Source organism: Protopterus annectens, chromosome 4.part0 (genome assembly GCF_019279795.1).
Source record: "Protopterus annectens isolate FY-2018-M chromosome 4.part0, PAN1.0, whole genome shotgun sequence".
Lineage (NCBI taxonomy): Eukaryota > Metazoa > Chordata > Ceratodontiformes > Protopteridae > Protopterus > Protopterus annectens.
Genome location: NC_056733.1, coordinates 165682623 through 165754711, shown reverse-complemented (window position 1 = coordinate 165754711; position 72089 = coordinate 165682623).

Sequence of the window (72089 nt, the reverse complement as noted above, 5' to 3'; positions counted from 1 at the left end):
TGAAATCTGAAACTCAAATGTCTGCCATTATTTTCTAACTTCGGTCTTTAATGATTTGCCACTAATTTGCTAGAAAACCGCAATTTTATGAAAAACGGACCAAAAATGTGATGCAAAAATATAAAATTGCCAGACAATACAGCTGGGAACCTATCAAAGAAGGGACACCATTTTAATATGAGCACTGTTAACTTGAGCAGCTGACAAAATTAGAGAATCTATATGCATTTCTGAAATAAAAGTAATGTATAACTCTGATCATTACAATTATTTATAATTGTAAACCCTCCACGTTTTCTTCCAAAATTGCTATTTTGTGGAGGGATTATTAGGGGGAGAGCAACATTTTGAGCCAAAATTTGGGATGGTTGAGAGGTTTGGATATTTCTAATTCTATAAAGCGATTTATTTGCACATACCTCTCAACCTCTTAATGCAGGAAATCTGGAGAAGGCCAAATATATTGGGGGAACATACAAACAGTACTAACAATTGATCTTGTATAAATTTAAGACAGTTGATAGAATAACAGGTCTTGCTTTAGCATGCATTTTTCTGAAGATTATGACGTCTGAAACTTGTCGGTCATTATTTAGTGACTTCATTCCTAAATGATTTGCCAGAAAAGTTTTATTTTGCATTTTACAGCACGGACACCAATAAATATCTGCTAAACAAAGCAATGCAGTCTCACAATGAAACTAGACTTAGCATTAAAACTTCTCTGCCCTTGAAACTCACATTCATTGAAACAGCATTGAAACCCACATTTAAAGAAAATACATTTTGCCAGTGGTAGATAAAGATTAACTTTGGGCTGTTTTCAAATCATAGGCCCCTTGCACATGAAACATACACATGCTCTTTGATACACCTTCCTGATTGTATTAAATTATATTCCTTGTACAATACAGTATAGTTGTTAGAGAGCATTTTAAATTTATTGTTTTGAACATTTTTCCAGTAAACAATGAAACAAAATGCATGCACCAATAATGACAAAACAGCCCAATTCAGAACATTTCCATCATAAAAGTCTACTCAAACTTCTACAGTTCACCAGTATCAGTATGCAAAATCTCTGAACTAGTGAAATCCATCTACATAATTCCACATTAAAGAAATCTGTAACTAATGAAGAGGCTGCTGCCAGCAAACAACGTTATATTTCATGGTTTCATCTACAAATAAAGTGCCTGTTGCCCTTGAGGAATAAATTGCCTATGTTGCATTTAAAAAAATGATGCGCTAGTAGTATTGCAATAGGGAATGGATGGCAAAATGATAACAGGTTTATAGTTACTACTAGATATATTCATCAAAAAGGACTACAGCATTCACTCCCCTTTACAACACAGTACAGTATCAGCAATGCATCTATCTACTGTGGGAGAAGAACCCACATCCTTCTATATCAAAAGCAAGTGCACTACCTGTTGTGCTACTAACAGTACAAGCAAGCTAAGTATAAGCAGCACTAAACTTTAGTTCCCCTGCAGCTCTCAGCTCCTTGTAAAATGTACTCGACACTCAGCTGTATCTCTGAACTTTGTAGCACAAGAAATCTGGAAAAAAACATTTATTGGGGTGGGGGAGCCCAAAAACCAGGGACACATTTTAAATATTGCTTGTATAATTTTGGAAAGTTGCTAGAATAAAATGCTGAGTTGCCACCATGTATGTCTTGAACCCAAAACCATATACACTACAGTCAGTGAAACATACCACTATGCTAAATCAGCACTTTGAAAAATCGGAAGACTGAAACTTAATGGCTATTAGATAGCTCTGAACCTCTTAGCACAAAAAACCTGGACAAACAAAGCCAATAATGAGGGAATACAAATTTATTTCTCACTTCACACCTTAGCACAAAAAACCTGGACAAACAACAAAAACAATAATGGGGGAATACAACTTCAGTTCTCACTTCTCACCACAACTAGGGAATACAACTTCAGTTCTCACCATAGCTCACAACTGTTAGAAATAAAAATCTGAACACAGTTCAGAAATGGTGGTAGTTAGGGACTTCAGGCTCTTCTTACACTGAAGCAAAGGTACAGGGTTTGACCCTGAACACTTATCGCTAGCAGGTGTATTATGTGGGGGGCATTTACACACACACACAATATGTAGTTTTTTTAATTAAAAAAGCTACCCCCTCTTCTAAAGAAGTACTGAAATCAGTACAGTGCGTATGCCTCCCGATGTCCCTGAGTACTATTACACATGGAACAAGATGAAAGTGCTCTTTCACTGTCTTGTGACATAGAAGGCCAAAATACTAGCTCTCTCGTCCATCTTTTGGTAGAGTTGGTTACTGGGTGACCACAATGCAAAATAGCAATGTACTCAGGTTGCAAGGTCTTTGGAACAATTACTTTTGGACCTTTCATAATGATACCTTTGTCAGACAGAATATTATCCCTGTATGGAAAATGAAGTTTAAACTTCTTGAGGTAAACTAGATTGCTTTGACAGCCATCCTTGATCAATAAAGTGGTTGAGCTTCTGTAAAACTGGATCTGTGGCTGTGTGATCTCTCAGCTCATCAAGACAAGTGTAATTAAAATTTCTCGCTTCCATGACTTCAAAGTTCAAGGTTCTCATTCTCATGCTGTTCTGTGATGTTTCTAGGTGATCTGGATAATGTATCAGCAAGATAATGAAGTTTGCCTTTCTTGTAGACAAGATTGAAATTATACTTTTGCAATCTCAGCATCATACATTGCAGTCTGTCTGGAGCTGAATGCATAGGCTTTCTCAAGATAGTGACTAGAGGTTGGTGGTCTGTTTCGACCTGGATGGGTCTACCATAAACATAATCATGGAACTTGGAACATGCAAATACAATTGCCAAAAGCTCTTTCTTGATCTGGGCATACTGCATTTCAGTTTGGGTAAGAGTTCTTGATACATTGGCAACAGGTTGATCCTCTTGTAGAATGACTGCACTAAAATCAAAATTTGAAGCATCACAGAAAAGTGTAACTGGTTTGTGAACATCATAATATCTGAGAGTTGGTGGACTAGCAATTCTCTGTTTCAGGACATCAAATACTTTTTGGTGTTGCTCTAACCAAGACCAGGATAAATCTTTATATGTCAACTCGCTAAGTGGTGCTGATATTTGACTCAAGTCTGGAATGAACTTGCCTAGATGGTTGACCATGCCAATAAAATGTTGCAGGGCTTAAACTTTGTCTGGAGCTGACATCTTGAGAATGGCTGTTTGCTTAGAAGGGTCTGGTTGTAGGCCTGTACTGTTAAATAAATGACCAACATAAGTAACTTCTTGTAGCCTGAATTTTCATTTGTGTCAACTGAGCTTAAGATTCATATGATTTGCCTTTTCTAGAACTTTTCTGAGGTTTCTGTCATGGTCAGCTTCACATGACCTCCTACTAGTATGTCGTCTACTATAATAGCACAAGGATACCCTGAAAAAATTGCTCCATTGCACATTGAAAGACTTCACTTGCAGAATTTAGTCCAAATGGCATTCTCAAAAATCTGTACCTGTCCAACAGAGTACTGAAAGTAATTAACAATGCATATTTCTTGTCAAGCTGAATTTGCCAAAATGAACTCTTTGCATCTAAGACAGAAAAAACAGTGACATTTGGCATCAAGGCTATAACTTCTTCAACTGTGTACATTGGATGATGTCTTTTTAGTGCTTTGTTCAAATCTCATAGATCAAAACATATTCTGATGTAATCTGAGCTTTTCTTATGAGCTACCACAATGGAAGATGCCCACTCAGTTGGTTCTGCAACTGGACAAATCACACCATGTTGCACCATTTTATCTAACTTGGCTTTGACTCTATCCTGCATGGCTATTGGAACTTTACATGCTGACCTGATAACTGGACTCACCTCTGGGTCTAACTTCATGGAGTACACAACTGGAAGTTTCCCTAATTTGTCTTCAAAAAGATCAGTGTAGGTAGAAAAAAATGTACTGGGCAAAATTAGAGTAGTGGTCTTTCAAGCTGACTTGGTGCACTTCCTTATTAAATGAAAGCAGTCCCATTTAAAACTGTCTCTGAGCCCTAATAATGACTGGATGTGCCTCTTGACCACATAGAATAACAAGCCAAAGCATCTTTCAGTTCAGTAACACAAAAGCACTGCTGAGCCTTCAGTTCGAATTTCTTCACCTCCATAAGCAACTAGCTTCATACACCTTGCCAAATCAAGCTTCTCACCATGACACACTCTAGCAAATGTTTCTGCTGATATAACATTGCACTTGTAACTTGTATCACCTTTGAGCTGTATAGATTTGCCATTTATCCAAACAGTACAAAACACTTCATTTTTTGCCCTTAAATCTACTGCAGTAACTGTTTCATGAAGCATTAGCACACCATCAACATAAAGAGTAGGGTTGCAGCTTTCTAATTGATCAACTTGTTTCTTAAAATGTCCCCTCTTAATAAAAGAATGTGGGCCTTTTCATTTACAAAACCTTTTGAAATTATTCATTTTATTTAATTTTTGGCATTGCTGATCAAAAGCTAAACATTTTTCCCTTTTAGAGTCATGACTTTCACCACAGTTATGACAGTTGGCAATGAAAGTGGGTTGAGGCCCATGCTTTGAGTTTGCTGACTCACTCTTATACTTCACTGAGACTGTGCAAACTCTGGAATTTGCTGGAAAGTTCTGGGGTTTACCAGTGAGTACTGCAGAGGCTATAGTTGCTGCCACGTACTTGGGTCTGTTTATTTTAACTACAAGCCACATACTATCAACAGGAGCTTTATCACTTGTAAGCATATTTGTGTGCTTTTTTGTGAACTCATATCTGACAAATCTCAATGGCCTTATTCAAAGTTAAATCACTGTTGTTGTTGGTCTTTTCGGCTTTTCCTGGTTAGGGGTCGCCACAGCGGAACTCCAGTCCGCTAATGATTGGCAGTTGATTTTATGGTGCCAAGTTGCCAGCCCAATACCCAACCTTCAGCGAAGGTGCACCCATTCACACATCTCTTTCAGAGGCCACTCAACTGAGGGGAGAACATGCAGACTCCACACAGATGGCACTCCAACTGAGAATCGAACAGGAGAGCTGCTTGCTGTGAGGTAACAACGCTACCGCTGTACCACCGTGGCTTCAAAGTTAAATCACTGTCATGAAGCTAAATATTTCTCACAGCATCATCTTTAATACTGCACACAAGTTTGTCTTTTTATCAACTCATCCCTTATGTCACCAAATCTGCATGTTTATTCCTCAGGTCAGTTAAATATGCTGCAAAAGTTTCACATGGCTTTTGATCCCTTGTGTAAAATAAATGACTTTCCATTGTAACATTTGTCTGAGGGTTACACATTTCAATAAATTTACATTTTAAGCACTCTGGGTCCTCCCTTGACTCAGCCGGTATAACAATATGATGTTTTCTCTCTCTCCTGTATAGATAGCAGGTGCATACACAAATGAAGGTTCCCTTTCTATGGCTTCTGACCCAGCTAAATTAAGTTGAATAAATACCTTTGTATGGTCATCTTTATCAGAGAATGCAGCCTGTATGAAAATGTTGTACTGTTACTTAAACACTCTCCAGTTCTCAGCAATATTTTGGTCAAACACAAGTACACTAAATTTTCAAAATCCATCTACCATGCCCACAAAGTATGTACAAACACACTGAAAATATGACCCTTGTAATTATGTATGAAGAAACTGTTCTGTGAGCTTGTAATAACATTCAAATGCACAACAAACTCTTTGAAATACCGTACTTTGTGAAATATGCTCAGTAATGGCTGTATTCTGTGAAATAGCTTTACTGCAATACTGCATAAACATCTAGGCACTTTATACACTTCTGATAATTGGGATATCTTTGCTTAATAAGAAAAGCACATGCTTTGTGAAAATGCAGTAGATTTCACTTTATTTTATGCAATTTTCACTTTATTTCAGACATTTTCCATAGTAATTGGAATATTTTTATCAATATTGTATATAGTGGTTTATGCAAATACCATTTAGAAAGTTCTGTATGCCTCATCTCATATTTTGCAAATAAGAAATAGTTCTGAGAAAGTTTTAATATCTAAAATTTGTTTCTGACCCGTTTTGTGAAGTATATGTACAATAGGGATGGTTCACTCCTTTATATTCCTCCATTTCTAATTGCTTGCCTCATGGCTGCAACTCTAGATCCCACTTCTGACACCATTTCGGTCATCCCTCTCTAACATACATGACAAGCAGATGCAATATTTCATTTAGATGCTTTAATACATAGAAACACATCAGCATGGACAGCAGCATCATAAAATACAAACTAACTAGTTAACAGATATACCTTATATATATATATATATATATATATATATATATATATATATATATATATATATATTGGATAGCTTCTTAAAGGTACATACACACACATTGATCTACACATATCAATAACTGAATCCCTGCATAAAGTACCATGTAACAATACTTCCTTAATTGAATGTGTCTCCTCACAAATATATCGATCTAACTTCCTTAGTACCTTCCCAATATATGTAAAAAGATTAAAAACCTAAGCTCTTAGTTATATACTATTAAAGAATAATTACAACTGAAATTGTGTTTCACAACAAAAAGTATGTTAAGCAGAGGAAAGAAACATGCAGGCTGTTAGAAACACACTGGCACTGCACATGTGAACCACAGGCATTAAGTGTCACTCTTCTTAATATTTGCAGAATTAACACAAATATATATTTTAATGTCTAAATATCACTGCAACTCTTATTATCAAAGGTAGGACTTGTACAGAGATTAATGACCTGGGTACATAACAAGCAGTTTCCAATTGCTAGTCAAAATGTTGTGAGCAAGTTTTAACATCTAAAATGTGTTTATGACCTGTTTTGTGAAGTATATGTACAGTAGGGGTGGTTCACTCCTTTATATTCCTCCATTTCTAATTGCTTGCCTCATGACTGTAACTCTAGATCCCACTTCTGACACCATTTCGCTCATTCCTCTCTAACATAGATGACAAGCAGATGCGATATTTCATTTAGATGTTTTAATACATAGAAACACATCAGGATGGACAGCAGCATCATAAAATACAAACTAACTAGTTAACAGATATACCTTATATATATATATATATATATATATATATATATATATATATATATATATATATATATATATATATACATGCTTACATCTCAACAGATAACTACAAAATGGCAATCAGGCTCACACATGTTCAGTATTTATACACTTGTGAAAGCCCTTGGATAGCTTCTTAAAGGTACATACACACACATTGATCTACACATATCAGTAACTGAATCCCTGCATAAAGTACCATGTAACAGCACTTCCTTAATTGAGTGCATCTCCTCACAGATATATTGATCTAACTTCCTTAGTACCTTCCCAATATATGTAAAAAGATTAAAAACCTAAGCTTTTAGTTATATGTTATTGTTGTTGTGTCTTTCGGCTTTTCCCGGTTAGGGGTCGCCACAGCGGAACTCCGGTCTGCTAATGATTGGCAGTAGATTTTTACATGCCGAGTTGCTGGCCCTCAAGCACAACCTTCAACAATACTGTTAAAGAATAATTACAACTGAAATGGTGTTTCACAACAAAAAGTATGTTAAGAAGAGGAAAATAAACATACAGGCTGTTAGAAACATACTGGAAGTGCACATGTAAACCACAGGCATTAAGTGTCACTCTTCTTAATATTTGCAGAATTAACACAAAGATATATTTTAATGCCTAAATATCACTGCAACTCTTATTATCAAAGGTAGGACTTGCACAGAGATTAATGACCTGGGTACCTAACAAGCAGTCTCCAATTGCTAGACAAAATGTTTCAATATGTCCAAAAATGTAAACAGGATCCATTCTAGTGAAAAAAAAAAATCTGACACAATCTGTCAGTAATGTGACCTGTGGCACTGATGATGCTAGAGACAGAGTGAGAAACATCTTTAGAACCATTCTTTACTTCAGCAATAATTTCTTCACCCATTACCTAGTCCAAAATGTTCCTCAAATGCTTCATCTCATAATAACATTACTCATCTGATGATATCAGCCTTGCCAGTCCATTCACTTTAATTTTTGTTACATTATCTTTCATTAAACAAGGGTACTCATTTTAAAATACAAATAAATATGCTAGAAGGTGCTTTCTGATAAATAATGGTGTATGAAGCAATATTAGTTTTACTCCTATATGCTTCCACATCCAAAATATTAAATCTTCTACTGGAAGAATTAGCTGTAAAAGTTAGAAAGCGATTAGTGTTATTAATACAGTAAACCAAACCGTAGAAAAAAATCATGTATCATTCCAAATAATAAACTGTCAGTATGAAATGACAATAGCGTGAAATATTTTCCATTGTACAGAACTATAAATAAATAAATGTTCCCAGACTGCCACCACAATATTCACAGAACTGGGGATCATACTGGCCCCTATAACAAATTCACTGTTTTGCATATTAAAGACCATCACTAAATCCAAAAACACTGTTGTCTAGAATTAAAATATAATACATACCCCACTTATTTCTTTATCTTTTAAATAGTCATTCTTGGTAACAGAAAAAAATGTATGAGAATATCAATGATCTCTCTCTGAGAGATAACAGAATGTGTGACCTATGTCTACTGTAGATAGTAAATTGCTTTTGTTAATTTTGATAGCAAAAACAGTTAAAGTGAAGTGAATCTTTAACAAATGATGGGAATTTTATAAATCAAGCAATTTATTTATTTATTTTATTTTCATTTGTTTACAGGTCCATTTTCAGTGGAGGCCTGGGGAGAAAAGCTCCAGAACAATTGCTAACATACTATACATAAGACATTTACATGGGCATTGTGGTTTACACATTCACTTATAAAAATATATCAGATAATAACATATGATTGCATAAGATATTTACATAAGCATAGAGATTTAGACATACAATTGAAAGTATAGCAGGTAGTAACATATGATGGTTGTTCATACAGTATGTTTAGTAGCGATAATCTTGAAGATGTACTGAAGATAAGACAAGAAAGGAAAACTAAAAAAGGAAGAGAATGTAGAGAAGTTCATATGAGGTACACTGACATTTTAAGGGAAAGCTTTTCAACTTAGTCTATGGGAGAGTTAATGGATATAGATGGGGCAGTGGGGAGTAGGCAGCAGTGAGTTGGTAAGTAATGTGTGATAATACATAGTGCATCTCTGGGAGTTTTAAAGAGGAGGTTTGATAGTGGGTAGGGGAAAAGAGTTAGAATTAATCTTACATTCAGCAAATATAGGCAGGGGTTCTATTTGCATCAGTAGTCTAAAAAACAGCAGCTAAATGGTGAACATAAGTATGCAAAGAAAACACTGGGACCTCTCCTGTTTGGCATCTACTTCTCTGAATTAGATGCCAGTACCAAAGGTCTCTGGTTGACTAAGTGTGCATGTGACTACAAGTTAGGAGCAGTAATTGAATTTCCAAATGACTTGGCCATCCTGTTAGAAGGTTTATTCCCAACAAATAACTGGTACCACAATCACGGACTGAAACAAAATGCCAAAAAATACATTATCATATCCTTTAGGGAAGTCATCTACCATGAAGTTCTACCATAGTGACAATATGCCCCTGAAAGCTGACCCAGTTGTTCGAGATTTGGGAACTTTTGTGCAAAGTAACATAACTTTTGATCAATGTGTACACTGTTATAAGAAAGTCCTTCTCCTTATAAGAAAGTCCTTCTACATTGTACAGTTAATAAACAAAGGGATTGTGTCTAGCTCTGATATTTACCCCCTTTGCTCAGCCCTCTTCAGAGCAGTCCTTAAATATAATGCCCCCTTGGACATGTATCTGTCCAGATACATACAGCAAATGGGACACCCACAGAGATACTAAAAGGATACAGTGCTTAAACAACATGTCTTAGATGGACAGCCTCAAACACCTGTCACTACATTTAGTATCTTAGAGACTGCTAAGTGGTAACCTGTGTCTGACATACAAGGCATCCTCATATCCATTACTGATGGACTTACTGCACAACAGCATGTCAGATGGTATCAGAAATACTCAGTCCAGGGATCAAAACCTCTTCTGCAACATCAACCGAATGATCTGGAGGGAAAGGTATATCTCGCAGAAGATAGCACTGCTCTGGAACAGACTCCCCTCTATGTAAAACAAAGCTCATCATTGTCCATATTGAATCTATGGATGGTACACAGAAAATTTACCCCAGGACTGCCTCCTGTACTACTAATGGACAGAGTCAACTCCTAAATGATTTATTCACGCATAGGTCCCCTCAAATTATCTATGGTATGATCACAGTTATTATCACCAGGGGTAATATACAATTATCGACCAGTGGATGGGTAAGGCCAGTCTAACACCAAATGGAAAAAGTTAATTCAAGCACCATAAGGGAAACTAACTAAACTTGAAATGGCCCACAAGGGTGGCCTATGGGCCTATTAAAAATGACAGTGTAATAAAACCACTATTCAATAAATTAATCAATGTGCTGCCAGTGTACTTGTAGACACTTGTTTGTTGAACAAATGTTTTTTTTATTGTGTGCAGTGAGGTGTATAGAATTTAATTAAGAAAAAGCTGGCATATTTATCATAGCTTATGCAATATATTCTGGTATACTACATTTTTCCAATGTATGTCTGACTACTTTTTCCCCTTTTGTCTGTGATTTCAGCAGTGTGCTTGATTTTTTTTTAACAGTGAAAAGGAATGCTATCCAAAATGTGCATTATTTGGAATCTGGGGCTACACTTGTTAGGGAAGAGGGCTGCATTCCAGAAATTGGTGTAAAATCTGAGCTACACTTCTGACTATGCACTGTCATGGACTATTTACATCAAATATGAAACCTTTGTTAATAATAAAAACATTCAGGTCCTATGTTCCTTTTTAACTTTGGAAAGTCTATGTATCTGCCTAGTTTCTTCAGTGCTCTACCCCTTCTAAAGTATTTAACAAGATTATTTACACTAAATTTTGGTCTTTTCATAAGAAAAGTTCTCAAAATTCTTTTCACTCAGAGAAACAACTTCAGGAGTCTCTTGTTTTCTCTCTCTCTCTCTCTGTCTCCAGCTCTTGAATGTCACAGATGCAACATAATGCATGGAAACACTGACCTTATATAAGTACCACATGTATATGCATGATAAAGGCATATACCATATACCAAACTACTGATATCCATACCACCCTGAATGAATCTATATCAGTTATCCTGTCATAAGGACACTAGGTATTCCTCATTGTGGGAGGTCCATAGCTTGTGGTACTATATGCAATTGCAGTACACTTTTTCTACTTTCAGGATGGAACATTATCCTCTGGATTCTCAAAAGCTTGCAAGGAGTGCAAGATCAGTACAGGAGCTCAAGCAGGCAATATGTCTGCCGTGAGATCCAGAAACAGCCTGCAGGAGCGTGCATGAGATCTCCTGCACTAATCCTGCACAGCCTAAGCCCTAGTATGCAAATCACCTAATTTGCAGGAGAAATCTATGCAAATGAGGTGATACTGCAATCCAGGAAGCTTGCAACAGTCAGTGCAGGACTAGTGCTATCTGCAGAAATGTACTCGGTTAGTAACCAAGTACATTTCTGCAAAATCCAAAACGGAGCTGTGACAGCCCCAAATAAAGGCTGCATATCATGTAGTAAGCATGCCAATGGCCAAGTATAAGGCCATTGGCATTGCAAACAAAAAGAAAATGCAAAAATCAACTTTTATTTTTTTAAACAATCGCGGCTGTTTTAAGCGTAGGGTAGCGGCGTGCAAATGGGATCAGGGGGAAAATAATAAAATAAACATAAAATAAGCAGTCTAACTAAAATCACTAGTCTGCCATGCAAGTCAATGGCAGGCAGAAGACAAAATGGTCAGTGAGTAGTGGTTGCTAAGGGGCGAGGCTCAGTGTGAGACATGTAACTATACATTAGCAGGCAATCCTATGCAAATGAGGGGAAGGATAGTGAATCCCACTTTTCCCAGCATGTGAGTCAGGTCCCAAGAGTGTAAGAGTAGGAATAGCTTGGTGCAAGCCTAGGAGTTAGGTGACATCATGGGGGTGTGTGTATCAGGCATACTGTAAGCGGACTAGAGCCCTGTGGCTCGGGGTTGCTCCTAGCTTAGCACAGCTAAGCTAGGGGGTGTGTCGAAACCTGCTTAGCACTCTTTACAAAGCCTAAGCGGGTGTGCGCACTGCACACCAGGTTTTACAGGAAGAAAAAAAGGTTGAACCAGAATATAGTAACAGTGTCCACATTTGTGCACTCTGTGTTGTGCACACACGGGCTTAAACAGGAAGGCAATGGGAAGGGAAAACAGCAGTAGGAAGGTAATCAAGGAGAACTAGCTTAGCTGGAAGGTGAAATGTATCAGAATCAGCCAATTATACAGGCAGCAGATCAGCCCAGCCCAGCCCAGAACACTAGTATAAACTATGCAAGCATCTTCCCCTCTGGTTTTCCCCACACTGTACACCACCAGTGTAAACAAGCGGGGAACTTTTAACACTCAGTACAGCAAAATGATAGGGGCTGCAATAGCCAGCATACAACAACTTGTGGAAGAGGCTGAGGGTGGTGAGGATATGAATGCTGTCCACCAACCCACAGTGAGGAGACGGAGAAGAGTGTACAGACCCAGGGTAACCTACCAGAGGCTACATGAGCTGGAGATAGTGGAGCACTAAAGGGTGGACAGGGACCTCCTACAGCAAATTGTTGAGCTGTGCCGGCCACGCCTGACACACAGAACTAACAGAGGGAATCCATCCCAGTGGATACCAAGGTATGTATAGGCCTAAAAATACTAGCTACAGGTACCTTCCAAAGGCCAACTGGGGATATGATGGGGATTTCACAGGCATCAGCATCCAGGGTACTCCATCAGTTCCTGGATGCCATGTCAGCACATATCGGTGAGCACGTATATTTCCCCAACACCTGTGAGGCATTGGCCAGCAATATGCAACTGTTCCACCAAATAGCAGAATACCCTGAGGTAGTGGGTGCTATAGACTGCACCCACATATGGATCAAATCACCACCTGGTGAGCGGGGAAGGGTCTACATCAACCGGAAGGGCTTCCCCTCCATCAACTGCCAGTTCAAGTGCGATGCCCAGAGCATAATAATGAATTGTGTGCTGGCTGCCCTGGAAGGTATCACAATTCCCACATCTGGCATCTGATACAGCTGTACCAGAGATTTACCAGTGGGGACATCCTTCATGGTCACCTAGTGGGGGATGCTGGATATGCACTGGAGCAGTGGCTGATGACACCTATCAGAAATGCACACACACCCAAACATGAACTCCATAATGATGCACACGCACAGACCAGAATTATAGTAGAGCGTTTGTTTGGGATGCTCAAGTCATGGTTCCTGTGTCTGGGCACATCCGGTGGAGCCTTGCAGTACTCACCAGCTACATGTACCCAAATTGTACTTGTATGTACCATGCTACACAATATGATCCTGTGGAAACAGCTGCAGCAGGAACAGCACGGGGCAGGGCCACACATCCCCCCACCATTGCCAGGGCCTGCACAAGCACAGAGTGACTCAGAGGAGGAAAATCCTGAGCCTGCCTCAGTAGCCAGAAAGAGGCATGCCCAGTATGCCCTGGCCTTGGCAAAGAGGCAATGCATAGCACATACACTGACACAGGAGGGACCCAGGGAATAACACCTCTCTCTGACTCTCACATACAGTAAAAGGGATGCCAAACATTACACTACCTGTGCCTAACCATGTGTAGGGAGTATACTATGTGCATCCGACATAGGAAGCCCTGCAGCACCACCCTCAGTACTGGGGCACCCACAAGGTAAGTGACTCACACATGCCAGTCGGGGGGGTCACATACCCAACAACAGTCACAACCAGCAAGACAGTTGTAGACAAACACAAACAAAGGCAGTGCTATGGCCTCTGAATGAGGCCTATGGGTAACCCCCCAGGCCTACACAGACAGACTACAGCAGGTTAGGCAGTGGGATGTCAGTTATGAAGGGAAGGAAGTTAGAAACTAATATGTAGGTAATTAAAAGCTAAGATCTGTATTACACTTGTATGGTTATAGTCAGCACAATAGGTAAGACATCAGACTGAAATGGAGTACATGACATACCAGTACAGTCCTAGCAAATGTGTACAAGTGTCAGGTGTGCCCCCCATCCTATGTAGAAATGTAGTCACAGTCAGGTGTGCCCCCACAATCCTGTGTAGAAATGTAGAAATAGTCAGGTGTGCCTCCCCATCCTATGTAGAAATATAGTAACAGTCAGGTGTGCCCCCTCACAATCCTGTGTAGAAATGTAGAAATAGTCAGATGTGCCCCCCCATCATATGGAGAAATGTAGTAACAGTCAGGTGTGCCCCCCAATCCTGTGTAGAAATGTAGAAATAGTCAGGTGTGATGCCCCCCATCCTACGTAGAAATGCAGAAATGTAGAAATGCAGGAATGTAGAAATGTAGCAACAGTCCATGGCAAACGATCAATGGATACCATGCAGAGACAGCATGCTACCTGTAGGTGTACAACACAAAGGTCAGCACTGCAGTACAAATGACCTGGACTTGATCCACACAATCAGTACAGATGGCCATACTGGACATGGCCACACACATAGAGAAATGAAGGCAATGTCAGTCAACAACATACTGGAAGGTCATACTGGGCATGCTCACACACACAGACACATGAAGGTCATGCCTGCAAACACCAGTGGACCAGACATATCTGGCAGCCACAGATGTTAGTGCAGACACTCCTCAGTATGCACCACTCATGCATTGCACACACAATGGATAGAAATAAAGGCATATATGTAAGGACAACACACTATAATAAGCCAAAGGTAGACATACATAGATGTGTGGAAGAGGGTGACTGCGACAAGGAGCCATCCAGGAGTGTCCCACCCAGCACACAGGCAAAGGACCACAACCACATGAGGGTCAGATGTCACTTACTGCAGATACTAGCCACCGGTATCTGCCAGCATTACAGAGTATGTGGTGCACGTGCCAGCTGTGCAACATGACTGTACAAGGAAGTAGTCATCTAGCAGCTGTATACACATACCTGTGAAATATGACCCAGGTTGTGCCCGCATGTGGCATGTCAACCCCTAGATGAATGGGTTATGGGCCATGCACACACACTGCCTTCCCCATAGCCCCACTATGACAAGCCTGCTGAGGTCATCTACTGTGAAATACACCTTTGAGAGAATTGCATCCCAGTAATATCTGTGGCATGTCCCTTAACTGCATACTGCTGTAGTGTGATAAACTAGTTAGGTAGGAGTTCTAACCCCAGCCTTGGCAATTGTGTGTGTATGTGTGTGTGTTGGTCTGTGTAGAAGGTAATGCTTTGTAGGGTAGGCACACCCCTGCAAGTTAGATGTTATACTTTGGTAAGGCTGCTGATGTCATCCACCTAGAAATACATCTCTGGGAAGGCTGTATCCTAGTAATCTCCACAGCGCATGCCATACCTGTGTACTGCTGTAGCCTGATAAACTAGTTAGATAGGTGTTCTAATCCAAGGCTTGGCAATTGTGTCTGCCTGTGTAGAAGGCATGCTTTTTAGGGTAGGCACACCCCCTACAAGTTAAATGCTCTACTTTGGTAAGGTTGCTGATGTCATCCACCTAGAAATACAGCTCTGGGAAGATTGTAGCACGTCCTGTAACTGCACACTGCTGTAGTGTGATAAAGTAGTTAAGTAGATGTTCTAATCCCAGACATGGCAAGTGTGTGTTTGTCTGTCTGTGTAAGGAGCAGTGTTTTTTAGGATAGTCATACTCCCTACAAGTCAAATGCTCAACTTTGGCAAGGCTGCTGATGTTATCCACTCAGAAATACACCTCTGGGAAAGCTGCAGCCCAGTGTTCTCCATAGCGTGTGCCATAACTGCATGCTGCTGTAGTGTGCTTTAGAACCCTGGTAGGGTTCTATTCCCACCTGTGGATGTTTTGTGAGTGTTTCAATGTCTGTATAGGGAGCAATGCATTAGAGGCTAATCCCACTCAGTACATGTCAAATGCCCTACTTTGGCTATCCTGTTGCTGTCAGCCAATGTGATATACACCTTTGGGGAGAGAGTACTCCAGTAATCTCCATGGTGTGTACTATAACTGCGTCATAGTGTAATAAACTAGTTAGGTAGGGGGTCTACTCCCAGACATGACAGGTGTGTGTGTTTGTAACTCATATCCTGTGTGGAGGTGGGTGTGACCCATGGCCCCCATGTGGAGTGGGTTTTGCAAATTTCTTATATGGTGGCCCTAGTATATATCAGAATGTCCACTGTACAGGGATAACAGATGTAAAATAGCTGAGAGGCTGGGGTGCAAATCCATACCCATACATGTGACATCAAGGCCAAGAAATCACAGTTAGCAACCCCAGTATTACCCAGAGCACACTCTCAACCCATGTCTCATATACACACACACACACATGCCGAGGCAACAGCCAATACCTGTGTAGTACACTGCATATTGGTGATTGATAGTAACTATGGAGTGAATGCAGTGGCCTACAGAGGTCATGGCACCCTGTCCATCTGTCCAATAGGCACATACATGCAGACAGTGCACCATGCCCATGTTCCCCATTGGACACCTGCAACACCTGTGGCGCCAGCACATGTGACCCACAAAGGACATATCATGCCTGAAAACATGCCCTGTATGGACAGATGCAACTGACACCAGGGAATGTTGTTAGCATGCTATCAATGTAGGTGCAGGGATAACCTTCTGTCCATTACCAGTTCCTGCCACAGGTGGCCAAGAATGGCATATCTGATAATAATCTGTGCACACAACATGGATCAGACACCCCAGGAACAGTTCCACATATCACTGTACATGCATGTGGAAGGTGTGCGCATCCCAGACACTGTCCATGTCATGGACTAAGGAACACATACATGGCAAGCGGTGCACAGCATTGGCCACATGCAATAGTCACCTAGGTGACTGGATGGTGGATACAATACCCACCTGTGTGGACAAATGCAGAAACCACAGCCCTGAGTCACAATGCAGACCATTGTCATGTGGCCAGATGCCAATGTATACCCATCACCTAGCCTTGTATAGCCATCTGGCACAGTTGACCACCCCATACCCATGCATAAATGCACCCATGTATGTGAGTACTGGCACCCTGTGTGTTTGTGTGTGTTATATGATGCATATGATCACATCCACACTCACTACAACCCCCAGTGGCATACTGAAGCATGCTGTCTGATGCCAGACACCTCCCGATACCTTTTGCCCATATAACCTCCATATGACCTGTGTGGTGCATATGATACCTGCACACTTATGTGTTGTGGCAATCTCACTAGTGATGAGCTGTATCCCTATCCCTGCCGAGTGTCAATGTGTATGCGTCCCTGTGAGAGTGTGACTGCGTTGATGCTGGCACCTGTTCATGCGGACGGGCACGTGTATTTCACCTACTGCATAGGTACCATATCCCTGTTGCAGATGTCACTCACCATCACATATATGTTCTGAGAACTCCACAACAGGTAACCTATGTGGCGCATCCAATAACTGCATAGGACTGTGATAGCGCTACATAGTTATTAGGGGTTTGATACCCTGTGCTGGTAGTTGTGTGACACAAACATGCTTAGGGTTTACTCTCCCACCCCTCCCTGACTTGTCAATGCTTCTGTCTGCCTCTCTCACTCCCTCACTGGTGGATGTGGAGACCTACACCTGCTTTTCTTAGGCAGCAGCATGTGCATTTTAAGTGATGCTCATGATCAGCTGATGGCCTCTGCATGAATTGCAGCCCTCCCCTAGCTGATTGCATGTGGAACAGCTGTGGTAACATTCCCATAGCCAATCGCATGGAAACACACTCCAATATCTAGGAACATCATGTTGGTGTTGGCCCTTTTCATTCACTGTGAGCAGGAACTAGATCTGTTGTTTGGCAAACAGCATCTCAGATGGATTGGAGATTTACCTCTAACAACATACACTGTAGAAGCAGGGCAACACACAGGAGGGGGATGTGCATGACCTGACTACTGACTGTAAGTGCTGCTATACTGCATTTGGAGTAATGTTGGTTTAACAGTGTGTCTGTGGATATGGCTGTCCTACATGTTTTTATACCTGCCATGTCAGTTCTATGTTTATGAGGAATCCTCATCTGTAGGGTCATCTGCAGACTGGACAGTATGTTGTACCTTTGGTTTCATTTGTTACCCACAGAGCATGTATCAGTGAACTGCAGAAGATAGTGGGAGGACTGCACTCTGTAGATGGTGAAAGCAGTGACAGTTGCTGACCTCATATCCCTCATAGGACATATGTTGCAACAAACCCTGTTACAACAGTAAATGTATGAGGTTATCACAGCAACATGTCAATATTGGCCCTGTGTATGAGCTTCCAGCCACAACTCTGTCAACCTTTGTACATATGTCGTACATTAAGAGGTGCATATGTGCTGTACACCATCATTAGTGTCATCATATCTGATAACAATCCAGTGAGATATCAGACTGCTACACACGTTATGTACAGTAGGAGTTATATTTGATGACATGACCAGGACATTCTGTGGTTGTTTCTACAGTACTGAGGTCTGTGTACTTATGGTGAATGCTGACAGTGTGTGTATTGTTAAGATGTACCTTGGCCTGTGTACAGACTGTGGTAGATGTCATCGTCCTAGGTCCTGTCCTATCTGATGTTAAATGCTGCTCCACTGTATGCTACCTTATTGGCTTACATGTTTGGAGGGCCATACACACACATCCCATACCGCAGATGGGCATCAGACCACACTGCACACTTTGTAGCGGTCCATTATATGTAGGGTTAGTGTGTGAGTGGCACATATGAGGATGATATTGAACAGATAGTCCATATACTGTAATATTATGCTAGCTTACCATAAGTGGCTGTGGCTGTGTTCACATTGGTTGTGGTTATGCATTTTCACACAGGTGTATCTTAACCTGTGCTGTGACATGCCTGTAGAGCCTGCTATATATGCAGGTACATGTGCATTCCCCCATAGGAGATGTAGGCCAGTGCTGAGCCAGTTTGCCTGTAGCCTGCACAGTGCTTTATTACATGCCTAGTAGCTTAGTGTACTTACCCAGTGAGGTGTCATGTCCAGATGCTTTCCAGATGTACTGCTGCCGGGCCTCCCTTAACAGTCATATATGTCAGACAGAGCGGTGGGATGCTGTACAGATGTATGTCAATATCTAGTGGGTAGTATGTGGCCATGACACCTCTGTACCAATGGTTATTATGTGTCAGCACAGACCTATGGGGACAAATGTATACCAGTCGTTATGAGTTATACCTATCTACATGTCTGTTAACATCCATATTGTCAGGCTTGTTCCACATGTTCTGCACTAAGGGGTTCTGTGTATACCTCTGGACTATACAGAGTATGTCAGAATGTCCACATCTATTGGCCAATATCTCTGCTGTAGTCCACAGGAGCATTACATGCTTACAGTGATACTGTACTATGATGTCCTGAGGATGTCTGTCAGTAGTCAATGGTGCAGATGTGATAAGCAGATGTGACCTCCCACACACACACACCATGAAGACAATCCCTATTACAATAGCAATAGTCTGCTAATATACCTGCTATACATGCCTGACATCCCCTTGCACTATGAAGGTGGGACTATAGGGGCTGAGGTAGGGCTACACCCCATGTTCAGGACATATTGTGAATATATATGTACATATGATTATCCAGATATGTATATAGATAATTACACATGTACATATCGACATATATAGATGGGTGTGTATATGTACATAGATATGCATATACATACCCAGATATCTACATATACAGAGCAGTATATTTCTACACATATACAGATAGAGATACATATGCACATATACGTATATCATGCTGCTATGCCTGCCAGCAGTCCACTGCTGTTGTATCCCCCACACATACCGTGGGGCTGGGGCTATATATGTGAGGGCTTCACCTACAGAATACATGTGTGCCCATATGCACTCCATATACCAGTGTATGTAACAGTGGAATATGGCCCTGTATTATTGAGTCTAGGGGGGATGTACCATACATAACCTAGGCTGTTACAACATGTGGGGGTCTCATGGGTGAGCTGCATCACTTACTGTTGATTGTGCAGTATCCTGTGGCCCAGTCTGTCTTTAATAATGTATAATTTGAAGTGCTTGGCCTGGACAGCAACAGTTGTGGACCTTTCCAGACTACTGTATTAGCATAACTGTTTCACAGTTGCATTACTCTATTGATAAGGATGTCAGTGTCTAAACAGCTATATGACATGGCATATAAATCTGTAATAGTACACAAATAAAGGTATTCCATTTCTGCAAACCTGTGTGTGGTGTTTATCCTATGACCTCTCTGTGGGTATATGTTGCAGGCAATAAATGTTATTTGTAGGGGTGGCTCATCCAGTGTCCAGTTGTTAGGGTGTTAACTGTAGGCATAGTGGGTGTATCATATTGTGTGCTCCTACTACATAATTATCTTACTGTACATATCTCTGCATGTGTATGTGTAGTCACATGTATATCTATCTATCTATATATCTATCTATATATATATATATATATATATATATATATATATATATATATGTATGTATATCTGTATCTGCATATACATGTCTGTGTATATGTATCATGGGGATGTTGATAGCTTCCACATTTTACATTTCCTATGTGAGCCAGACTGTACTGCATGATATGTTATGAATACCAGCCTGACACCATACAGGTGGGATGTAGTACTGTTAACATCATGTGCCCATGTCATGTCAGGTCCTGGTTATGGGATCTGCAACACTTGGTAGTGTACTGCAGGGCGGATGTGTTTGGCTGGGGGGGGATGCCAATTCGTACAAGACGTATATTGTTTGGGGCCTCTCAACCCCATTAACGGTGCATGTGGACATATATGTTTCTGTTAATCTACCATTGCTATCTACAGATGTATGGCCATATATACCTATATATATATATATATATATATATATATATATATATATATATATATATATATATATTTGCTTACATATTTATAATTATGTCCATATATACCTACGGAGATATATATCTGCATACATATATGTAACTTGCTGTGAATATGTAGACATATAGGTGTTGACATATATATGTGTAGATGTAGGCATTTGCATGTATATATGTTCATATATATTTATATATATGTATATATTTATATATATATATATATATATATATATATATATATATATATATATATATATATCTACATATATAGATATGTTGTATCTGTTTAGATATTAATATATTTACACACAGACATCTAGATGTTGGTATACATTCTCTGTAGTGTTGCATGACTGGGCTGGATGTTATGTTTTCTGAAAACATAAGATTTATGTATATCTGGCATGGCTTAGTGCTAAATCACTTTGTGTATGGTGTGCATGGTCCTGTCTTCGAGCCTTTTAGAGGCTGTTTATTTTGTTGCTGGGCAGAACACAGGCCATTGGATACAGAGTGATTAAGGCACTTTAAAGCAGTTGTAAGCGAGTTTGCGTGGGTTTGCATGGAGGTAAGCACTGCTAACTTCCGGTTACAGTTTCTTACACTCAGCTTCTAAATTGCTTAATGTGTGTAGGCAGTGCATACCCCCATGCAAACAGCCTTAAACCCACTTACTGCTGCTTAAAATTTCTTAATCTGGCTTACCCCCATGCTAATTTCTTTAAAAGAAAAGAAAAACGGGTTGATAGGAAAGTGGTGAAAAAAGGGGCACATAGAGGGAAAGACAGTAGGGAAAATAGCCAGGGATGTACAGGAAGGGTGTAGGGAAGGTCCATAGCTGCCCATTTCTTCTACAGTAACAGCTGTGCATATACACTGAATGTGGAGGTAGATTTAGACACTCAAACCCCTGGGTGTGGGTGAGGACAAAAATAATTAATTGTGATGCCAATTAGACCAGATTACATGTGTCTAGTAGACATGTGTGTGAAATGGACATCTATGTATGGGTCGTGATTTTTTTGCAGGAACAGATTGCCCTTTTTTTCAGGTGAGAGTGGGAAGTTGGGGAGAGATAGTAGGTATATTTGGGGACTTAGGTTGGGTAGGTTAACAGACAAGACAAACAAGATGCATACAGGGGCAGTATATGGCACATGTGTGTGCTAAACACCTTGCTCGGGGAGGGGTGTTTGGAAGTCACAAGCCCATGAGCCCCCAAATGGAAACAGTGGGACTGAGGTCCCCACTCATAGACAGTCACCACAGCTCCTCCATGGCCCCAAAGGTGGCTGTGCTGGGGGCTGGGTAGGAGGGGCAGGCTCACCCTCTAATTGTGCCACGTGGCCCTCAAGCTGGAGTAGCTTGCCTCGAATCTCCTTGCCGAGCTTGCTACGCACCATGGCCCGGACCTGACGGTGGGTGACAGGTACCTCTCTGCCCCCGCTGCAGGGGGGCCCGAGCCCCATCCCCTGCGGTGGTTCCACCCGAAGGTGGTGCAGGGGCAACAGAAGAGGAGGTCCCAGGCTGGGCCCCAGACATGCTTGTGCCCGGTGTATTGGCCAGCTGAGGTGGGTTCGCTGGGACCAGCCTTCCCATACGTGCTATGGTGTTTCAGTTTTAAGGAAGACATCAGTTAGTAATAGTCAACAGCAATCAGGATTAGTTATAACAGTATGCATAGACATTCCCATTAACCCAAGACACCAGATTTATAACAGTTGCAGAGAGAGCAGAACACATGCATATATGGTACAGCAGTGGCCATTACTACAGCATGCAGGTTTCACTGATGGCAACAGGCCACCAATATGGGAGTATTTTAACATGGCACATGCATAGAACCAAATGTGAATATTTATAAACCAATAGAACATGTGTCCCAACAAAAGTTTGGAGTGTACACGTACCCATCGAGGTGTGTAATTAGGTTATTGTAGCACATATGGTGGGGTTGAGAGAGAGAGTTCAATTAACAACTAATATACCCCTGTAGTTTTTACAACTTACTTAGTCACTGCAGTGATCTGTCCCTTACATGTATTATTACACTACCCAATGTCCTTACTTTGTACAGTGGTATGTTTGTAGATTAGTATCTGCGTGGACTGTGTCTTACGTATAGTCTACACCTCTTACCTGGTATAGCTGTTGAGAAAAACACTGTTAACACTACCTGACAATTTCTACACATACTCCTAGATTCCATGCTTGTACACAAGTATATAAGTAAACTGTGTTGTACCTGCAGTCTACACCTCTTACCTGTTACAGCTGTGGAGAAAATCTTTGTTAACACTACCTGACAAATTCTACACATACTCCCAGATTCCATGTTGATGTTATACACATACCTAACAATCTGTTATTGTACACTCTCTGGTCAAAGCCTGACAGGATGCAGGTGTTAATGTGACATATTTTGGAATAGCTGTCATACACTTTGGGTGAGATGCTACAATGACAGGTTTGTTTTCATATACATTCTCTGAATATGTTCAAGTCTGACTATCAGTTATATGTCAGTAAACGCTGCCTACATTTCTTGGATCATCACACTGATTGTCAGAGAACAGGTTACCAGGCAGCAGATTTGGGCCATTTATCTGGACATGCTGGACAGATCAAAACAGTTGAGAGGTATGACTATGCATACAGCTTACTACCTGAACATTCTGCCACAGTCTGTACAGTTGATGGTTATGATTATGCTTACAGCTTACTATCTGAACATTCTAGAAAATTATGTACAGTTATTGGGTCTAATTATGCATACAACTTACTACTACTCCCGGGATTCAAACCCCTGCTGTGTGTGGTAAAAGTATTACAGTTGACATCACAGTACACTGCGCTATCAGGGAACTGGTGTGAAGCATTCCAATGTTTTCTATCTAAGTCTCCCTCAGTTGTACAATATGACTGACCTCTTGGGACTTCCAACATTGTTATACTGAACTTCCTACACATCTTATCTGCATTCAACAGTGTGGGTAACACTGCTTAATACAACAATACTATTTATAGAATGCGACACTACATCAACATATGACAGCCGAATGTACACAAGCACTCCAGGGGTTATACTTTTATTCACAAGATATTACACCTTTATTTACACACAACCAACATGACAGTCTTCCTGCCATATTGTCTAGTTTGTTCAGTACATCCCATACACAATACATTTTATGCTGGTACAACACTTTCTAGAACTGTTATATTTATTGTTATGACAGTTCATGCAAGATTATTACTAACCTGCCTCACGATGCAGCCTTTGCAGCCTAGCAGCATGGGCTTGCTGGTTTGCAGCCTGCTTATCTACAGCTGTCAGAAAAATACAGTGATATATAACCATTACCTATCCATAGTATAGACAAGGAATTATTATCTACATAGTAGAATGAGTACTTAGTGCTGGGGCATTGGCCATCTGCATTGATTCTTGGATCCACTGCTCCAACAGATCCCCACTCCACCGCTTCAGGTCAGCATGGTGATGTCTGACCTGCTAACCAGTCCAGGGGATACCAGTGGCACTGGTGAGGTCATGGGTGAGACTGTCCCAGGCCTCCCCTTTATACTGAGAGCCCTGGTACTGGCCCTGCAGTAGTCTCTGCTCATGGTGTTTTACCAGGAGCCATACCATGAATCTGGACTCCTGAGTGCCCCACCATTGTGCTCTAAATCGAGTGCTTTCCTAACACCAGCCATTCTGCCTACAGTAGGGAGCTGCAACCAGTTATGGGAAGTATTCACGCCTACAGGGTTTAAATATGCCTGATTTTCCACACTTTCCAGTGATTGGATGGTTTTGAAAAGGCTAAGTTATGGACACATCTACTTACCTAATGTTGGCATTGCTTAAAGGGGTATACCACTGGGCAAATTGAGTTAGCCAGCCTACACATTGCTTGCACCAAGTAAGCTGAGCTGTGCAATGCATAGCATTGCTTAATATTTAATTAGCATTATATTTTCCTTTTGGCATTGATTTATTATTTGTTACATGTTATATCTGTGTCTGGTATCCGTGATTCATGTATACGTACACTGTATGGGGTCATGGGGACTTCAACACTTTATTACAATAACACCTCACATCTGGCCTTACTGCAGTACTCCAGTTCACATATTTATGTTATGTAGCAGGCACACCGTACATAGATTCCTTTCACATGTTCAGTTTGATTTTCCTATGGTGAGGGTTTGTTTGTTGAAACCTCAATCTTATGTACTGCTATGATGGCTTAGTGGTTAACTACTGTGACTGTCGTTTTCAGGGTCTTGGGTTTGAGCCTTGCAAAGGCTATTTATTTTTTTGCTGGGCAGAACACGGGCCGCTGGATACAGAGTGATTAAGGCACTTTAAAACAGTTGCAAGCGGGTTTGCGCATGTTTGCATGGCGGTAAGCTCTGCTAACTTCCAGTTACAGTTTTTTATACTCACCTTCTACATTGCTTAATCTGTGTAGGCACTGCTTACCCCCCTCACAAATGCACTTAAACACACTTACTAGTGCTTACATATGCTTACTACTGCTTATTTTTGCTGAAACCTGTTTACTAGTGCCTTATTCATTATGACACTGACACTTCACATGTGCACTTCCTACAGTTCTCCAGTTCATAAATATATGTTATTTAGTGGGTTTTGCAACAAAAATATTGGTTATAATGTGCTTTGCCATGTAAAATAGACTGTGCTGCAGTGGAACTCAAACCGGGAGTGCCTGCTCGTTAGCCGACTGCTCTGCCCACTACACTATTGCTGTGCTGCTTCAGTTGCTTATATCTTCCTTGTTATTCTCTTCAGCCTTTTAAGCTGCTTTAACTGTAGCTAAGCGATGGGCACACCAGTGCACCTATGGTTACCTGTACTTGGATTTAAAAAAAAAAATAATAAAAGGGTTTCTTCATTTAATTTTTATGTACTGTTGCTGTTGTACACATGGGGGACTGTTGGTGGGGATATGAGGACACCTATGAGTGGTCTCACTCATTTCTTACCAGTTTCTGCTGTTCTACATTGCAGGGGTGTGTTTATTGAGCTCTCAGACATGCCTCCTGCACTTGTACATGCTCCGTGTATGCCTAGGAGCTCGGACAGAGCACCTTATTAATATGCATGGCGCACTGCCATCCAGCTCCTAAATGGGAGCTTCCGTGCAGGGCTAAGCTAGTCCTTCACGAAGTTTAGTAAATCTGGGGTATATCTTTATCTCTCTTTCTGCACTGCTCCAAGGTAGGATTCCACCCCCCATTACATTTATGTCAACCAGTAATTGATTCCAGTCCTTAGCCTGCTCTTCCTGTCTTGGACACCCTTTTTCCAAAAAGCCATTTTCCATATGTCTTAAGCGCATCCACGAGAATATGTTTTTTTTCAGCAGTGACATTATCTGTTCTGTGCTTTGCTCGCTGATGCTGTAAATGCTTTCCCTAGAAATACCAGATGTGGGAATTATCAATGTAACCCAGCCCTTAGTGAATTGAAAAAATGGATAACTGTTTTAAGCATAGTAATATTAAGCAGCACTGCAAACTGTTCTGCACATGATATTTGTCACTTTTGTAACCAAGACATTATTTTCCCATTTCCATTGTGTGCAAGGTATTTTTTTTTAATTATTATTTAATTTAATTTAATTTTGTTTAATTTTATTTTTTGGTCTTGGGGAGACTCCAGAAAGTGTGTGATTGCAGTGCTGGCCTATAAAGATGCGTAGGAGGAGAAAAGTATCAGTTTCACCTGACTGCCGAAGTGTACTGCATGAAAAACAAGGGATGTGTATACAACCTGATCCTGTGTATTACCATTGCCAGGTACCAGAATATCAACAACAAAGTTACACCTTACCAGTATGAATTCAATGAATAGTAATATTATGAGACTACTACTATATGAATATTAATGACACCTTTTTAAACTATTGAATATACTTCTGGTTTCTGGCAATCTTCTTATAACTATAGTTTTTAGGGGTGCACAAATAATGACACTAAGAAATATTCAACACGTTTTATTCTAGTTAATTAGTTTTTATTCAAATATGGCTCATTGGTAGATAGTTGTGTGAAACACATTGTCATGCACATGTACAAATATTTCAAATATCATAGATAACTTCATACCACCTTGAACAAACAATGATAAGACCTTGCACATGCATTTGTATTACCTATGCACACGCTTTGAGGTGCTAAGCAGTTACTAGTGAATTCTTTTATCTGTTTGAATTACTGTAGTCAATTTGCCTTTGGTTTTGTGCACACCCTAGGAATTTCACTTTCATACCCTAGTCATTATTCTGTATTGAACTCTGGAGTGAAGATGACCACTTCTCTGAAAGTTCAGGTTAGGGTCCCAAATTAGTGTAAGAAGGGAGGCATGAACTTTCTGTACCTGTGTTTGCAGAACCTTTCCCGACAGACTTGAAAATGTTATTGGTGATCCATTAAAAAATGATATTTGGACTGAACTTGCAGATAAACAATCCCAACATACTTGCATCCCAGGAAGAGGAGAGCAGTATTGCCAAAAGTGGTGGATCATAACAGAGTGATTCAGATGGTCCCCTATGGCCAGCCATAATTTTATTTTAAAAGATTTGCTATGTTCAGTACTGCTAACCCATTATATTTTGTTTATGTGCTGAACATAACAAGTTCTTGATCACTACAGAACTGAATATCGTTTAATGACAGACACCTTAATTGTTTCTCTTTATATACTTGTGGTGCATGCTATTTCTGTATGCTAATGCCTGGTGATGATATTCAGCTTGGGTGTGTAATTTATTTATTCTTTTAGGTAAAGACCATATCTAAACTGCTGCATCTTTTTTTTTTTTTTTGCCTTCCCATGATTCACTGGGACAGCAATGAGTAGAAAGCCAATACATATTAAATAGTGTATGTTGACAACTGTGGTTGTGAATTGCTGTTTTGAAGTATAACAATAAGCTGCACTAACACTAGATAAGTAATTTTTTATATACTGGCAGACAACCAGTTTTTTGAGAGCTAGCTCTGCTGTGCATAAAAACAACTTGCCCTTTTCATTTGCTCAATTTAAATTCTGACATTAAGAGCTAAAGTGCATTTGAGTGAAATAAACTGCAATGTTTAATCGTTTTTAATATGCTGGCATGCATCCAGATAAGGGGAAGAGCATCTGTGGATAAAAGCAACTTGTCCTTTTGATTTTCTCAGTTTAAAGTTTGTAATTAAAGGCTAGGGTACACCTGTGTGAAATAAATTGGAATATTTACTCTCTGGTAAATAAATGTGTTAAACAAATTTGAAACTGTCCCTGATTTTGCAGTATCTGTGTAAAACCATGTCGAAACTTTTCCTGATTTTCCATAATGCCCCTGTTTTGCCATATATATATTTTATATATGTCTCATAAAATGTGTGTGTTTCTGCAAATCACTGAAGACTGCAGTCATTAAATGCACTAGAGGCTGGCTGTGGATGAAAGCATCTTAGCCTCTTGTCATTTCCTCATTTTCCAGTGTAACTTCACAGGACTAGTATAAATTGTTATGAAATAAACTGAAATAGTTGGAATAGCTACACTCTTGATACTTTTTGTGTAAAACCAAGTTGAAATTCATAATTTTGCAAAATGTCCCTGTCTTTGCCTCATATTTGTGGTCTGTGCTGCACAAAATGTGTTTTGTTTTGATAATTATTGAGGATTGTAGTCATTAAGTGGGGGTTACTGTGGATGAAAACAAATTATCCTTTTATCATTTGTTCAGTTTACAGTATAGCTTTACATGACTGGTGTGTATTTTTATGACATACACTTTGGGTACTGTCTGTGTGGAACCAAGATGCATATGTCCTTGATTTTTTAGAATGTTATAACCTTTGACTTATTTTGATCTGTTTTTCTGGCAAACCACTGAGGACTGCAGTCACTTAATGATGAACATTTGAGTTTTCTTCAGAAAATGTATACCACTGTCAGCATTGTTATTGTAATAACTTTCGTAGTATATACTCTGTCCCTTATTTTGGTCTCTGTCCCTGATTCTTTAGTTAGGAGGTTGAGAAGTATAATTTTTTGGCACAGTCACAGATGAAGTATACACTACAAAGTTGCTATAGTTGCTGAATGGAGGTGGAGAGTGGGGATGAAAAGAACTTCCCGTTTTGCCATTTGCTCAGTTAACTAACATCACAGGGCTAATTGCATTTGTGTGAAACAAGTTGGAATAATTTTGGGCTGGCTACTGTTTATGTGAAACAGAGTTGTAATTGCATAACTCTAATACAGAGTTGTAATTACATAACTCTAAACTTTCGCTGAGTTTATTGAATGCTCCTGAGTTTTCCTTATAGGTTTGGTTTGTTACAAAGATACTTTGTCATTTTCTGGCAAATTGTTGAGGACTGGAATTACTACATAATGCCACAATTTGAGTTTTAGACTTCATGTTGTTCATAAAATGCTTGTTAATACAAAAACTGTTATGTTGGGTACATTTGAATACAGTGAACACTCACAAGGGCAAACAGTAGAAGAGCAAGCCCCAAAACTCAACAGTTCATAAGATCAAAGGGAATGGGACAAACATAACACTTGCTTTTTGTAAGGGTGCAGGTTGGTATCATATACACCAACCCTGAGATCACACTGCAGTAGAGAAGGCAGCAAAACACCAATGCCCCCTGTATTGTGATCCTGCACAATGAAGGTCCATGCTGTTCAAGCTTCCAGGTTTTTCAGTTTCTGGGCTTGATTTTCTAATGTTAGCTTATGTGAGCATTCAATATATTCATGGGGACCCTTTATCCTATCAACTTTTTTAGTATATAACAGCAATATTTAAAATTTGTCCCTGATTCTGGGTCATTGTCCATCATTATTTTTTAGCTTTGTCCTGATTCTTGTTGTAAGAGTTGAGAGCTGTTTTTACCACAGTCAGATGAATTGTACATGGCAAAATGGTTATAATTGCTTTGTGTGTAGAAGTGTGTACCTGTGGATGAAAGTAACTTAACTTCTTATTGATTGATCAGTTTAGATAATTTGTTTTTGATGGACTAGTATACATTTATGTAAGTAAGTTTGAATACTTAGGCCACTGTGTGTTTGCATGAAATAAACATGAAATACATTATTATGTCCACTCTTGCTATTTTTATGGCAATCAGACATATGATATGTACACAGTCAACAATAGGGCTATGATTGTTGAGTATGGGGGCTGTTTGTAGATGACAATGACTTACCTCACTGTCATGATCAAGTTAAACAGTCATTAATCTGGCTTTGCAGAACTAGTGTGCATTTGTGTAAAGCAGGTTGGAATATTTTGCTGTGGCATTTTTATCACTATCCGGTATCATAGATATGTGCAGCCAATTGGCTGTAATTGATTGGTATAGACATTGGTGGATTATAATGACAGCAGTTTGAATAGTCTTAATTCAGGAAGATGAATCCAAAAAGGTGCATTTATTTATGATCCCAACTAAAAAATAAAAAAAAGTTTGTGTGGGAAGTGGTTGGCTCATGATCTGAAAACCAGTCAGGGTCAAAAATTCACTTAATCTGCCACTGTTCATCACAAGTACAATCACCTTAAGCAACAGCACCCCTAACAGCTTGCCCAGTAGGTGATATAAGTAGAGGACAGGAGGCCAGAGTTCTTCAGTAAGTATGACAATGTCAATATTAATATAATATTAATATGTATATAAATCTCCTAGGTGTAGGTAGAAACTGTAGATTCATGAAAAGCTTTTGTTTTCTCTGAAATTCTTGTAAACAGCTGAAATGTAATGTATAACATAGTTATAGCTGTAGACATTTGCTGCAATGGCAACTTTTGAATTTTGCCCATTTCATCAAGTAAACAGTCTATAAGGTATGTAAGGATAAAGGTTTGCATGGCATTAGCAGTAAGCATTCCAACATTTTATATGATCCTTTCAATTATTGATAAGTTATTGGGGATTTTCTAATATATCACAACTCCTGCAACAGCTTTTGACCAGAATATCATGTATTTTGGGAGAGGAAGGGTCAGGGAACCATTCACCTACTTATTGGTCAATAATGTTGCTGCAATGAAAACTTTGCACTTTGTCCATTCCAACAAAGACATATCCAGGTAAGTGTGACTAAGGCTGAAATAAGTAGGTAGAATAACCAATAAAATAAAATTCAAACATTAATACTTGCTGTTCTATCCCCACCAAAAATATTCATTGTCTCTCACCTCTTCCTGCACAGTCTTCTTAAGTCATTCTTCTGTGTTCCCACATCTGCTCTCTCCCCTTTTCCCTACTTTCCTATCCTTCCCTTTCCATACTTATAAAAGCCATAAATGTATTTCTATCAAAGGACACACAGAGAGAAAGGCTAATAACAAAGTTGCTATGAGTTATATGCAAAAAGATACACACATTCTTGCATAGCTCATAGATGGTATTACACAGTTTTAGCTTTGCACAGTTTATGTGGGTGTTTATTTGCAGGCTTCAGAGATATGAAAATCAGAGCTGGTCATTTACATTTCCAGCATTTACATATTGGCAATGTGGCATGTCTTGCACATTTGCCTTGCACATTTATGCAGACCAGGACTGTGAATATTATCCATATGCACTGCATTACTGATATCGATGCTCTATTGCTAACAGTTCCTTTTTCTTGTCTGAGAATATGTCTTGTATGCATCTGTATTTTTTTTGCTATAGATAACTGATCTATTCTCCTGTAAGATCACAGCTTCTATACAATTCTGACTGGCATGGACTAGCAATAAAAATAGCTTATCATAGTAGTGTAACACGAACATTGGAATTGAAAGTCAAAGTTCCATGTGGTTTAGAACATTGCATGGAGCTTGGCTGAAATATTGTGTCCACATATGGAGTACATTCTACTCCAGCTACAATAAACTTTCAGATATTAGCACAGGACATATTAGGTTTTTCTCATGACTTCCCATCTAGAATACTGAACATCTTCCGCAATGTAAAACTTCTGCATGTTGTTGATTATATCTGTTTTCCTAAGAAACCAGTGAAGAGAGCAACCATTATGCATGGATTCTATGACATCATTCATCTACCTAAGGTAGTATGTCACAGACTGCAAACATAGGTTCATAGGTGTGTACTAGGCTAATGGCCCTGGGGCCTTTAGAAGCCCAGCCATAGGATTACCCTGGCATCGTGCCACCCAACCTTAGTTCCCAGTGCCTCTGTCGATTAAAGCCACTGGAGTGATCCCCGGGGTGAATTTTTTATTTCCCATCCACTCATCAAGATTTCTCTTGAAGACAGTCAGTGAAGTGCTCTGCTTGACATGTATGGGAAGTCTGTTCCATAGCATGGGCAGTCTCTGGGTTATGAACCTGTCCCTCCAGTAGGTTCTGTTGATTGTGGTAGTGAGGTTGAGGTCTCTGGAGTGTGTGGTGCAGAGGGATTGTGATTTCATTAGATGCAGCATTTCTAACACAGCTGGGCCAGACATGGCTTTGTAAGTCAAGCAGAGATCATCTCTAAGTAGGCGATATGAGACAAAGAATAGTTGGAGTTTTTTGAATCTGTTCATATACGACAAGTGTTTAAGGCCTAGGATCCCCTTTGTGAGGTACTTTTTTGGCCTCTCCAGTTGTTGCAGGTGTCTAGTGAGGTACATGCCAAATGGGGCATTGTACTCGATGACTGGCCTAATGAGGGAAGAGTAGAGGGAGACAATGATCTCTTTCTTCCTGGATGCAAAACCCTTAGTAATGAGATGTGCCACATAGAAGGACTTTCTGACCACAGTAGCAACGTGGTGATCAAAAGAGAGGTTGCTGTCAACCTGTGTTCCCAGATCTCTTATAATGCCTTCTGTGTTCAGTGGACTACCATTAATGTAGTAATTCATGGGAACTTGTTTTTTCCCAAAGTGGATGATGAGACATTTTTTGGCATTGAGCTTAAGGCCATGGTTCTGACACCAGTCGTTGGTCTCAGTGAGGCCATTCTGTAGGATGTCAACATCACTTGAGGAGCTAATAATAGCTCCCAACTTGCAATTGTCTGTGAACTTTGTCAGCCAAAGTCCCTTCACATTGGCCTGACCTTCAGAGAAGTAGATACCAAACAGGAGAGTACCTAGGACCGAACCTTGTGGGACTCCACTCATGATTAGTTGGCAGCCTGACTTGGAGTCAGCTACTTTTAAACTGCGGGTTTTTACTATGAGCCAGTTTGCAACCCACCTAGTGATATAGGGGTTGATGCCAAGCTTAGTGAGTTTTTCTATAATTCCTGAGTGGGGAATGGTATCAAAGGCCTTGGCCAGATCAAGGTAGGCTGTATGAACCACCTTGCCTTCATCCAAAGCTCTGGTGGTTGACTCAAAGAAGTCGACCACGTTGAGCAGGCATGATCTACCCTTCACAAACCAAACTGTGTGGTTTCCAGTGTTTGGAGATTCACTATGTCCTTGTTTATTAGGTCCATGATTATGCATTCCATAGCTTTGCATATCAGACTAGTCAGGCTAATGGGGAGATAGTTCCCAGGGTCTGTTGTCACTCCTTCTCCTTTGTGGAAGGGGATGCCTGTAGCAGTGTGCCATTCTGTAGGGACAAAGCCTGAGGTGAGGCTGTGATTGAACAGGGCACACAGGTGAGGTGCCAGTTCACTCTGTAGTTCAGGTAGAACACAGCCAATGTTATTGTCAGATCCCATAGAAGCTGTATTATTGGCCTTGGACAGTGCTGTTTTAACCTGTGCAGCATTAATACTGGGTGTCTGGCAATCTACTGGTGTTGTGATTGGTCCTTTGGTGGGGGGTAAAGTTGGCACTGAATCTGTTGGCCAGTATATTGTCAATATCTGTTGGCTTGGTATAGGAGTTACCATTATGCAGTAGCTCAGAGCAAATCTGGGTATTGTCATTGAAATTCTTTACATACCCATAGAAAGCCTTGTGATTGTCTTTACTATCTGCTGCAATTATGTTTTCATAGCTAGCTTTAGAGGATTTGATGAGGGATCTCAACTTTTTGTTGAGGCTGATAAGGGAGTTTTTCCAGTCTTGGGACTTCACCTTATTCTGCATCAGTTTCCTCCTTCTGTTGTAGAATTTGTTTATGGCAGGGGACCACCAGATTGGCTTTCTTTTTTTGGAGACAGCGTCTTGGTTCTTTTGGGTATGGTGAGATCCGTGCATTTGTGTACGTGTTCATACAGTGCATATGATTTGGCAGTCATGCAACTATTTTTCATTTGCATGGGTGCCGTGAAGTTAGCCACCTCTGTTTTTAGGAGCCCAACATTAGCTTTGGAGAAGTTTTTCATGGTGGTTACCTTTGCGGGGGGTGTGTGTGGTATAATGGAAAAAGTTTCATTTTTGGTTTTTGACCTTCTTATGTCTGGCATGATAGATGAAAATCTTTTTAAATTTTTCAGTATTGACCATCCACTGATTCCCATGGTCTACAGCCTTCCTAAAATTCATAAGAACCAGTTTATTCCACCTATGAGGCTGATAGTATCTGGAACAGGCTGGTGTAGAGAGCCATTATCAATTTATATAGAGAAAACTCTGCATCCTTTACTAGCTTTATGTGATAGTGTCCTGAAAGATACTAAATCCTTTCTAGAGAGGTTGCATGACATAATATTGAGTATAGATAGAGATTATATGTTTGTTGCACTTGATATAGAATCATTGTTTACAGTCATTCCAAACGACTGGGGCATTAATAATATTAGAGAGGTTTTGAAGGGTAACGACAGCTTTGCAGATAACAAGGTTAAACTTTTATGCTCCTTATTAGAGATTGTCTATGAAAATAATGTTTTTATTTTTGATCAAGAATTTTTTTCTGCAAAAGGTTGGCGTAGCTATGGGCACTGCTTGTGCGAATAGCTACGCCAACCTAGTACTGGCACAATGGGAAAATGTCTGTTTTAAGCATATTATTTGGTATGTTCATTTTATTGACAATATTTTTATGTTGTGGGGGACACAGTAGATCAATTAAAAGATTTTATAGAGTTTCTGCATAGTACCACCCACTTTTTAAAGTTTACATATACATATTCTTTCCAACATTTAGAATTTTTAGATGTACGACTGGATAAATCTGATTTGGATACTCTTTGTACTAGTTTGTACAGGAAACCTACAAGGAAAAATGCCCTCCTGCATAAAAGGAGTATGAACCCTAGACACATATCCCGCAATATGCTTAAAGGACAGGTTTATAGAATACTTAGGCTACATAATGACGATTCTGCTGCACAAGTAGCTCTCACTTCTCTTAAAAAGGAATTTTTGGAGAAAGGATACCATGAATTAGAGATAGATGCTTGCATTTCAGAAGCATGGATGCAGAGACAGGATAGATGTAAGCCTTATTTTAGACAAATTACAGATACTCAGACTGTACAGAGACAACAGGAACCTATTAGTGACATATTTAGGGTACCACTACAATATTCAAGTGACATTAATAAGTATTGTGACATTATCAAGGGCAATTTGAAAATTCTTAAAAGTATACCAGAACTGAGGGACAGGATTGGAACAACACCACATTCTTCTTTTAGAAACAATAAATCCTTGAAACAATATTTCTGTTATAAATCATCTGTATATAACATGGGTATTGAGTTTAACAGGATAGGCATGTTCCCCTGTAGGAATTGTTCAGCCTGTAAATTTGTCTTTACTTGTTCATCTTATACACATCCATCTCTAGGTTTTACAATTAACATAGAATTTTATGCAGACTGTAGTACTGGTAATTTAGTTTACTTTGCTTTTTGTCATTTATGTCGAACAGATCCTTTAAAGATAGGATCCTTGAGCATCAGTGAGATATAACAAACGGAAAAGACAATAATGCCTTAGCTTTACATATTATGAATCATGATTGTAAACATGATTTTAGATTCTTTGTTCTTCAAACTTTAGATACAGGTTTGAGGGGTGGAGATTTATTGAACTATACTGAAAAAGCAGAGTAAAAGTGGATTCTATTGCTCAATGCTGAAAGACCACCAGATTTGAATGGTGTTTCTGCAATGAAACCATTTTTAAAAGGACTCCCTTTGAAACACTAAACATTAGTAGTTGACATGCAGTTTTTACCTATATTTAATATGGTTCTTTCTACAATCTAAAAAAAATATTTATTGTATTTATTGCTTTTAATGTTGCATGACATCATTAGTATGTGCCATTTTTATTGGTTGGATATCTCTATTTAAATGCTTGTAGAGTCATTTATGGTTGTCTGATGAAGTGATGTGTTCATCGCGAAAGCATTTACCAGTTTTTTGTTTTATTTTATCTATTTAAGTATTAAACTATTTTGTATTTTAGCCTTGTTGGGTTGGCACTTTATTTAATTTCAGTTTGTATCCTTATTGTATGGTACCGACCTTTATCCTTCAACTGTTTCTATTTTGTTAGTGCTGGTGTGTATTCTGGAGGGCTATGTGTTCCATGTGGTGTGGTGCAAGTGTTGACTTTCTTCTCTTGACCAGCTATTCCTGTCTTGGCTGGAGAGTGTGTGGCTTCCAATTTGGATATATAATTGCATCTCTCATAAGTCTGAGTGTTGGGAGGCAAGTTGAGAGGGTTTTTGATGTACATGAGGCAGTTGCTACATTGCCTCAAGATGCCCAAGTTCACCAGGTTAATAGAAGGAAGCACAGGGAACTGACCTTTAGATATGCCTGAAGGGGTGGGCATTAATAATAAGTACTGGATCTGTTTCCTTGTAGAATGTTTAGTGCTAGTAGCAGTTTTGTGTGCTACAATAATTGCTACAAGAAGTCTGGTAAAGTGCTAATAAGATACTAAAAGTGCAGGAGAGGAGAGGAGAAAACTAGTAGATCTAAGGGAAAAAATTGAAGAGCAGAGTTTGGTATGGCTCAGAAGCTTGCAAACAGGTCTGGATACAGCAAGTCTGTAACTGGATTAGATTAGTTACAGGAAAGGTGGCAAACAAGCGCAAATGTGGGCTTTTAAAGCAGAAAGTTTAGAGAGATAGAAAAACTGCCTAAATGGCCAATAAACTACAATTTCTAGGCCAGAAACCACTTCTCTTGTGGTCGATAGGCTACCTAGTGCTTACCACTCACACTGATAAGCTAGAAGGCTTCCCTCCAACACAGAAAGGCTTGGGGGGCTCGAAAGATTACAAACAGTCTTGGATACAGCAAATCTGTATCTGGACTAGACTAGTTACAGGAAAAGTGGGAAACAAGAGCAAATGTAGGCTTTTAAATCAGAAAGTTGAAAGAGATGGAAAAACTGCCCAAACGGTCAATAAATTACAATTTCTGGGTCAGAAACCACTTCTCTTGTGGTAGATAGGCTACCTAGTGCTTACCAATCCCACTGATAAGCTAGAAGGCGTAACTCTAACACAGAAAGGCTTGGGGGGCTCAGAAACTTACAAACAGTCCTGGATACAGCAAATCTGTATCTGGAGTAGACTAGTTACAGGAAAGGCAGGAAACAAGCTTAGAATTTTTTTTACAGACATTCAGCTAAAACAGCACTAAAAACAATTCAAGTGCAGTGCAAGCAAGCACACTTGAGTGTGTAGCAATATTAGAGCAAATACAGTTTAAATAAATGCAATTAATTCAAACTGTATTCTGAACTGACTTCAATTATTGTTTTATTCAACTCTGAACAGTTACAAGTGCCAAAAAATATACTTATCAGCTGAGAAGAACAGTCAGTCAAAACACAAGGAGATTCTAGCATTTTTTTTTTTTAGTAAAGTGGAAAAGGAGAAAGCAGGAACAGAAGATAATTCAAGGTTAAGAACCTAAGTGGGTTAGCCTTCTCAAATGTTCTGTTGGTATTAGGTAGAACTAATGACACTAGACTGGGAGGGGTGTCCCAGATCAAATTTACAGTGTGGGCAGGCAACTGCAAAGCCAGCAAGTATTAGAACAAGACACCAATAAGGAGGGCGGGTGGGACACTATTACAATTACTAGCTATAGCCACTAAATGAAAGTTTTAAACAGATAAAGGAGCAAGGATACTTTAGAGAATGCTTTTAACTGCAGAAAAAGTTATATGATATCTGACTAGAACATGGAAACCTCACAAAATATGCAAAGTAAAGCACAGAGAGAGCACTCAGGAACAGAAAATATAACTCTCAGTATGAGAAAGCAGTTTACAGTTAAGTAATTCAGTAACAATGCAATTAGAGTAATAAAACAGTATCTAGCAATGATAAATACAGGCAAGGCAGTATAAAACAGTATGTAAATGCAGTGAAACAGTAAAAAAGCTTTATAATAGTGCAGAATGTAGTAGATTAGCTGTATAGCACAATTATGATGTTAAAGAAGTACAATTCAATGAAATAAATGTAAGAAATAATGTATTTTCCTCTTGGATAATTAAGGAATCTCTGCTTTGTCCTAGTGATGAATCACCATTCCACATCCTGGTAAATATAGGCACAGCCCCTTGCAGACACAGGATTAATATATCAGAAAGGATGGAAGAATATAGAAGCTCTAATTACTACCCAGTCCTATTAGCCCCTGCTCTTACACCAATCATTTGTGCTAGAAAAGGTTTGGAAACTCTGTTACTTTCAAAAACAAAGAAGACAAGACACTATCAGCAGAAGATGGCTGCCAGAAACACAAGAAACTCAGCAAGCAAAACTAACTGGCCTGGACAACAGCAGGCCTCTATCTAGATTATGCTGAGTAGAATACAGAAACCTCACAATAAATTCACAGAAAAGCATAGGAAGAGCTCTCAAAAACAGAAAATACAAGTCTCAGTGTGAAAAAGCAGTTTACAGTTTAGTAATTCAGTAAAAATGCAATTACAGTAATGTACACTATTACAGCTACTAGCTGTAGCCACTAAATGAAAGTTTTAAATGAGTAAAAGAGCAAGGAGACTCTAGAAAATGCTTTTACCTGCAAACAAATCAGTTATATGATACCTGACTAGAACACAGAACCCTCCCTACAAATGCACATAAAAGGAAAGATAGAGCACTCACAAACAGAAAATACAACTCTAAGTATGAAAAAGCAGTTTACAGTTAAGTAATTCAGTAAAAATAAAGAGTAATGAAGCAGTATCTAGCAATGGAAAATACAGTTATAACAGTATAAAACAGTACGTAAATGCAGTAAAACAGTAAAACAAAACCTTTATAACAGTGCAAAATGCAGTAGATTAGCTGCATAGAACGATTTTAACATTAAAGAAGTGCAATTCAATGAAATAAATGTAAGAAATAACTTATTCTTCTCTTGGAATCTTAAGGAATTTCTGCCTTGTCCCAGTGATGAATCACCATTCCACAGCCTGGTAAATACAAGCACAGCCCCTTGCAGACACAGGGTTTATATTTCAGAAAGAATGGAAGAATCTAGAAGCTTGAATTACTACACAGTCCTATTACCCCTTGTTCTTACACCAATCACTTTTGCTAGAAAAGGTCAGGAAACCCTGTTACTCTCAGTAACAAAGAAGACAAGACACTATCAGCAGAAGATGGCTGCCAGAAACACAGGAAACTCAACAAACAAAACTACCATGCCTGGACAACCGCAGGCCTCTGTCTAGATTATGCTACCTGAGTACAACACAGAAACCTCACAATACATGCACAGAAAAGCATAGAAAGAGCACTCACAAACAGAAAATACAAGTATCAGTATGAAAAAGCAGTTCACAGTTTAGTAATTCAGTAAAAATGCAATTACAGTAATGCATACTATTCCAGCTACTAGCTGTAGCCACAAAATGAAAGTTTTAAACAGATAAAGTAACGAGACTCTAGAGAATGCTTTTAACTGCAAACAAATCAGTCATATTATCCCTGACTAGAACATGGAAACCTCACAAAAAATGCATAGAAATGCACAAATAGAGCACTCAAACAGAAAAACAACTCTCAGTATGAAAAAAGCAGTTTACAGTTAAGGAATTCAGTAAAAATACAATTAGAGTAATGAAACAGTATCTAGCAATGAAAAATACAGTTAAAACAGTATAAAACAGTACATAAATGCAGTGAAACAGTAAAATAGCTTTATAACAGTGGAAAAAGTAGTAGATTAGCTGTATAGCACAATTATAAAATTAAAGAAGTGCAATTCAATGAAATAAATGTAAGAAATAATGTATTCTGCTCCAGGAATCTTAAGGAATTTCTGCTTTGTCCCAGTGATGAATCACCATTCCACAGCCTGGTAAATATAAGCACAGCCCCTTGTGGACAGAGGCTTTATATATCAGAAAGGATGGAAGAACCTAGAAGCTTGAATTACTGCCATGTCCTATTAGCCCCTGCTCTTACACCAATCACTTGTGTTGGAAGGTCAGGAAACCTTGTTACTCTCAATAACAAAGAAGACAAGACACTCTCAGAAGAATATGGCTGCCAGAAACACAGGAAACTCAACAAACAAACTACCAGGCCTGGACAACAACAGGCCTTCATCTAGATTATGCTACCTGAGTAGAACACAGAAACCTCACAATAAATGCACAGAAAAGCACAGAAAAGCACAGAAAAGCACAGAAAGAGCAGTCACAAACAGACAATACAAATCTCAGTATGAAAAAGCAGTTTACAGTTTAATAATTAAGTAAAAATGCAATTACAGTAATGTACACTATTACAGTTACTAGCTGTAGCCACTAAATGAAAGTTTAAAACAGATAAAGGAGCAAGGAGATTCCAGAGAATGCTTTTAACTGCAGACAAATCAGTTATACGATACCTGACCAGAACACATAAACCTTACAAAAAAATGCACAGAAAAGCACAGATAGAGCACTCACAAACAGAAAACATAACACTCAGTTTGAAAAAGCAGTTTACAGTTAAGTAATTCAGTAAGAATGAAATTAGAGTAATGAAACATTATCTAGCAATGGAAAATAAAGTTAAAACAGTATAAAACAGTATGTAAATGGAGTGAAACAGTAATAAAGCTTAAGAACAGTGCAAAATGAAGTAGATTAGCTGTATAGCATAATTATAACATTAAAGAACTGCAATTCAGTGAAACAAATGTTAGAAATAATGTATTCAGCTCTTGGAATCTTAAGGAATTTCTGCCTTGTCCCAGTGATGAATCACCGTTTCACAGCCTGGTAAATACAAGCATAGCCCCTTGCAGACACAGGGTGTATATATCAGAAAGGATGGAAGAATCTAGAAGCTCAAATTACTACCAGTCGTATTAACCCCTGCTCTTACACCAATCACTTGTGATAAAGAAGGTCAGTAAACTCTGTTACTCTCAATAACAAAGAAGTCAAGACACTATCAGCAGAAGATTGCTGCCAGAAATGCAAGAAACTGAACGAACAAAACTATCAGGCCTGGACAACAGCAGGCCTCTATCTAGATTATGCTACCTTAGTAGAACACAGAAACCTCACAATAAATAGAGAGAAAGGCAGAGAAAGAGCCCTCACAAATAGAAAATACAAGTCTCAGTATGAAAAAGTAGTTTACAGTTTACTAATTTAGTAAAAATGCAATTACAATAATGTACTCTATTACAGCTACCAGCCATAGCTACTAAATGAAAGTTTTAAACAGATAAAGGAGGAAGGAGACTCTAGAGAATGCTTTTAACTGCAAACAAATCAGTTATATGATACCTGACTAGAACACAGAAACCTCACAAAATTGCAAAGAAAAGCACAGATAGAGCACTCACAAACAGAAAATGCAACTCTTAGTTTGAAAAAGCAGTTTACAGTTAAGTAATTCAGTAAAAGTGCAATTAGAGCAATGAAACATTATCTAGCAATGGAAAATAAAGTTAAAACAGTATAAAACAATATGTAAATGCAGTGAAACAGTAATAAAGCTTAATAGTGCAAAATGTAGTAGATTAGCTGTATAGCTCAATTATAATTTTAAAGAAGTGCAATTCAATGAAATAAATGTAAGAAATTACCTATTCTGCTCTTGGAATCTTAAAGAATTTCTGCTTTGTCTCAGTGATGAATCACCATTCCACAGCTTGGTAAATACAAGCACGGCCCCTTACAGGCACAGGGTTTATATATCAGAAAGGGTGGAGGAATCTAGAAGCTTGAATTACTATCCAGTCCTATTAACCCCTGCTCTTACACCAATCACTTGTGCTAGAGAAGGTCAGGAAACCCTGTTAATCTCAGTAATAAAGAAGACAAGGCAGCATTAGCAGAAGATGGCTGCCAGAAACACAGGAAACTGAACAAAGAAAACTTCCAGGCCTGGACAACAGCAGGCCTCTGTCTAGATTATGCTACCTGAGTAAAACACAGAAACCTCACAATAAATGGAGGGAAAAGCAGAGAAAAAGCACTCACAAATAGAAAATACAAGTCTCAGTATGAAAAAGCAGTTTAAAGTTTAGTAATTCAGTAAAAATGCAATTACAATAATGCACACTGTCACAGCTACTAGCTGGTGCCACTAAATGAAAGTTTTAAACAGATAAAGGATGAAGGAGACTCTAGAGAATGTTTTTACCTGCAAAAAATCAGTTATATGATACCTGACTAGAACAAAGAAACCTCACAAAAAATACAAAGAAAAGCACAGATAGAGCACTCACAAACAAAAAAAAAAACAACTCTCAGTTTGAAAAAGCAGTTTACAGTTAAGTAATTCAGTAAAAAAGCAATTAGAGCAATGAAACATTATCTAGCAGTGGAAAATAAAGTTAAAACAGGATAAAACAATACGTAAATGCAGTGAAAAAGTAAGAAAAGCTTTATAGCAGTGCAAATTTAGCAGATTAGCTGTATAGCACAAGTATAATGTTAAAGAAATGCAATTCAATGAAATAAATGTAAGAAATTACTTATTCTGCTCTTGGAATCTTAAGGAATTCCTGCTTAGTCCCAGTGATGAATCACCATTCTGTAGCTTAGTAAATACAAGCACAGCCCCTTGCAGACACAGGATTTATATATCAGAAAGGGTGGAGGAATCTAGAAGCTTGAATTACTACCCTGTCCTATTAGCCCCTGCTCTTACACCAATCACTTGTGTTGGAAGGTCAGGAAACCTTGTTACTCTCAATAACAAAGAAGACAAGACACTATCAGCAGAAGATGCCTGTCAGAAACACAGGAAACTCAACAAACAAAATTACCAGGGTTGAACAACAGCAGGCCTCTATTTAGATTATGCTACCTGAGTAGAACATAGAAACCTCACAATAAATGCACAGAAAGGCATACAAAGAGCACTCACAAACAGAAAATGCAAGTCTCAGTATGAAAAAGCAGTTTACAGTTTAGTAATTCAGTAAAAATACCATTACAGTAATGCACACTATTACAGATACTATCTGTAACCACTAAATGAAAGTTTTAAACAGATAAAGGAGCAAGGAGACTACAGAGAATGATTTTAAATGCAAACAAATTAGTTATATGATACCCAACACAAAAACCTCATAAAAATGCACAGACATGCAGAGATGGAGCACTCACAAACAGAAAATACAACTCTCAGTATGAAACACAGTCTATAGATAAGTAATTCAGTAAAATGCAATTAGAGTAATGGAACAGTTTCTAGCAATGAAAACTACATTTAAAACAGTATAAAACAGTATGTAAATGCAGTTAAACAGTAAAAAATAGTTTTATAACAGTGGAAAATGTAGTAGATTAGCTGTATAGTGCAATTATAACATTAAATAAGTGCATTTCAATGAAATAAATGTAAGAAATAATGTATTCTGCTCTTGGAATCTTAAGAAATTTCTGCTTTGTCCAGTGATGAATCACCATTCCACAGCCTGATAAATACAAGCACACCCCCTTGCAGACACAGGGTTTATATATCAGAAAGGATTGAAGAATCTAGAAGCTCGAATTACTACCCAGTCCTTATAGCCCCTGCTGTTACACCAATCACTTGTGCTTGAGAAGGTCAGGAAATCCTTTTACTCTCAATAACAAAGAAGACAAAACATTATCAGCAGACGATGCCTGCCAGAAACACAAGAAACTCAACAAACAAAACTACCAGGCCTGTACAACAGCAGGCCTCTACCTTGATTATGCTACCTGAGTAGAACACATAAACCTCACAATAAATGCACAGAAAAGCATAGAAAGAGCACTCTCAAACAGAAAATACTAGTCTCAATATTAAAATGCAGTTTACAGTTTAGTAATTCAGTAAAAATGCAATAACAGCGAAACACACTATTACAACTACTAGCTGCAGCCACTACAATGAAAGTTTTAAACAGATAAAGGAGCAATGAGACTCTAGAGAATTCTTTTAACTGCAAACAAATCAGTTATATGATACCTGACTAGAACACAGAAACCTCACAAAAAATGCACAGAAAAGGACAGATAGAGCACTCACAAACAAAAAGTAAAACTCTAAATATTAAAAGCAGTTTACAGTTAAGTAATTCAGTAAAAATGCAATTAGAGTAATGAAACAGTTTATAGCAATGAAAAATAGAGTTAAACAATATAAAACAGTATATAAATGCAGGTAAACAGTAAAAAAAGCTTTATAACAGAGCAAAATGCAGTAGATTAGCTGTATAGCACAATTATAACATTAAGAAGTGCATTTAAATGAAATAAATGTAAGAAATAACATATTCTGCTCTTGGAATCTTAAGGAATTTCTGCTTTGTCACAGTGATGAATCACCATTCCACAGCCTGGTAAATACAAGCACAGCCCTTTGCAGACACAGCGTTTATATATCAGAAAGGATGGAAGAATCTAGAAGCTCAAATTCCTACCCAGTCCTATTAGTCCCTGGTCTTAGACCAATCACTTGTGCTTGAGAATGTCAGGAAACCCTGTTACTTTCAGTGACAAGGAAGATAAGACATTATCAGTAGAATATGGCTGCCAGAAACACAGGAAACTCAACAAACAAAATTGCCAGGCCTGGACATCAACAGGCCTCTATTTCGATTATGCTACCTGAGTAGAACACAGACACCTCACAATAAATGCCCAGAAAAGCATAAAAAGGGCACTCACAAACAGAGAATACAAGTCCCAGTATGATAAAACAATTTACAGTTTAGTAATTCAGTAAAAATGCAATTACAGTAATGCGCACTATTACAGCTACTAGCTGTAGCCACTAAATGAAAGTTTTAAACAGATAAAGGAGCAAGGAGACTCTAGCGATTGCTTTTAACTGCAAGCAAATCAGTTATATGATACCTGACCAGAACACAGAAACCTCATAAAAATGTACAGACATGCAGAGAGAGAGAGAGCACTCACAAACAGAAAAAAAAACAACTCTCAGTATGAAAAGCAGTCTACAGTTAAGTAATTCAGTAAAAATGCAATTAGAGAAATTAAACAGTTTCTACTAATGAAAAATACATTTAAAGCAGTATATACAATACATAAATGCAGTGAAACAGTGAAAAAAAGCTTTATAACAGCGCATAATGTAGTAGACTAGCTGTATAGCACAATTATAACATTAAAGAAGTGCATTTCAATGAAATAAATGTAAGAAATAATGTATTCTGCTCTTGGAATCTTAAGGAATTTTTGCTTTGTCCTAGTGATGAATCACCATTCCACAGCCTGGTAAATACAGCCACAGCCCCTTGCAGACACTATCAGAAAGGATTGAAGAATTTAGAAGCTCACATTACTACCCAGTCCTAATAGCCCCTGCTCTTACACCAATCACTTGTACTCGAGAAGGTCAGAAAACCTTGTTACTCTCAATAACAAAGAAGACAAGACACTATCAGCAGAAGATGGCTGCCAGAAACACAGGAAACTCAACAAACAAAACTACCAGTCTTGGAAAACAGCAGACTTCTATCTAGATTATGCTACCTGAGTAGAACACAGAAACCTCACAATGAATGCACAGAAAAGCATGGAAAGAGCACACAGAAACAGAAAATACAAGTCTCAGTGTAAAAAGAAGTTTACAATTTAGTCATTTAGCAAAAATGCAATTACAGTAATGCACACTGTACAGCTACTAGCTGTACGCACTAAATGAATGTTTTAAACAGATAAAGGAGAAAGGATACTCTAGAGAATGCTTTTAACTGCAAACAAATCAGTTATATGATACCTGCCTATAACACAGAAACCTCATAATAATGCACAGAAAAGTACAGATTGAGCACTCACAAACAGAAAATACAACTCTCAGTATGAAAAGCAGTCTACAGTTAAGTAATTCAGTAAAAATGCAATTAGAGTAATCAAGAGCAGCCTTAGGTCAACTGGTGCCCTAGGCAAAAGGGCTTCAAGGTGCCCCCCACCCCACCACCCGGTGCACCCATCCTAGTCTACCTACACCAAATAAATACTGGAAAAGTGTCCCTACTAGACTGGTGCCCTAGGCGGCCGCATAGTTGGCCTATGCCTAAGGCCAGCTATGAGAGTAATGAAACAGTTTCTAGCAAAGAAAAATACATTTACAACAGTATAAAACAGTACATGAATGCAGAGAAACAGTAAGAAAAACTTTTAACAGTTCAAAATGTAGTAGATTAGCTGTATAGCACAGTTATAATGTTAAAAAAGTGCAATTCAATGAAATGAATGTAAGAAATAACTTATTCTGCTCTTGGAATCTTAAGGAATTTCTGCTTTGTCCCAGTGATGAATCACCATTCCACAGCCTAGTAAATACAAGCGCAGCCCCTTGCAGACTCAGGGTTTATATATCAGCAAGGAAGGATGAATCTAGAAGCTCAAATGATTAACCTGTCCTAATAGCCCCTCCTCTTACACCAATCTCTTGTCCTAGAGAAGGTCAAGAAACCCTGTTACTCTCAATTGCAAAGAAAAAAAGACACTATCAGCAGAAGATGGCTGCCAGAAACAGAGGAAACTCAAACAACAAAACTGCCAGGCTTGGACAACTGCAGGCCTCTATCTAGATTATGCCACCCGAGTAGAACACAGACACCTCACAATAAATGCACAGAAAAGCACAGAAAGAGCACTCACAAACAGAAAATACAAGTCTCAGTATGAAAAAGTAGTTTACAGTTTAGTAATTCAGTAAAAATGCAATTACAGTAATGCATACTATTACATCTACTAGCTGTAGCCACTATATGAATGTTTTAAACAGATAAAGGAGCAAGGAGGCTCTAGAGAATGTTCTTAACTGTCAACAAATCAGTTATATGATACCTGACTAGAACACAGAAACCTTACAAAAAATGCACAGATAGAGCACTCACAAACAGAAAATACAACTCCCATTATGAAAAAGCACTTTACAGTTAAGTAATTCAGTAAAAATGCAATTAGAGTAATGTAACAGTATCTAGCAATGAAAAATACAGTTAAACAATATAAAACAGTACATAGATGCAGTGTTACAGTAAAAAAGCTTTATAACAGTGCAAAATGTAGTAGATTAGCTGTATAGCACAGTTATAATGTTAAAGAAGTGCAATTCAATTAAATAAATGTAAGGAATAACTTATTCTGCTCTTGGAATCTTAAGGAATTTCTGCTTTGTCCCAGTGATGAATTACCAGTCCACAGCTTGGCAAATACATGTAATAATAAAGACTCCATTGGCTCAGTCCTGGATTTCTGTCACAGAACAGGCTATCATTCTGTGAACTGCCAGGTATTGTGTGAAGCTCATAAGATTATATTCAGTCTGTCTGCACAACACTCAGGCAGTTTGCATGATTCATATATATGGCTTATAACTCAGCTGTATTGCTGCTATGTGCCAGGTGATATTCTGAAAGATAATCTAGTTGATCAGTGAAGGAAATGTTGTGAAGGGAGATGCACAAGGCTGCATATATAGGATACCTAATAATAGTGAACTCTGTCACTGTTTTGCGGGTGAGGCTGAATATCTAAATCAGTGTTGAGTAATGATGTATGGAACCCACAAAGTGTTGCCAAACTTCAGTACAACACAGCACACACAAACCCATAATATTACTGAGCATGGTTTAGTGAGCTGAAAGCCTGTTTTTTTATAGGCTTGATAAGTTTGGGGTACACTGCAGTATGTCCATATCACAGCCTCAGCCTACAGGATGTTTCCAGCATGTTCCAAGCTACATAGCATGATCTTGAGAAACCTACAAGCCATCCCAATACATAGGTCCATCTGGACTATGCACATATATGACTGGAACGGAAAGTACAACATCATCATCATCATCATCAGTCAATGACAGTAAAACAGAACAGGATCAAACAACATCTGTACCTCACACCAGAAAATAATAGGCACTATAAGTTGCAGTTTAGGTGAAATGACAATGTTTAGTCCTGAACTATGGGCCCTGACAAGTGCACAGCCAGTGGCCAAGGTCACAGAGAAAAACATGTGATCCATTCATTGTTAGAGTCAAGCTATGTTGGTCAGTGTATAGTCGAACCACACTGTGCAGCAGACATAGGTTCATAGGTTCATAGGTTCATACTAGGCTATCTGCCCCAGGGCATTTATAAGCCTAGCCAGAGTGTGTTTGGCTTTCGCCACCCATTTTAAATTAATTTTGCTATGCCCTTTTTCGAGGTTAATATACTGTGTCTCTGTCTAACAGTGACACAGAAGTAATACCCGGGGTAAACCTACAATCTCCCATCCACTCATCAAGATTCCTCTTGAAGAGAGTCAAAGAGGGACTCTGCCTAACTTGGACTGGGATTTTATTCCAGAGTGAAGGGAGCCTCTGGGTTATGAATCTGTCCCTCCAGCATGTCCTATTTATTTCAGTGCTGAGGTTCAAGTCTCTCAAGCACGTAGCTCGATGGGATTTGGATTTTCTGAGGTGCAGCATGTTCATTAATTCTGGGTTGGACATGGCTTTATACGTCAGGCACAGATTGCCTCTGAGCAGGCAGTATGCCAGTGAGTAGAGCTGGAGTTTCTTTAACCAGGCAGCATATGGCATCTGTTTGAGCCCTTTGATCCTCTTGGTGAGGTTCTTTTGGGGTCTTTCCAGTTGCTGCAGGTGTCTGGTAAGGTACATCCCAAAAGGGGCATTGTACTCAATTATGGGCCTGATGAGGGATGAGTAAAGAGGCACGATGACCTCCCCAGATCTAGATGTGAATCCCTTCATGATTAGGTGGGCTATATAAAATGTTTTTCTAACCACTTTGGCCACGTGGTTGTCAAATGAGAGATTGCTATCAACTTGGGTCCCCAGGTCCCTAATTACTTCTTCTGTACTTAATGGATTACCACCTATGCCACAAATAACACATAGGAAGGATGATTGAGTGGGTCTCAGTCTTCACTATGTGTACAGGTGCTGGACACTCAAAGATACATGGCTGTCAACACACACTAGGCAGTGGAAGCATGTCACAGGTGGAAGACATGGGAGTTTTGAGGTGTCAGGAGTATCATCATCCTGCAATGTGGTTGGGTTACATTATGAGACTGTGATATGAGCCATGCCAGTGGTTTGCTGTAGTAGGCATTAGAGCCTCCTGTAGTAGAGATGGTTTAAGACTGTGGAACTGTAGAACTGGGACCCAGGTTTAGCCAGCTGATGAAGTACCTGGCCACTGGTGGCTGAACATACCTCTCAATCTCTTAGCTCAAGAAATCTGGACAATGCTAAAAATACTGGGGCTCAAAGGCTCAAACTCAGGGATGGATTCAGAAACCTTACTAAAAAGCAAGTAAATAAAGACAAAAAGGACTACTGTAATAATCCACCCAGCTCTCAGAGATGTAATCCTAAGAAATTCTGGCAGGCAATTAAACCAAATACTCCACCCTGGTAACCCCTCATCTCCAACCCCCTACCCTACTAATATACCTCTTGGAACTGCATCAAAATTCAACACCTACTTCAAATAATCTATCAGTAAGCTGACAAGTCCTATCCCCTCTAGATCTAACTCAGATACTCCTCCGGACCCTCCCTCTATCCAAAACTCTACAAACACCTTCATCCTCAAATCTATACCTACTAGCTACATTAAATATTTACTTCACAATCTAAAACCCTGCTCTGCATCTCCAGACTGCCTATCTCCTCACTTTCTTCAGCTAGCTGCGAACCCCATTGCCCTCTCTGTTTCCATTCTAATAAACTGGTCTTTCACTGAATCTAAATTTCCTTCTATCTGGAAAGAATTCTGTATCCTACCCATTCACAAAGGGGGCAACTCCATTGAAATCTCCAACTTCAGACCCATAGCCATCCTCTCACCTCTTTCTAAAATACTTAAGAAATGCATGCACAAGCAAGTCATGGAACACCTGCTTCAGGAAAATCTGCTCACCCCTACACAACATGGCTTCCATCCTAAACATAGCACAACTACTGCCCTCCTTTCCTTCACCAATACCATCTCTCAGGCTAGGGTTAACAAGAAACTGATGTCATGCTTATACCTAGATCTTTCCAAAGCATTTGACACTGTATCTCACTCCAATCTTCTGGGCAAACTCACTAATCTCAACCCCCCCCCCCCGCTACTGCCTGGTTTTCCAGCTACCTCTCTGACCAACTACAGTCAGTTAAATGGTTCTCTGATCTCTCCCTTCAACACCCTGTCAAAATAGGTGTACCCCAAGGATCAGTTCTTGGGCCACTACTCTAATATTCTCACTAATTTACTCTACACCTCCTGCCCCCAGTCTACGCTCATCCAATATGTTGATGACTCTACTGTCATCGCCATAGCAGACACCCCCCTGACTTACAATTCATTACTCAGAAATTCTTCAATTCCATTGAGTCTTGGCTATCCCACAACCAGCTAATTCTAAATGCAAAAAAGACTAAACTCTTACTATTTCTCCTCAAAAGACTAAATAACCTCAAGTCCACCTTCACTATCCACTCTCTAGACAATGCAACCATCCTAGTCTAACCCCACACTAAACTTCTAGGGGTATTCATTGATGACCAACTGAAATTTGAATTCCACGTCAACAACTGGATTAAAAAAAAACATTCAAAAACTCAGCCTCCTATACAGAAAAAAGAACTACCTATCAAACAATGCCAAAATTTCCCTTTCTCACACCTACCTCCTACCAAGCTTAATATACAACTCCCAGATCCTCTCTAACCTACAAACCACCCTCCTAACCAAACTAGAAAATACCTATAACAAAGTATCTAGATTCTCTGCTAATCAAACTTACAAATCCCACCACTGTCTCTCTCTAAAACACTTAAACTGGTTGGGACTACCCCACCTGCTACTCCTCTCACAACTTCAGATTATTCACTCTGTCCTTTACCAGCCTTCTTTCTGTCCTAGCTTAACTCCTCTGATCTTCTCATACATCCCCTCTAGGTCTTGCCAAAGCTCAGACCAAACCCTACTACACATCTACAAACCCAAGAGCAAATATGGTCAAAACCTCTATAGCTATCACTCTGCCATCTCCTGGAACAAACTCCCACTAGAGGTTCGAACTCTTCTTAAAGAACCAAAAGTATTCAAATCAGCTGCAAAAGACTTACTAAAAAAAAACACTGGATATGCCACTGTACTCACCCCACTTAAACCTCCATCCTTTCCTGTCTCTAATCCTATGTCTGCCTTCTACTCATTCCTATTTTACATTCTACAACCATCTATCTTTCTCCCTTAACTAGATATTTTTTGTCTTTTACTCCCTCTCATTCATCCTTCGTAATATCCCCCCTGCATATCTTTTCATAGTCCAACTACCTGGCTGTATTTACAACAACTGCATCCTTTTTTTCTCTCTCTATATATTAATATATTTCAAAATGTAATATCAGCACAATACCTTTATACATTATCAATGATTGTATTCTTTTCTTTAGTTAGAATGTTAGATTTTTTTGTGTATACTTTGAGCCTAAGTATTGTTAATACTGTCTTTGTGCAATTTTGCTTAAATGTAAATAATGTAGAGCTTTTCTCCCTGGGCCTCCACTGAAAAAGGGCTATCAGCTCAGCTGGACAAACCCGGTCAACAAATGTAAAATAAATAAATAAATAATAATAAATAATAAAATTAGAAAAATGGTAGAATAGCAGGTTTTGCATTACCATACATTTTTCTGAAGGATACAAAATCTGAAACTTAAATGCTTGTTGTTATTATTAATTGACTTCAATCCTCACTGATTTGCCAGAGACCACACATTTTATGAGGAACAGACCAAAAATGTGAGGCAAAAATCTGGACATTCAGTGGAAAATTGGACATTTGAGAGGTATGAAGCTGGGTGTCATAACCACCTATGATGAGGCTTGATAAGAGTGTGAAATACTTCATGTTGTAGGTGGCATGCTATGGCCGCCCCTTACATGGCTATATTGGGTACATAGCCAATCCTGACCTTGGACAGTGCCAGTCAGGGTAGTAATGGTGGCACTGGAAGTCCTCTGTATGGAGGTGGATGAGGAAGTGGTTTGTGGCACCACAGACTTCAACAGACCAATCACTACACTGCCTCTGGGCAACATGTACACAAGCGATGCTGATAGTGCTTGTCTACATAGGTTCATAGCTTTATATGTATATGGTAGTCTAATAATAGCAAGGCCCTTTTATAAGCCTAGCCTTGCAACCCAACCTAACTGTGTGCCCATGTATCACTGGTACTTATCAGGAGGGGTATATTACTTAGGAAGTTTCTAGAGATTATGAGGTGGGGGTATGTTAGTTTGGGAATTACTATCTCTCTCTCTCTCTTTAGCAGAGTCATGGGGGACAGACCCATGGCGAATTTCTGATTTCCCATCCATTGGGCAAGGTTACACTTAAGTAGGGTTAGGGATGGACTCTGCTTCACATGGATAGGGAGCCTGTTCCAGAGCATGGAAATCCTCTGAGACACTTACTGTCTCAACGACATGTCTTATTTATGTCAAAAGCAACATTTATATCTTTGAATCTAGTGGTCCTGATGTGGTTCTTTTAACAGATGTGGAAAAGGTCATCAGAGCTAGATCCAAGGATGCCTTGTCTGCCAGGCATAGATTGCTTCTCAGTAACCTGTAGGAGATTGAGTATCGAAATAGGGCTTTAAGGTGATCCATATAGGGGCCATATAGGGATATATATATATATATATATATATATATATATATATATATATATATATATGTATATATATATATATATATATATATATATATATATATATATATATATATATATATATCTATATATATCTATATATATATATATATATAGGGCATTATACTCAATGATGGATCTGATAAGGGCCAAATAAAGTGGCACTGTGATTTCCTTTGACCTAAATGCCAAATGCCATGCCTTTACTTATATGTTGGGCAACATAGAATGATTTCCTTACTGACTGACCACATTTTGGTCAAAGGCCAGGTTACTGTCTATGTATTTTCCCAGATCCCTCAGATCCCTAACTACTGGGTCACCTCTTACAGTGTCTTGTATTGACAGAGTAATTAGCTTGCATGGCAGTTTTCCCAAAAGGCATTATAATGCATTTCTTGGCATTGAGTTTTAATCCATGACATTGGCACCAGTCATTTGTATGTCTTAGACTCTCTTGTAAGATGTTAATGTAACAGCAGGAATCTATGATAGCGCCCAGTTTACAGTCATTTGTGAAGTTGGTCAGACAAACAACCTTGACATTAATCTTTACCTCCAAGAAGTAGATGCCAAATAGGAGTGGACACAGCATGGAGCCCTGAGGCACCACACTGGTGACTGGTTTCTTAGTAGAGGTTGTCTCACCAATCCTGCCTTCCTGGGTCCTGTCTGTGAGCCAGCTGACAATCCAGTGAGTTATATAGGAGTTTATGCCTTGTACAGTTGAGAACTGTAACAAATGCCTTAGCCAGGTCCAGGCCTATGTGACCCTCTCAAAGAGGTCCACCAGGTTTAGTAGGCAAACCCTTCCCTTGTCAAAGCCAGACTGGGTTGGGTCCAGTGTCTGAAAGTTGCCTATGTCTTTGTTGATCATTTCCATGATAATTCATTTCATGAATTTGCATATTAGACTAGTCAGAATAATGGGTCTGTAGTTTCCAGAGTCTGTTGATAGTCCACCCTTCGAAGTGGGATAACTGTTAAATTCCTCCATTCTTGTGGTACAAAGCCTATTTTGAGACTGTAGTTGAAAAGTGACTCTAGTGGTCCTGATAGACCATGTTTTAAGTTATTTAGGAGGCATCCCTGAATACTGTCACTGAGGCTGTGTTTTTGGCCTTGACAAGCTCTGCTTCGTCCTGCTCCCTGTTAATAGTTAGAGGGTTAGTCTTGTAAGTATTTCTTTTTGTAGGCAGAGGGAGTGGTGGGCAAAGTTTGAGCTGAATTTGTCAGCTAGCAAATTTGCTATGTCACTGTTTTCAGTGAAGGTGGCACTACTGGCCACCAGTTTGACATACTGATGTGTGCAACCTTTGAGGTTTTGGACATAGCTGTTAAAGGCCTTGTGGTTGTCTTTAGCCAGTGAGGCTATCTTGACCTTATAAGTGGCTTTGCTGGACTTAATTAGTCCTATTAGTTTACTGATTAGTTTAATTAGACAGTTTCTATAATTATGGGAGTTGGCCTTCCTAATGTTAGCTATAACTTTTTTCCCTTTTGCTATACATCCTTATTAAGGTTAGGATTCCACCAGTGTAGTTTGCTTTTAGAGTCTTGGACTTACTTGTAGTAGGTACAGCAGCCTCTATACGGCCATTTACATGGTTGTACAGGGTCTCTGTGAACAATTTCACATTAGTTGCTGAGAACTCGGGGGATGGGAGAGGCATTGGATTTTGACAAACTATTGCCTAATAGGGTGTAATTTGCTTTGTAATAGTTATTAATTGTTACAGGATTTGGTGGGATTACTGAATTGATTTTTATTTCATAACAGGCAGTTTTGTGGGCCGACCTCATCAGTGAAGACATAATGGGGTGGGCGATAGGGAGTAGTTCTCTCCCATATTCACGAGTAGCAGGTCCAGTATGCTTGAACCTCTGGTGGGTGTGTGCATTATTTGGTCAAGGGTCATTTGTGTTAATAAATCCAAGAATCATTGTGCATGCAGGTATAAGGCAGTGTATTTTTCCAGTCTATAGAGGGGTAGTTAAAGTCTCCCATGAATAGGGTATTAAGTTTAATGGTGAGTGTATCCAGTAGGTCTTGATATGAGCCATGGGACTCTAGGGACATAGATGATGACCTTTAGATTGCTAGGACATTGTATGGTACTGGACTTTATTTATGGTGATTTGCATGTGGATAAATTCCAGGGCATCATCCTGTTTAACCAACCAGAGTTATATTTGTTGCTAATATAGCTTGAGACTCCTCTACCTTTTGTTCCTGTCTGTGCAGCTGATGGTCTGAATATGTAAAAGGCAGCTTTAAACAATGTCTTGGTAATGGCACAGATGTCTATATTCTCCCGAATGAGGAGAGCTTGTAGGTTGTGGAGTTTCTAGTTTAAGCTCCTAGCTTTGAGCAGTAACACCTTTAGGTTTCTTTCAGTTTTGTTTGCTATGCCCATAGGTTAATCAATTTGACATTGTCTAAAAAAGGATTTAAATGGGTGAATAAAGTTTTAGCCAATATTCAGAAGCCTAAGGGAAACAGGTGCAGACCATCCTTTGCAAAGCAACTTGGTTTGTTAACTATGTCCTCCCATACTGACAAATATTGACTCCCCCTGGAAAGACAACAGAAACTAAGCTAATTATTGGAGTCCATCATCTAGTCTTCATTTTGTGGCATCATACTTGGTGAAGGTAGAATGCTGCTTAGTGCAGGGCACATACCTGCTTGAGACACATATTCAGAGAAATCAACAATGTCTCTCTTCATATAGTCCATGGATTTTTGCCTCAGGTCATTAATGCCCACATGGACTATGATAGAAACATACTGGCACCTGTGATGTAGTGACTTGAGTACATTTGTAACTTGGCAGATCCTGGCATGAGATAAGCAACTAACCATTATCTTCTCCTTGTTCATAACTAACTACACACAGCACACAGCAAAAAGTGCCACATAAATTAAAAAAAAAAAAAAAACAAGTCAGAAACCAAGTGAATAGCTGCACCTTCTTTAATTGCACAATTCTTCTGGTACCGCGGCTAAAAGCCTTCAAGGAATAAAAAGCTTACACTACTGCAGCCTTTTTAAATCCCATCAATTTTATATGCAAATGCATCTAATTCACCAAACATTTAATTAATAAAAATTACCACCCAAGCTTAAAGACATACCTCCTTTAAGGAAAGTGAAGACTAACACATTGTAAAAAAACACAGGTTTGTCCTAAACCACAGACTAAATACATAATTATAAACATTCCTTACTTTAAATATATGATACATTTATTTAATACATTATATAACTACCTTACCACTTTCATTACCACCTAGCAGCATGTACAGACATATGAATGAACATCTGAATATTAAATAAACTGATGACCTAAGATGAATTATATTCATTAAATATCTCAGTTTAATTCTAGATTTAACCCATGTGGATGCAAGGTTCCTAAATTAAAAATAAGTTTCACTTCCAACTTTAATAACCTACAAATAAATCCCTCCTCCCATATTATTAACTCCAAAGGGTCTAGCCAGAACACTGAAGAAGAAACTATCTAAATTTCCTTCATGGACAGAACAAAAATGTTGGGCCACTGGGCTCTCTAATCTCAAATTCCTAACATCACCCAGATGTTCCAATATCCTCAACTTTACCTTCCTTTTCGTTTGCCTAATATACCACATTATTGGTGAACAACCGCACCCGATTATATAAATGACTCCACAAGTGTCACATTTGAATTCATTTTTAATCCAAAATTTCTTTCCATTAATAACAGATCCATCCAAATTCCTAATTCTATTACATACTTTACACCTTCCACAAGGAAAGGCCCCCAACATTTTCCCTGCAGTGTTCTGTGCCCTTTGAACCCAGCCACTGGAGATGCACAAGCCAGTGCATTTCTTTGTGCCAGTCCCAAGCCCGGATAAATGGGGAGGGTTGTGTAAGGAAGGGCATCCGGCGTAAAATTTTGCCAAATCATACATGTGGACAACAGTACAGATATACATACCGGATCAGTCGAGGCCCAGGTTAACAATGACTGCCACCAGTGCTGTTGGCCAACTGGGTGCTGGCGGAAATTGGGCTACTGTTGGCCAAAGGAGGAGAAGAGGGGGAAGGCATGCCTGAAGGCAAGTAAAGGCTAGGACTGTGGTAGTGAGGGTCGGAACTTTGAATGTTGGCAGTATGACTGGTATAGGGAGAGAGCTAGCTGATATGATGGACAGAAGGAAGGTTGGTATATTATGTGTGCAAGAGACCAGATGGAAGGGAAACAAGGCTAGGTGCATCGGAGGTGGGTTCAAATTGTTTTATCATGGTATGGATGGGAGGAGAAATGGCATAGGAGTTATCCTGAAGGAACAGTATGCGAAGAGTGTTTTAAAGGTGAAAAGAGTGTCGGATAGAGTGATGTTTGTGAAGCTAGAAATTGATGGTGTAATGATGAATGTTGTTAGTGCATATGCTCCACAAGTTGGGAGTGTGATGGATGAGAATGTAAAATTTTGGAGTGAGTTGGATGAAGTGGTGATGACTGTACCCAAGGGTGAGAGAGTGGTGATTGGAGCAGATTTCAATGGGCATGTTGGGAAGGGAACAGAGGGGATGAGGAAGTGATGGGTAGGTATGGTGTTAAGCAAAGGAATGCAGAAGGTCAGATGGTAGTGGATTTTGTGAAAAGGATGGATATGGCTGTGGTGAATACATATCTTAACAAGAGGGAGGAGCATAGGGTGACATACAAGAGTGGAGGAAGATGCACACAGGTGGATTATATCTTATGTAGAAGGGCCAGTCTAAAGGAGATTGGAGACTGTAAAGTGGTGGCAGGGGAAAGTGTAGTTAGGCAGCATAGGATGGTGGTTTGTAGGATGATATTGGTGATCAAGAAGAGGAAGAGGAGTGTGAGGGCAGCACCAAGGATCAAATGGTGGAAATTGAAAAAGGGTAATTGTGAGGTGGAGTTCAGGGAAGAGTTAAGACAGGCACTGGGTGGCAGTGCAGAGTTACCAAATAGCTGGATAACTACAGCAGAGCTAGTAAGAGAGATGGCTAGAAAGGTGCTTGCTGTGACATCTGGAAAGAGGAAGGAGGACAAGGAGACCTGGTGTTGGAATGAGGAAGACCAGGAGAGTATACAGAGAAAGAGGTTGGCGAAGAAGAAGTGAGATTGTCAGAGAAATGAAGAAAGTAGACAGGAGTATAAGGAGATGAGGTGCATGGCAAAGAGAGAGGTGGCGTAGGCTAAGGATAAGACATATGAAGAGTTGTATGAAAGGTTGGACATTAAGGAGGGAAAAAAGGACCTGTACCGATTGGCTAGACAAAGGGACCGAGCTAATGAAGATGTGCAGCAGGCAAGGGTGATAAAGGATAATGAGGGAAACATACTCACAAGCGAGGAAAATGTGTTGAGCAGATGGAAAGAGTACTTTGAGGGGTTGATGAATGAAGAGAATGAGAGGGAGAGAAGTTTGGATGGTGTGTGGATAGTGAATCATGAAGTGCAGTGGATTAGCAAGGAGGAAGTAAGGATAGCTATGAAGAGGATGAAGAATGGCAAGGCTGTTGGTCCAGATGACATACCTCTGTAAGCATGGAGGTGTTTAGGTGAATTGGCAGTGGAGTTTTTAACTAGATTGTTTAATGGAATCTTGGAAAGGGAGAGGATGCCTGAGGAATGGAGAAAAAGTGTTTTGGTACCGATTTTTAAGAATACGCGTGACGTACAGTGCTGTAGTAACTTCAGAGGGATTAAATTGATCAGTCACAGCATGAAGTTATGGGAAAGAGTAGTGGAAGCTAGGTTATGAAGGGAGGTGATGATCAGCAGTATGGTTTCATGCCAGGAAAGAGCACTACAGATGCGATGTTTGCTTTGAGAGTGTTGATGGAGAAGTATAGAGAAGGTCAGAAGGAGATGCATTGTGTCTTTGCAGACTTAGAGAAAGCATATGACAGGGTGCCTAGAGAGCAGTTGTGGTATTGTATGAGGAAGTCGGGAGTGTCAGAGAAGTATGTAAGAGTGGCGCAGGATATGTACGAGGGTAGTGTGACAGCAGTGAGTTCTGCAGTGGGAGTGATGGATGCATTTAAGGTGGAGGTGGGATTACATCAAGGATCAGCTCTGATCCCTTTCTTATTTGCAATGGTGATGGATAGGTTGACAGACAAGATCAGACAGGAGTCCCCGTGGACTATGATGTTTGCAGATGACATTGTGATATGTAGTGAGAGTAGGGGAACAGGTGGAGGAGACCCTGGAGAGGTGGAGATATGCTCTTGAAAGAAGAGGAATGAAGGTCAGCAGAACTAAGAATACATGTGTGTGAATGAGAGGGAGGCTAGAGGAATGGTGAGGATGCAGGGAGTAGAGGTGGAGAAGGTGGATGAGTTTAAATGCTTGGGATCAACAGTTCAGAGTAATGGTGATTGTGGAAGAGAGGTGAAGAAGTGATTACAGGCAGGATGGATTGGGTGGAGAAGAGTGTCAGGAGTGATTTGTGACAGACATGTACCAGTAATAGTGAAAGGGAAAGTCTACAAGAGGGTAGTGAGACCAGCTTTGTTATATGCTTTGGAGACAGTGGCATTGACAAAAAGGCAGAAGTCAGAGCTGGACGTGGCAGAGTTAAAGATGTTAAGATTTGCATTGGATGTGACGAGGATTAGGAATAAGTATATTAGAGGGTCAGCCGAGGTTAGAAGGTTTGGAGACAAAGCCAGAGAAGCAAGATTACATTGGTTTGGACATGTACTGAGGATGGAGGCAGAGTATATTGGGAAAAAGATGCTAAGGATGAAGCTGCCATGTAACAGGAAAAGAGGAAGGCCTATGATAAGGTTTATGGATGTGGTTAGAGAGGACATACATGTGGTTGGTGTGACAGAGCAAGATGCAAAGGACAGGAAGAAATGGAAACAGATGATCCACTGTGGTGACCCATAATGGGAGCAGCTGAAAGAAGAAGTAGAAGAAGTTCTGTGCCCTTTGATTCAGCAATTCCCTCAAATTGCTGAATCTACCATATGAGAATGTAACTCTACTGGGGAATAATCTCCCTACTACCTCATCCCTGTAAATTACTGGCCATAATTTATTTACCAATTCCCTTATGGTATCTGAGAAAGGAGAAAATTTTGTTCCATAAAACATAGCCTACTTTTCCTCCAAATCATTAGCATAATGACCATTCCAACCCCTGGAACCTTTTTTGTAACATTTTTTACTTGGCATTCCTCTGACCTTATCCATTGCTTCTTGAATGTATATATCCTTATAGCCCCTCTTTAATAACTTGTTATTTACCATGGCAAACTCCTTTCTAATACTTGCTTATCAGATGTATTGGTAAGAGTACGCTTAAATTTCCCATAGGGTTATCAAATGCATTGGGTGAGAACTACTGGCCTCTAAGAAATTATTAGCAGCTGTTGTTTTGTGAAAAGGACTGTGTTGAAACATCCCATCATTGTCTACATAAAACTTTACATCAAGAAACTGCATGTTTTTTTCACTGGTTCTATATGAAAATTCCAAACCAAAGAAATTTTGACTTAACATAACCATGAAATTCCTGAATTCCCTCTCATCTCCCCTTCACACAAATAGCAAATCATCAATAAAACATTTAAACATAATCACATTGTTCTTATAAAAGCATGTGGGATAGACAACCATATTTTCAAAGAATGCCATAAACAATATGGCATAAGAAGGGGTGAAAGCAGCCCCCCGTTGCTGTCCCCTCCAACTGCAAATAAAATGTTTGTTCGAAGACAAAATAGTTGTGTGTAAGGGAAAATTGTAATAACTGACAAACATAAGTAGTTCATGGACCCTCCCCCATCATTTTCACAATTGCTTCTATGCCCTTTTCTATTCTTATATTTGTGTAAAGGGATTTTACATCCACACAGGCAAAGTAGTAATCAGAATTCCATTGGATCTCACCTATACACTCCAAAACTTGTGCAGTATGTTTAACATATGCCTGAACCTTAGGGAAGAACACCTTAAGTTGAGAGTCCAAGAAGATGCCAATGTTCTGCAAAAATGCTCCCACACCCGAAACTATTTGTCTCTCAGTTGGTTTAATGAGTGATTTGTGTAACTTAGGAATACCATACCTGCTTGATAAACATATTCAGAGAAATCAACAATGCCTCTCTTCATATAGTCCATGGAGGTTTGCCTCAGGCCATTAATTCCCACATGGACTATGATAGAAACATACTGGCACCTGTGGTGTAGTGACTTGAGTACATGTGTAACTTGGCAGATCCTGGCACCAGATCAGCAACTAGCCATTATCTTATCCTTGTTCAGTCTGGTGAGTGGGGCATCTGTGTGTTGTATAATGGAGACATCTATGACAGGAGTACTGGGTTATGTGCTTGCTTGCCTTATGTATTTTGCTCTTGGGGCTTCACCAGGCCTATATTTATGCATAGTGTTGCTTTTGGTGAGTGTGGGTATAGGCATATGTACGGTGCTTGATGTTGGTGAGTGCTTTAGAAATTGCTGAGGATAGGCATTGCCATTTATAGACTTAGAAGGACTTTGAGGTTTGGGAAGATTGTTTTTAGTGCCAGCATAACACCTTAACAATGTGTGTGGTATATACTATGTGTGGTGAATGTAGTCTGTGTGTTCTTGACAACCTTGCTTGTATGTGAGATATTTGCCTCCAGTGAAATTGTGTGTGTATCTCTCATACTGTGCTTGTTTCTTTAAGGATTAAATGATTATCTATGAACATGAGACGATTGCTACATTGTCTCAGGATACCCATATCTACTAAGCTGTCTACAGAGACTGGACCTTTATTAAGGTGGGCTACTGCTGGTTGTGGACTGGGTTATATAGAGGTTTTCTTGGGTGGTTTCTGGGTTTTAACACTAGGCTATGTTAGATTGTACTAAAATTGGATAGTAGTGCTATTTAATGTGCAAACCAGATGCTCTAAGATTGTCTCTGTGCAATGGCTTTGTTTTATCCACGCAAAGTTACAGATTTCAGTTTTAAGGGTAGTTTTATAGACAGACATTTCTTTCTGGGCATTTGTATCTGCACAGGACACTGCTAACTGTTTGATGTAAAATACCGAAAAAGATTGCTTGTGAATGTAATGCTGCAACAAAACAACTTAAACAAGCTACCTTGACAATTCCATTTCAAGTATTAGAGATATTTAGAATGATTTTAAAGGCAAGATCAATAAATAAAGCAAAAATAAAGCAGTAACACTCTTTACAGTTAACTAAAGTGCAAAACAATAAAATAAATCTGTTATCTACCAAGGATGGAGATGGATTAACTTAGAACCCCCTCAGAATGTGATGAGGGTGCCAAATAGATTGGAGCTCTGGGAAAATGAGCAGTAGATAATTTTGTACTAAGGGGGTTTACTGAAGTGTAATACTGATTCTCTGGGTGGGCATTTAATATTATAGATATATGGAAAACTATGGGTGGGAGCATAGCGTTCAACCAATCAGGAACAAATCTCAACAGAATCATGGACAAATCCAGAAATAATCAGGGACACTTTTAAAATATTAGTACATTAATGTGAGACATTGACAGAATAAGTGAATGTGAATTAATATACGTTTTCTGATAAGTCTGTATCTGTAATTATTGTCATTATTTATTAAATGTAATTCACAAACTTTTCTCCAAACGTTATCAGTTTCAGAAGGGAATAATAATGACAGAGCTAAAATTTTAACCAAAATCAGGGCTGTCCCTGAAAATCATGGACACTTGAGAAGTATAAGTGGAAAAGTACTTAAATAGGTTACTGAAGCATAAATCCTGGAGCAGAATTCACAGTACTGTCACTTTTGCAATACCACTGCAGACTAAGGCACCACACCAGTAATGTTATTTATGAAAAAATGTTGTAATAAATGACTAAATGGGACTGGAATCTGGCAGTATATCACAGTCTTGCCACAACTATGAATGAAGCTAGTACACTGAGGCCCTAAACTAGGTTAAAAATGCAAAAAGCTACCTTTAATGGAAATCTACTTATGGAAATAGAAGTGCAGTTTAATGTATAAACAATGTTAAAATCTTACAGTAATACACAACTTCCCACAACTAAAAATGAAGCTACAAGATTAAGGTCCTAGAACAAACTAAGAAATGCAAACAGATAACTTTTTGACTAAATAAAATGCAGAGAAGTACAAAAAAGTATCACCACATGGATCACCATACATGCAAATTCAAATATGTAAGCAGAATTGAAATAAAAGCCTTTTTTCTTCCCTTCGAATGAAAAGCTTATATCACACACTTTGTGGGTTGCCATACCTTTCAGAGTCTTAAGCAAGAGACTCTGGTAGGTGTAGTTATATGCTAAATATAAAACTTTCTAAAGAGGGATCCTATCAAATAAAGCCAGTACTGGAGCTCTAGTCCTATGGTTAGAATTTCAGAAAACTTTAAGCTCAATGTCTCAGCAGGGACTGGGGCAGACTCAAAGAATGGGGAAAACAGTAGCAAGGTAAACAGAAAGGCACTGGAATGCAACTTTAAGCAGGTATATGTAGCTATAAAAAGTACTAAAGCACAAATCCTAGAGCAGAATTCATAAAACTGCCACTACTGTAATCCCAACACAGACGAAAGCACCAGACTATGCAGAAATTTACCAGTAATGTGGTTTGTGGAAAAAATGCTGTAAAACAGTTTGCCAAAATTCAAAGCTCTACTAATCCCAAGACCACAAAGACCTATGTAGAATTATTTACAGAGCATGTATGCAAACATGTGATTGACTGCATAGAGACTGCCATACCTACCAGAAATAAACCCAAAACAAACCCCATTGGTGAAATCTTCACCTAAACAGCGTATATAATAGAGGAAGAAAACTCATGTCCAAAATCAGAAAGAGCAACTCTCATAAAGGCAAGTCATCTCTTATACAACTAAGGAAGAAGCTGATGAAAGAAGACTGCAAGGAACCACCATGAAAAGTAGAAAAAAGTTTAATGTTGAACGAGCGCTTTCACGCACACACAGGTGCGCTTCATCAGGTTACAATTAGACAAAAGAGACTCTCTACTTATATACCAAAGACAATTATCAATCAATCAATTAATCAAGTAAAAAAGGTGTAGTTAGTTCTATAGTCATCTCACTGTTTAAAGGAACAACTAAGGAAGAAACTAAGAGGTCAAATTAAGCCCAACAAGGTGAACTATGAGGTCAGAATAGCCCCATAGGCTAAGGACAATCACAAGGCTTTCTTCAGCTATGTCTGGATCCTAAAAGGAAAACACACAGCTGTGTTTTGAACTAGTGGTGAATGGCACTGTCTTTACCAGTCAGAATGACATAACAAATCTGACTTATAAATTTAGCTCAAACTTCACCCCCAACTCTTCCCCAGCTCCAGCAGATGAAATCCTCTCTAACACACTTCCCTCAACTATTAGCATGGACCAAGTGCTGGCAGCAGTAACTAAAGTCAAGAACACTGCCTCCTTGGGTCATGTCAACATCCCCAATTGCCTCCTGAACAGTCTAAAACATGACCTATCAGGACCACTTAAGGCACTCTTCAACTACAGCCTTGAAAGAGAGGATGTTCCAAGTGAATGAAGAACTGCAACAGTCATTCCCCTCCATAAGGGTGGACCATCAACCAATCCAGGGAACTACAGACCTATCAGTCTAACAAGTCTAATATGCAAAACCATGGAATGAATTATCATGAAAATGATAAACAAGGACACTGGCAACTTGAAGATACTGAATACATCCCAATCTGCCTTTATTAAGGGAAGGTCATGCCTACTTATTCTGGTTGCCTTCTTTGAGAGGGTCACCAAGGCAGTGGATGATGATAAAACTATTCATGCTGCTTATCTTGCCCTGACCAAGGCACTTGATACAATACCCCACTCAGGCATTGTTGACAAGCTCCCTGAGGTAGGTATTAATTCCTATATAACTATCTGGATTGCCGGCTGGCTCACAGACAGGACCCAAGAAGTCAGAATTGGTGGGACCACCTCCACCAAGAGACTGGTGACTAATGGAGTATCCTAGGGCTCCATGCTGGGCTCACTGCTATTTGGCATGTACTTCTCAGAAGTGAAGGCTAATGTTCAAGGCTTTTGTCTCATCACATTCACAGATGACTGTAAAATGGCAGCTATTATAGATTCCCTCAGAATATCCACATCTTGCAACAGGGTTTAACACAGACAAGTGACTGGTGCTAAAGTCATGGCTTAAAATTCAATGCTAAAAATGCATTATAATGCCCTTTGGGAAGATGTCAACCCAATTACTACATCAAAGCAACAACCCTAAGAGTTGACCCAGTAGTAAGGGATCTGGGAATACATGTAGACAGCAATCTGACTTTCGCTTAACATGTTGCTAAATCACTCTATGTCACCCAACTTATAGGTAATGGTATAGCATTCAGGTCCAACAAAGGTATAGTACCCTTATCAGACCTGTCATTGAATACAGTGTCCCCTTTGGCATGTATCAAACTAGACACTTGCAACAGTTGGAATGCCCACAAAGGTTACTCACCAGAAGAATTCAGGGCATGAATACCCTGTCTTGCACTGATCGCCTAAAGGCTCTGTCACTGTATTCCGTCACCTACAGGCTGCTGAGATGGAATCCTTGCTTGGCTTACAGGGCTTCCTCAGACCCAGCCCTGATGGATCTGCTGTATATGTTTAAAACAAACAGCTACTGAAATACTTGTTCCAGGGATCTGAAATTTACTTGTGACATAAAAAGAACATGCTGGAGGGACAGATTTGTATCCAAAAGGATTCCCACACTTTGAAATAGGCTCCCCATCCATGTAAAACAGAACTGATCTCTGACCTTATTCAAATAAAACCTTGGAAATTGGATGAGATATAATAAATTTATCACTGCTCTGGTCCCCATGTCCCTTATGGACAGAGGCCATCAATAAGAAAAGTTTTATCCTCACAAACATCCCCCTATGAATCCTTAATTACTTCTTTACTAACATGCCCCTATATAAACACCCATGATACTTGGGGAGCAAAATGGTTTGGGGGTGCATGTCTAGGCTTGTAAAGGCCCTAGTGGTCATTAGCCAAGTGACATCTAGGAAGCTATGAACCTATGAATGACTAAATGTGGCTCAGATCTGGAAGTAGATCACAGTCCTACTACAACTGTGAATGAAGCTACAAAACTGAGGCCCCAAGTTAAAAATACAAAAAAACCCTACCTTTTACATGTAATTATACTTATGGAACTAGAAGTACAGTATAATGTGTAAGCAATGCTAAAATCTTGTGGTAATACACAATCTTCCCACAAATGCAAAATGAAGCAACAAACAAGATTAAGACCCCATGACTAAAACAAAAAAGAAGTTTTTTTTGGTTAAAACGTGGAGAAAAACAGAAGAGTACAAAAAAGTATTATCACACTGGTCACTATAAGTGCAACTTTAAATATTTAAACAGAATTTAAATAAAAGCTTTTTTCTTTCCTTTTGATGAAAAGCTTGTATCTCATACTTAGAGGCTTTCTACACAACTATAAAAAGTAATGAACCAGAAGTCTTGGAGAAGATTTCACAATACTGCCACTACTGCAATCCCAGCACAGAATAAGGCACCATACTTGCAGAAATGTATCAGTAACACTGCTTATGGAAAAAAATCTGTAATAAATTACTAAATTGGGCTCAAATCTGGCAATAGATCACAGTCATGTCACAACTGGGAATGAAGCTACAATACTTTGGCCCTAGATTGTATTAAAAATAAAAAAGATATCTTTTACATGTAATTATACTTATGAAAATAAAAGTGCAGTATAATGTATAAACAATGCTAAAATCTTACTGTAATATGCAGTCTTCCTTCAATTGCAAATGAAGTTATAGGACTAAGGTCCCAAAGCAAACTAAAAAAAAATGCAAACATACACATGAATGCCACACAATACATCAATTAGTGCCATGATGGACTGGGAAGCAGCATCAACCTTCTTTTGGATAATAGAGTTGCACATTTGCTGACTGTCCCCAAGCATTGCCTGCATATGATGGGCAAAGTGTGACATGTGATTGCATTAAGAATTGCTGCAAGGCTACAATGTGATGTGTACACCCACATCAGACACAATATGCTCATCTGCTGCTCCAGCTGCAAGGAGAACCATTACTTGTGCTTGCAGCCATGTGGGACCCCCTCAACCACTGGTGACGCTGACAGCTCAGCCTATACAGCATTAAGGTAATTTGTAGGTGAGGCCACACCTCTTCATGAACTGTGAGTGGATGATCACCTAGGAGAGATGCAGATAGTACCACTGTGTCATCTGACTGTGAGTCACTCAAGTTATTTGTTATCATCATCAGCCAGCACTTGTGCCAAGTTCAGACTATTGTTCTACCCTAACATGTACAGGTTTCACCTTAGAAGTGGTCAGTCTTGCGAATAAATAACAAAAGTCTTGATGGAGTAAACATGAGTATCTGTGTTATGACTTTTGCCCTGTGGGCATATGAACTAAGTGTGTCCATGCAAGAAATACTATACAGTCCCAACCTACTTATTCTTGTAGCTCTTTTGTGGGTTAATACCCATTATTATATGGTCTGATGAAGCATCTTGTTTGATGTGAAAGTGCTAACTAGCCACCTCGTTTAAGCTACATTCTTTATTTTATTCTGTTATTTTTGTGTAGCTGAGGTATCCGCAGTGGCATTGCTATTTTTTATTAATACCCATTATTACCATGACAAAACATCAGCAGCATATGCTAAAATCAACCTACAGTCTATAGGTGCATTGCTGTTGTAAAGAAATCTGCTGTTGGGGTTACTAACCTGATGCATCATCCAACAATATGTGTGGGGGGCTTTCAGTCCTGATACAAGTGTTCACTCCTCCAAGAGTATCCACGTATCCTTTCCTCCTACAGGGATACCACAATCTCCTCTGTCTCTGTTAGCCTGTTGCTCCTAGGTGGTTTCCCTGTGGCTGATCTCTTGGTCAGTATGGAATGTGCCTTTGTCTTGGCAAACCATAGCATTGTCAGTGAAATGCTTACAGCACTGTTGCTTTGTGTGATTCTACCCAGCAACAACATTGATGTCATGGACCACTGTTTGCCACACCTAGAACTATATATGCTGATCAGCACCCCTTTTCATAAGAAGTGCCACCTATGAGTCCTGAATTCCAGAAACAGGATGTCATTATCAGCAATACTTAAACTGTCCACCTTATGCCATTTTCCTCATTCTCTAGATATGCTGACTGGCAGGATGACAGCTACAGACAAAAAGGTAATTTAAGTTATCATAATACAGTTGAAAGGTCAGCTATAAGTGAGTATCATACTATAGTCAGAAGGGTAGATATGAGAACACATTCCACTCAACTATCTGTCATACACTGGCACCCATGAACTCCCAGACGGGGACAGCCTCTTTGTTAGAACTCCAGGTATGTATTAGAGGAAACAGTCATCCCAGGTGCCAGCACTTTGCAACAACTGAAGAAATACAGGTGACACAGGTATGAAGTACTACAGCAGGAGGGATAAACCTCAGTAGCTATACAAATGCTGGACACATGGCATAACCTTTCCATAACAACTGATAGCTATGTACAAGGAAGGACATTTGCTATGATATCTTGGACTACCTTGTAATGTGATCTGAGTATGCATAGCACATGCAGGTACACACACATTACTATTGCTAGCTTTGTGTAAACTGAAATCCTGCTCCAGGAGAGACATCCTAAGAAAAGTACACAAAGACAACTTCACAAATGCTATGTACCTCTTCAGATCTTTTGCTAAAACTACTTGTATTTCCAAAATTCTTTCCAAGATATGAGTGATTTAGCTTACAAAATGGCATCAGTTTCTCTAATTTCACAGCCTTATGCCTCTTTTCATGGTGCATAGGTAAATTAAGTTAACTTCTATGCATGTCTATGACCTTCTTTATTTTGCTGCTATTTGTCTGTGACTTGAGGTGTAGCTAGGTTCCAAGGCATGCCTCTGATATTCTGTAACTGCAGGAGACATGCAGTGCTGCTTGTAGTAATATGGTGCTCTACCCATGATTCAGAAATCAAGCCATATGAGAGAATCACAGGCTATTATTTTAATTCTCTGGAATGAGTCATCATTTTCTGAGAATAATCACACAGCAAAGGCTTCTTCTGCTAGTGCTCAGTGGACAGAACCTGCTCAGTGCATAAAGGAGATAAATATCCTGGTCTCTTATCTTCATAGCCATTTCAGTGAGTGGCTACAGGTTCCTTATGGTGAACAGAAAAGTTGTTGCTCAGTATGACATAGCTGAGTTGCTACCACACTCTGCTCAGTTAGAACAGTGAAGACTTCATTATTATGATTTGTGATGTCACCTGCCTGATGACCTCTATGGGTAGAAAGGAATGTTAGGCCAAAATACTCCAAACAGTTTTCTAAGTGGCTATTTGTAGTTATATATTTTTCTTGTTTATATTTGAGAAACTGCTCTTGGTACTGCCAGGGCTTTTTCTTAGTGTATGTAATACTGTGTGGTATTTCTACATTAGGTGCAGGCAGTAATGGCAAGTATGCCATTTGCAATTATTATGGGGTCCTTCAGGGACCTGTCATGTGGTGGATTATGCTGTATCAGTATCATATCAGGGTGCTTGCATGCCACTTGGTATGTCACCATGTGGGCCAGGGTCATATATATGTGTTGGTGTGTTAGCTTTTGCTCAGGAGATACACACCCACCAGCCTGCTGCCTGAAACAGAGTTAACGCAACAGCCTATGCGACTGTAGGGTGTAACCATTGTTGCAGCATCTTATCTTACATCTGTCACAGTTCTTTGATGTGGCACTTTCTCTTTCAGTGAGAACAGAAAAAGACATTTATTCAAATGTATGACTGCCTATGTCATAAGTGATAACTTAATAAAGATGCTTCATGTTAAAAAAGAGAGAGAGAGAGAGAGAGAGATATGAACCATGCCATCTACTGCAGAAAGTGGGAGAGGCTAGCAGCCAGGTAGGGTCAGTTCTACTGACACATGCTAACCTGTGAAATATATAGCTATTCCATGTGGAGTACAAGTTCTACTAAGATAGACACATTGTGTGTCATCCCTGCAGGATCATTGAACTGCACTGCAGATTTGATCACCTGACTGGCCTAGACTATCTGGCCACCCGAGGAGTGTGAGGCACATACTACTGGCCTCTCCAATCTATCATCTGATGATGGATCACTGTAGTGTCCCTCAAGGATGGAGAAGCACATTTCACAATGCTGCTTGCACTTTACCCTATTCCCATCCTAATGTATCTCCTTCATTTTTTGTCTAGTGCCATAATGTGCATATTGTACAACCCACACAAAACCATTTTCTGCCCTCTTTATGCAGCTATCTCATGTTTCTGCATCCTAGCATGATAAATTATCCCTCTGTATGTGCTGTTCTGTGTGAGTTTGTTTGCACCTGCAAACTGACCTACACCTTTACCTTCCACCTTCCTCTCCCCCTTTCATTTCTTCCACTCCCTCCTTTCTATGCAAAGAAGAGAAAAGCCTATCCCAGTAAAAATGTCTTGCCTTCCCCACCCAAGCTGCACAATGCTATATGCAATCCTTTTGTTTGCCCCTCTGTTTGATGCCTTTCCCAGTTCTCTATTCACTCATTTCCTCCCCTTTTATGCATTGGACAGGTACCCATGTATGTGAACTATATAACTCTGCAGTTACAATTATTGCACATGTATACACTGTTACGCATCACTTGATATTCTATCAATGGATGTACTAGCACACCCAACATAGCCTGCAGATATACTGCTTTATTATGAGATGTAATTAAGTAAGAATTTCACATCTCATAATATTTGTACAAGAAGGGACACAGCCAATCTATAGATTGTGCTTTGCACTTCTGTGTCTGCACATCTGGTTTATCTAGCATATTGCTCAACATGTCAGTCATTTTACATAGGTAAGATGGCTAGACACCTTAAGGACAGTATTAGAGAGCACCTTTATGACGTCAGGAATATGAATAAAACTAACCCCTTAGCAAGGCACATTACTGAGAGAGACAATACACATTATTTTAAATTCATGGCGGTGGAAGAGACCAGACTTGATGGGAGATAGGAGATATTAGAAACAGGATAGAAATTATGGAGACTAGATGGATCATTAAGATGAGGGCTAATGCTAGTAAAAGTTTAAATGACAAGGTCCTGATTAGACCTGTCCTTAAAGCAAGACCGTTACATAGGTGACTCTTATACTCTGTCAAGAATAGTTTTAATTTATAGGCTACATGATGTTATGGTATAGTGGTTTGCAGTTTTTTTTCCCCTTTCATTCTCATTTTTTGTGTATATACATGTTTTTTAGGTACATAGATATATATGGAGTCTTTTATAAATGCTTATGAACATATGTACTCTTGTATTTTTGCACATTTGTACGTGCTAAAGATTTATTTATTTATATGTATTTATTGTGTGATTTTATATTTTGGGATATATGTGTATATATATATATATATATATATATATATATATATATATATATATATATATATACACACACACACACACACACACACACACACACACACACACACACACACACACACACACACACACATACACACGCACATGTTTTTGCTTCAGGTACCTTTAACTGCTTAATTCTTTAATTGGTTTTATTCAGTGCAGGAGATGATGTAATCATTATGTATAGAGGATTGTTTTCTAGTTTTGTTTTAATGTCTAAGGAAGCAGCTCTTTTTAACTGTGAAAGCGCTTATGTACTGAAATAAACTTCTTTTTATCCGAACCTGGCGCCATCGTTTAGTTCTATTCTACTTTTGCTT